The following is a 72089-nucleotide window of genomic DNA, read 5'->3' on the forward strand; positions in this document are numbered from 1 at the left end:
GACTGATTTCAACCTGCGACACCAGGTGGCTGCAATAATTATCAGGTAGAGCAGAAACCCAGTAGGGTCCGGACATCGTAGGGTCAGAGTTCAATACCCCTGCTCTGGAGGTTTATGCCTTATTTGAGGAATATGTAACATTCTGTCTCTCATGTCCCAGAGGAGAGTAGGCATATACACTGACTGGACAAAACATTATGAACACCTGCTGAAAGATAGAGGACAGTAGACATATACACTGACTGGACAAAACATTATGAACACCTGCTGAAAGCTAGAGGACAGTAGACATATACACTGACTGGACAAAACATTATGTACACCTGCTGAAAGCTAGAGGACAGTAGACATATACACTGACTGGACAAAACATTATGAACACCTGCTGAAAGCTAGAGGACAGTAGACATATACACTGACTGGACAAAACATTATGAACACCTGCTGAAAGCTAGAGGACAGTAGACATATACACTGACTGGACAAAACATTATGAACACCTGCTGAAAGATAGAGGACAGTAGACATATACACTGACTGGACAAAACATTATGTACACCTGCTGAAAGCTAGAGGACAGTAGACATATACACTGACTGGACTAAACATTATGAACACCTGCTGAAAGCTAGAGGACAGTAGACATATACACTGACTGGACAAAACATTATGAACACCTGCTGAAAGCTAGAGGACAGTAGACATATACACTGACTGGACAAAACATTATGAACACCTGCTGAAAGCTAGAGGACAGTAGACATATACACTGACTGGACTAAACATTATGAACACCTGCTGAAAGCTAGAGGACAGTAGACATATACACTGACTGGACAAAACATTATGAACACCTGCTGAAAGCTAGAGGACAGTAGACATATACACTGACTGGACAAAACATTATGAACACCTGCTGAAAGCTAGAGGACAGTAGACATATACACTGACTGGACTAAACATTATGAACACCTGCTGAAAGCTAGAGGACAGTAGACATATACACTGACTGGACAAAACATTATGAACACCTGCTGAAAGCTAGAGGACAGTAGACATATACACTGACTGGACTAAACATTATGAACACCTGCTGAAAGCTAGAGGACAGTAGGCATATACACTGACTGGACAAAACATTATGAACACCTGCTGAAAGCTAGAGGACAGTAGGCATATACACTGACTGGACAAAACATTATGAACACCTGCTGAAAGCTAGAGGACAGTAGGCATATACACTGACTGGACAAAACATTAAGTACACCTGCTGAAAGCTAGAGGACAGTAGACATATACACTGACTGGGCAAAACATTATGAACACCTGCTGAAAGCTAGAGGACAGTAGACATATACACTGACTGGACAAAACATTATGAACACCTGCTGAAAGCTAGAGGAAAGTAGACATATACACTGACTGGACAAAACATTATGTACACCTGCTGAAAGCTAGAGGACAGTAGACATATACACTGACTGGACAAAACATTATGAACACCTGCTGAAAGCTAGAGGAAAGTAGACATATACACTGACTGGACAAAACATTATGAACACCTGCTGAAAGCTAGAGGAAAGTAGACATATACACTGACTGGACAAAACATTATGTACACCTGCTGAAAGCTAGAGGACAGTAGACATATACACTGACTGGACTAAACATTATGAACACCTGCTGAAAGCTAGAGGACAGTAGACATATACACTGACTGGACTAAACATTATGAACACCTGCTGAAAGATAGAGGACAGTAGGCATATACACTGACTGGACAAAACATTATGAACACCTGCTGAAAGCTAGAGGACAGTAGGCATATACACTGACTGGACAAAACATTATGAACACCTGCTGAAAGCTAGAGGAAAGTAGACATATACACTGACTGGACAAAACATTATGTACACCTGCTGAAAGCTAGAGGACAGTAGACATATACACTGACTGGACAAAACATTATGTACACCTGCTGAAAGCTAGAGGACAGTAGACATATACACTGACTGGACAAAACATTATGTACACCTGCTGAAAGCTAGAGGAAAGTAGACATATACACTGACTGGACAAAACATTATGAACACCTGCTGAAAGCTAGAGGACAGTAGACATATACACTGACTGGACTAAAAATTATGAACACCTGCTGAAAGCTAGAGGACAGTAGACATATACACTGACTGGACTAAACATTATGAACACCTGCTGAAAGATAGAGGACAGTAGACATATACACTGACTGGACAAAACATTATGAACACCTGCACAAGCTAGGAATCTCTTATTGATGATAAATCATCCAAATGTACCCTGTTGCTCCCTTAATAATAAATCATCCAAATGTACCCTGTTGCCAAATACAATCCCCCCCATGGTTTCAGACCTAACCCCCACTCTCCCTTACACTTCTATTACTCATCACCAGTCCAACCCTGACACACACACACACACACTCCTGTGTGAGGATAATAAGGCTAACCTGTCCAAACACATCTCTTGGCAAATTAGCAGTCAGGCTTGCATTTACAGCCAGATGTCCCAACTGTGTGTGTGTGTGTGTGTGTGTGTGTGTGTGTGTGTGTGTGTGTGTGTGTGTGTGTGGATAAGCCGTAATGAACATGAGGTCAGTGGTATAATGTTAAGACAGGGCCGTCTATATCTTGTCTGACAGAACCATGTCAGGTCAAATGGCTGCTGAGGAACACCCTGATTAGACATGAACATTCTTGGCCTATCGTGTCAAGCCTCTAAGGGCTTGTATTAAGATACCAAAACACACACACACACAGCAAATTTAAAAAACACACACACACACAGACATGCACCAAAAACAAATTTAAAAAACACACACACACACAACAAATACCAGATAAAAAGGACCCATATGGTTCCTGTCCAACTGGAGAGCCTTAAATAGCTTGGCTTGCATTTTGGGTAACAGGAAATGAACTGTTGAATGCCGCTCGCAGTCGAAGGCGGATTGTTTTTCTATTAAAACTGAATTCTAAATGTTTTATCCATGTGAGGATTTCATATGGACACATAATCATTCATACATGTTTATGCAAACTAGTCTTATTAAATAATGTATGAGTCTACTACTCTACTATTGCAGTTCCAATTTGATATTTCTGTTTGGACAGTGGAACCACTTTCAGACTACAGTACAAAGTAGCTATACAGTCCTGTGTCAAACAATGTGCAAAAACCTCATTTGTGATGTGTATGCTACAGGTGGCTGGTGGCACCTTAATTGGGGAGGATGGGCTCATTGGGGAGGAATGGAATCTATGGAATGATATCAAACGAATGGATTCCATATGTTTGAAAGCACTCCATTCCAGCCATTATTATAAGCCGTCCTCCCCTCACCAGCCTCCTGTGTGCTTAGATGTGTGCATAAATCAATGTGACAGAAAAAAGGCAGACACAGAGACATACAGACAGAGAGATATACAGAGAGACAAAGTAGGAATAGGCACAGAGACATACAGACAGAGAGACATACAGACAGACATACAGACAGAGAGACATACAGACAGAGAGAGAGACATACAGACAGAGAGACATACAGACAGAAAGACATACAGACAGAGAGACACATACAGACAGAGAGAAAGAAAGAAAAAAGGCAGACACAGAGACATACAGACAGAGACATATAGACAGAGAGACATACAGACAGAGAGACATACAGACAGAGAGAGAGAAAGAAAGAAAAAAGGCAGACACAGAGATATACAGACAGAGAGACATACAAACAGAGAGAGAGAGACATACAGACAGCGAGAGAGACATACAGACAGAGAGAGAGACACATACAGACAGAGAGACACATACAGACAGAGAGAGACACATACAGACAGAGAGACACATACAGACAGAGAGACACGAACAGACGGAGAGACATACAGACAGAGAGACATACAGACAGACATACAGACAGAGAGAGAGAAAGAAAGAAAAAAGGCAGACACAGAGACATACAGACAGAGAGAGACATACAGACAGAGAGAGAGATATACAGACAGAGAGAGACACATACAGACAGAGAGACACGAACAGACAGAGAGACACGAACAGACAGAGAGAGACATACAGAGAGACAGAGAGATCGGTCAGTGGCCACCTGTCTGCCGGGTCAGATTAGGGCTAGCCAAGACAACACACACACACACACACACACACACACACACACACACACACACACACACACACACACACACACACACACACACACACACACACACACACACACACACACACACACACAAACCAAAATAACCCCCAGCGGAGGAGGAGAAAGCAAGATGCTAAGCCAAGCCATGGAAACGCCTGGTATCAATTTACACCATGTTATCCACTTCTTGGACCGATCACTGTTTTATTTCATTAATTAACTCCTTAGCCTCAGTCTCCGTCCCAAATGACACCCTAGTCCCTACATACTGCACTCCATTAGACTAGCACTCATAGGGCTCTGGTCAAAAGTAGTGCACTATGTAGGAAATAGGGTGCCATTTGGTTTCTGCTTGGCACCTTGTACAATATAATATGAAGAGCTGGTATTTTTTTAAGGAGGAGGCAGAGAGCAACTCGCCAAGCCAGAAGGCTTGTACAGACACATGAGCGAGGGAAGTTGTGTGTGTGTGTTTGTGTTACTTTCCCCTCTGAAACTATGCTGGAGCCCTGATGGTTTCCTGGAGTAAATGGTGGCCTCTGGCAGCTCGCTCCCTCGTCCACGATGGCAGTGTGTATGTGTGTGCTCCCCAGTGTTCCACAGTAGAAATAGAACATATGCGTGTACATATAAAAACAAAACCAGCAGAAACATAGAAATAGATCTAGCAGAATGGACAGAAATCTCTGTCATCAGAGAGTGTATACCAAAATGGACATGGAAATAGACCTAGCCACACAGTAGAAATAGACCTAGCAGAATTTATGTAGACATAGACCGAGCAGAATGTACATATAAAAACAAAACCAGCAGAATTGACATAGAAATAGATCTAGCAGAATGGACAGAAATGTACTTAGGAGAATTCTTGTAGACATAGACCTAGCAGAATAACAATAGAAATATGTATACCAAAATGGACATGGAAATAGACCTAGCAGAATGTATGTAGACATAGACCTAGCAGAATGTATGTAGACAGACCTAGCAGAATGTCCATATAAAAACAAAACCAGCAGAATAGACATAGAAAGAGACCTAGCAGAATGTACATATAAAAACAAAACCAGCAGAATAGACATAGAAAGAGACCTAGCAGAAGGGGCATAGAAATAGACCGAGCATAAGGGGCATAGAAAGAGACCTAGCAGAAGGGACATAGAATGAGACCTAGCAGAAGGGACATAGAAAGAGACCTAGCAGAAGGGATATAAAAAGAGACCTAGCAGAAGGGACATAGAAAGAGACCTAGCAGAAGGGACATAGAAAGAGACCTAGCAGAAGGGACATAGAAAGAGACCTAGCAGAAGGGACATAGAAAGAGACCTAGCAGAAGGGACATAGAAAGAGACCTAGCAGAAGGGACATAGAAAGAGGCCTAGCAGAAGGGACATAGAAAGAGACCTAGCAGAATGGACATAGAAATACACCTAGCGGAATTAACATAGAAATGGACTTGACAGACTGTACATATAAAAAACGTGCAGAATGAACCTTGCAGACCTAGCAGAATGAACATTGAAATATACGCGGCATAGAAATAGAAATAGACCTAGCAGATTGAACACAGCTCAGAAAAAACACAGACGAGCTGCTAACAAGTTGGAAGTGATGTAACAAAACGGAATAGCACGCAAGTTGAAATGCACCAGCCTGAAATTCACTGGATTTGTCATGGTCCACTTCATATCATTGCAAGCACACACACGCACACACATTGCTGCATGCAAACAGCATTTAGAAAGGCAATGAGAGTCTGAGGGATGAGGAGATGATATGAGTCAATGCACTGAGAATTCTGATTGCTGCAGCCAATATGAGCCACAACAACATGAATGGAATGTCCTTTCTAGTCATTCTATATCTATACTAAGAAAACCACAGAACAAGCTCAAATAGATGGAGTGATACTAGTAGCTGTTAGAGTAATAATTAGACTGTAGGCCCCTCTCTCTACATCTCTCTGTATAGCTCTCCTCAATCTCTTTCTAGATCCCTCTCCACCTCTCTTCCTCTCTACTTTCTCTCTATATATACTTCCCTCTCCAAACATCTCGTCCACTCTTCCTCTGTATCCTTCTCTCTCCCTCCTCCCCTCATCGTAATATATAGTCTATGTGTGTATCCACCACCACACCTACAGTATGTGTACATCCACCACCATACAGACATATGATAAACTGTAGTGCCTATTTTATACACTTCATGAGAAATGGGGTTGTCTGTGTTATTCTGGTCATTCTACAGATACCTTCGAGAGTGACCCTGGTAAGAGGGTATCACACACACACCTGCCCCTTGGGCCATGTATATGCACAGTAATATTTGCAAGTCAAAAGAAGGCAATGAAAGGTTGCACTCACCTGCTGTATTCCTGATTTCTTCTCACGACTCTCTTCTCCTCTCCCATCTTCTCTTCATCCGCCCTTTCTCCTCCTCTCTTCTCATTGTCTGTCCTCTCTTCATCTGTCCTTTCTTCTCTTCTCCTTTCATCTCATCTCCTCTCTTGTCCTCCTTTTCTCTTCTCCATTCTCCTTTCCTCCCCTCTTCTTTCTCTCTCCACTCCTCCCCTATTCTCTTTCCTTTCTCTCCTCCCCTCCCCTCCCCTCTTCTCTCACTCTCCTCTCCTCTCCTTGGTTATGGGTTATGTGTGGAAACCTAGAGTACATTCTGAATATACCAATTAGTTTGTCAACCTCTGGCTGTCAGTCAAACCCAGGTATCTGTTTCTCTGAGATGCTTTGACATTACCAGGACTGATTACATGGTTCCAATGGGTGTTCCTTCAATCCCTGTTCTGTGGCTCTAATGTGGACTTCTGTTGCTTCCAAACATCCCTCCCTCCCTCTCTGTCTCTCTCTCATTCTCTCAGGCAGGGATCTTGTCAATTATGGCCTTAAAATCCGGTCATGGTCATTCCTTTCCTGAGATTTGATATCACCATCATTGTCATCTCTGCTAGCTATGCATCTTTTACAAGAGCAACTGAAAGAAGGAGGGGGAAGTACAGGGTTAACTTTTCCCCTTTCTTAAATCTGACAGACACACACATACACACACACACACACACAGAAACATGCACATGCACACGCACACACACACACACACACACAGAAACATGCACACTGCTTATTCCCTGACCACTAAGCCCTCTAAAGACTTCAATTACAGCAGGAAATCCATTCACTTATTGAACAGCTCTGTCATATTCTGAGCAAGTCTTACATTCATCATCAATATGCCCTTACAGCCTCAGTCAAACCTCAACTGTCACGTGCTCATCACTCATTCCACATACATATCCTGATAATGAAGGAACCTGTTGGGTACATAGGCTAGTATAAACTAAACTAACGCTGCTCTTACCTCACCAATACTGACTGAGTTCGATATAATCACCGATTAGCTATAGGTTCAATCTGAAAAACACTGAACTATTATCAGCAATACAACTTGAATATTGGACATGTTGAAAATGACGGAATGTTGTTGGAAGAATATAAAAAACACATACCTGATGACTGTGCACTTGATGCCCCCTAGGGCAGCGAAACCGGGCGCGCACGTTACGAGAAGCGAGCGCAAGATACAGTGGCACATGCGAACGGAGCGCTTGAAAATACACAACATAGGCTACCCTTGCTGCACAGTATCATATTATACAACATCATACATAAACCAGCCCTATAAATATAATTTGTGGTTTTAACAATGCTACCACTTGCGCGAGTTGTGCTTGCTTGCCGGGTGAAACGTGTTGGTACATGATACGGTTGTTAACGCACAGATACCGTACCATTGTTGCTGTCATGCACGGTCAAAGTCTATAAGGATGGCATTGTGTAAATTGCATTAATTACATGTAGGGATACATGTATATTTTGTAGGACGATTTATTTTGACACTGATCAATGGCACTGGGAGGAGATGAGCTGGAACGAACCGCAAAAAGGTGCACCTTGAAAACAAACACCTCTGGTCCTTACAGCCACAGCTGGCACTGGCCGCTCCTTTCTGCAGCACGTACAGTCCACAACGACCCAAAGCAGTCTGTTGTATTCCTATTAGCAGGCTAGACTACCGATACACCGGTGGCTTTGGCTTTGACACTAGAGTAAGAGCAAAAGAGAGGCGAGCTGGAGTTGTTTTTAAATCCCCAAAAGGTTTAGTAGTTAGCTTATAAACTCCACGGAGATCGAGAGACGCACCAACCTGTAGAATAAACCAACCGTTTTCTAGTCGACTCCTTCGGGAAGTGCGGTCTTGGTGAGGACACACTGGAGATGTGACAGGGACAATTAGGTCATGTGTCAGGTCTGCTATAGCGGAGAGAAGAGGCACTCTGATATTTATACACGCATCTCCTCTCCGCTCCGCGCGAGCCTGGCGCTTCTGAACACGCTGTTTACGCCAGCAGAGGCAGGAGGACACGCCCACTGCACACTCATTGGTCCGGTCCATTTCTAAGCCATTTCTATCATTCCATTGTCGGAGGCCTATTGTAGATACAATCTATAAAGCCTACTTTAGCGCTATTCTAGGAGGACTGAAAAATGTATAAAATAATTTTCTCTCTTTCTCACTACCCACTCACCCCTCTTTCTCACTACCCGCCCACCCCTCTTTCTCACTACCCGCCCACCCCTCTTTCTCACTACCCACTCACCCCTCTTTCTCACTACCCACCCACCCCTCTTTCCCACTACCCACTCACCCATCTTTCTCACTACCCGCCCACCCCTCTTTCTCACTGCCCGCCCACCCCTCTTTCTCACTGCTTGCCCACCCCTCTTTCTCACTACCCGCCCACCCCTCTTTCTCACTACCCACTCACCCCTCTTTCTCACTACCCGCCCACCCCTCTTTCTCACTGCCCGCCCACCCCTCTTTCTCACTACCCGCCCACCCCTCTTTCTCACTACCCACTCACCCCTCTTTCTCACTACCCGCCCACCCATCTTTCTCACTACCGCCCAACCATCTTTCTCACTACCCGCCCACCCATCTTTCTCACTACCCACCCACCCCTCTTTCTCACTACCCGCCCACCCCTCTTTCTCACTACCCACTCACCCCTCTTTCTCACTACCCACTCACCCCTCTTTCTCACTACCCACTCACCCATCTTTCTCACTACCCGCCCACCCCTCTTTCTCACTGCCCGCCCACCCCTCTTTCTCACTGCTCGCCCACCCCTCTCTCACTACCCGCCCACCCCTCTTTCTAACTACCCGCCCACCCCTCTTTCTCACTACCCACTCACCCCTCTTTCTCACTACCCGCCCACCCCTCTTTCTCACTGCCCGCCACCCCTCTTTCTCACTACCCGCCCACCCCTCTTTCTCACTACCCACTCACCCCTCTTTCTCACTACCCGCCCACCCCTCTTTCTCACTACCCGCCCACCCCTCTTTCTCACTACCCGCTCACCCCTCTTTCTCACTACCCGCCCACCCCTCTTTCTCACTACCCACTCACCCCTCTTTCTCACTACCCGCCCACCCATCTTTCTCACTACCCGCCCACCCATCTTTCTCACTACCCACCCACCCCTCTTTCTCACTACCCGCCCACCCCTCTTTCTCACTACCCACTCACCCCTCTTTCTCACTACCCACCCACCCCTCTTTCTCACTACCCACTCACCCATCTTTCTCACTACCCGCCCACCCCTCTTTCTCACTGCCCGCCCACCCCTCTTTCTCACTGCTCGCCCACCTCTCTTTCTCACTACCCACTCACCCCTCTTTCTCACTACCCGCCCACCCCTCTTTCTCACTACCCACTCACCCCTCTTTCTCACTACCGCCCACCCATCTTTCTCACTACCCGCCCACCCATCTTTCTCACTACCCACCCACCCCTCTTTCTCACTACCCGCCCACCCCTCTTTCTCACTACCCACTCACCCCTCTTTCTCACTACCCACCCACCCCTCTTTCTCACTACCCACTCACCCATCTTTCTCACTACCCGCCCACCCCTCTTTCTCACTGCCCGCCCACCCCTCTTTCTCACTGCTCGCCCACCTCTCTTTCTCACTACCCGCCCACCCCTCTTTCTCACTACCCGCCCACCACTCTTTCTCACTACCCACTCACCCCTCTTTCTCACTACCCGCCCACCCCTCTTTCTCACTGCCCGCCCACCCCTCTTTCTCACTACCCGCCCACCCCTCTTTCTCACTACCCACTCACCCCTCTTTCTCACTACCCGCCCACCCCTCTTTCTCACTACCCACTCACCCCTCTTTCTCACTACCCGCCCACCCCTCTTTCTCACTACCCACCCACCCATCTCTCTCTCTGTCTCTCTCTCTCTCTGGTCTTCATCCTATCGCTGTCCCTCACCATCGCTTTCTCTATGCGTTCCTCTCCATTCTTATTTCTCTATGCGTTCCTCTCCATTCTTATTTCTCTATGCGTTCCTCTCCATTCTTATTTCTCTATGCGTTCCTCTCCATTCTTATTTCTCTATGCGTTCCTCTCCATTCTTATTTCTCTATGTGTTCCTTTCCATTCTTATTTCTCTCCATACATCTCTTGTTCCTGTCTGTACATTAGCTTACAGGTCAAACATGGGAGTTTCGTAACTGTCCTGCTATGGTTGAGGAGGTTGAAACCATGAAATGGAGCTTTGAAACTCAAAAGTCTCTTGTCCAATAGTCTAGATTGTTTACACTCTTAGAAAAAAGGTTCTGTATAGAACTAAAAAGGGTTCTGCTTGCTTCATATATGGCACCTTTTGCAACCAGCTCTCAGAGCATTTCGTATTATTCTGCATGTAAATCCGAGATGCTCCATTTAGTAAAATGTGTAAGATTTCGTATGGTATGTACTAATTTGTAGTTGTCCATCTCCCATTTTGTATGATATGTTGCAAAATACAGTTCGTATGATATGTTATGATTTTGAAAAAACATACAATATGTTACATAAACTTACATATGTTACGAATTCCCATTTGTTGTGGCTAACATTTTATAGGTGGCAAATGCTAACATTAGCTAGGCTAAGGGTTAGGGTTAAGGTTAAGGTTAAGATTAGGAGTTAGGTTAAGGTAAGGTGAGGGGAAGGGTTAGCTAAAAGGGTTAAGGTTAGGGGAAGGGTCAGCTAAAAGGGTTTAGGTGAGGTGAAGGGTTAGCTAACATGCTAAGTAGTTGCAACTTAGCAAAAAAGTAGTAAGAAGTTGCTAAATAGCTAACATACAAAAGTTTTCTGTGATGAGATTCGAGCACACACCTTTTTGGAGGTTGCTAGACGTTTGCGAAAGTCTAGCAACCCAAAGGTTGTGAGTTCAAATCTCATCACGGAAAACTTTAACATTTTAGCTAATTAGCAACTTTTCAACTACTCACTACTTTTTAGCTACATTGCAACTATACTGAACAAAAATATAAATGCAACATGCAACAATTTAAAAGATTTTATAGAGTTACAGTTCATATGAGGAAATCATCCATTTAAATAAATGAATTGGGTCCTAATCTATGGATTTCACATGACTGGGAATACAGATAGTCATGTGATAGTCACAGACAACTTAAAGAAAAAGGTAGGGATGTGGATCAGAAAACCAGTCAGTATCTGGTGTGACCATTTGCTTCATGCAGCCCGGCACATCTCCTTCGCAAAAAAGTTGATAAGGCTGTTGATTGTGGCCTGTGGAATGTTGTCCCACTCCTCTTTAATGGCTGTGTGAAGTTGCTGGATATTGGCGGGAAATGGTACACGCTGTCGATCCAGAGCATCCCAAACATGCTCAATGGGTGACATGTCTGGTGAGTATGCAGGCTATGGAAGAACTGGGATATTTTCAGCTTCCTTGCAATTATCATGCTGAAACATGAGGTGATGTTGGCAGATGAATGGCACGACAATGGGCCTCAGGATCTCGTCACGGTGTCTCTTCAAATTGCCATTGATAAAATGCCATTGTCCATAGTTTATGCCTACCCAAACCATAACCCCACCGCGGGTCACTCTGTTCACAACTTTGACAGCAGCAAACCGCTCGCCCACACATTTTACATTTTAGTAATTTAGCCGAGACTCTCTTTTTTCCCATACTGGTCCCACATGGGAATCGAACCCACAACCCTGGCATTGCAAGCGCCATTGCTCGAGCAACTGAGCCACACGGTCTGCAGTTGTGAGGCCAGTAGGACGTACTGGTAAATTCTCTAAAATAACATTGGAGGTGGCTTATTGTAGAGAAATGAACATTCAATTATCTGGCAAAAGCTCTGGTGGACATTCCCGCAGTCAGCATACCAATTTCATGCTCCCTCAAATCTTGAGACATCTGTGGCATTGGGTTGTGTGACAAAATTGCACATTTTATAGTGGCCTTTTATTGTCCCCAGCACAAGGTGCAACTGTGTAATGATGCTGTTTAACCAGCTTCTTGATATGCCACACCTGTCAGGTGGATGAACTGTCTTGGCAAAGGATAAATGCTCACTAACAGGGATGTAAACACATTTTGTGCACAACATTTGAGAGAAATAAGCTTTTTGTAGCATCTGAAACATTTCTGGGATCTTTCACTTCAGCTCAGGAAACATGGGACCAACACTTAATGTTTTGCGTTTATATAGTTATACTTAGCATGTTAGCTAACCCTACCCCTAACGTTTACCCTTTTAGCTAAACCTAACCCTAACCACCCTCCTTTTCCCTAAGATACCTTCTGTTTTATGTAACCATACCAAAAGTAACATATCATTCTAATTTGAGTTTTCAGGATTTACATTTACTGTTACTGTTATTCTATGAACCCAAGGACTCTATATAGAACCAATTTTGGTTCAGTGCAAAATAAAACCTGGGGTTCTGATCAAGGAACCCTACAAAAAGGTTCCATATAAAACCTTTAGGGGTGTCATATATGAAGCAAGCAATAACCTTTTGGGGGGGGGGGGGGGGGGGGGGGGGTTCTATAGACCAGGTATTCCCAAACTGGACAATACCGCTGGTGGTACACCAAATAAAAATGTGATTCACCTTTTTTTTAAAAATTAAAATCAGTCAATTTATATTTTCCAATGGGGCTATATGTTTGGGTGAGTTTTTTGTCTCGCCTGATTAGCCTTGTTTCACTGCCAAAATTCAAATGAAACCATCTAGTGTTCAGCGAAATGACAACACAATGTCAAATACAGGTAGCCTAGTCAAATCATTTACATTCAATCAAATGAACCGTAACTCTCTCGCGGGAATTCCACTAACCGTCCGAATGTAGCCAAACGTAGCTGTTGCTCATGTAGGTATCTGCACCGATGGCACAAAATCCATGACAGGGATACGTAGTGGAGGAGAGGTCATGGCATGCAAGCAGTTGCTCCCGACGCCACTTGGGTACACTGCAGCATCCACCGAGAGGCGAATGCCTGACAGCTTGAAAGACGTTTTGGACACTACAGTGAAAATGGTTAACTTTGTCAAAGCAAGGCCCCTGAACTCTCGTGTATTTTCTGCACTATGTAATGATATGAGCAGCGACCATGTAACGTTTTTACAACATATGCTGGTTATCAAGGGGCAAAGCATTGACACGTTTTTTAAAAATGGAGAGACGAGTTTAAAGTTCTTTACTGACCATAATTTTAACTTGTCTGACCGCTTGCAGAGTTTCTCATAGACTGGGTGATGTTTTTTCTCGCCTGAATGATCTGAATCTAGGATTACAGGGACTTTCCACAAATAAATTCAATGTGCGGGACACACTTGAGGCTATGATTAAGAAGTTGGATCTCTTCTCTGTCTGCATTAACAAGGACAACACACAGGTCTTTCTATCATTGTATGATTTTTGTGTGCAAATGAACTCAAGTTTACGGGCGAAGCACCTGAGTGAATTGGGTGAGCAATTACGCAGGCACTTTCCTGAAACAGATGACACAAACAACTGGATTTGTTATCCCTTTCATGCCCTGCCTCCAGTCCACTTACCTATATCTGAACAAGAAAGCCTCATCGAAATTGCAACAAACGGTTCTGTGAAAACTGAATTTAATCAGAAGCCACTGCCAGATTTCTGGATTGGGCTGAGCTCAGAGTATCCTGTTTTGGCAAAACGTGCTGTTAAGACACTGATGCCCTTTGCAACCACGTACCTACAGTGTGTGAGAGTGGATTCTCGGCCCTCACTAGCCTGAAAACTAAATACAGGCACAGACTGTGTGTGGAAAATGATTTAAATCTGAGACTCTCCAATACAACCCAACATTGCAGAGTTATGTGCATCCTTTCAAGCACACCCTTTTCATTAACCTGTGGTGAGTTATTCACAATTTTCAATTAACAAATAAGGTTTTATATGTAAGATGGTTAAATAAAGAGCAGCGGGTTTGTGACAAAAACTCACACTCATTCTTATGTTTAATAAATGTATGGTATAGTGTGTGTGTGGCAGGCTTACAATGATGGCAAAAAAAACAACATTTTGAGAGTGCGCTGACCCTGCTGCTAGAGGGGGTACGCAGCTGGAGGTTGGACGTTTGAAGGGGTACGGGACTATAAAACGTTTGGGAACCACTGCTACAGACAATACCAACGTTATCATACTTCTTTCTGGTTAGACACGGTTTAAGTCAAACCCACCTGTCAACCAAAAGCTTAGTGTGGATCAGGTCTGCACAGCCGACCAGTCCGCCTTCAGGAATCCCCGCTGAGTACTGCCATAGCCTTAGGCAACATAAAGACCACCTCATTGGAACAGTCCCATCCCTGTAGGCAGCTGCTATCAGGATGAATCGGGCTACTGGGAAATACTGTCAAATATGTCCCAGTATTCATCCGTAAGGGCCGCTGTTAAATGGGATTTGAGCAATGAAACTGTATACAGGCTGTGTATATTTCGAGACAGGACGGCTGAGGTGAAGTCTCCGTAGATGAGTCGGCTAACTAAACACGGTTCAATGATTAGCCTGTTTCCCGTTTAAATGATCAAGGCTATAAACATCGTTATGAATAGACTATGAACTATATAATTACTTTTAATCAGTTGATTATGAAACGATGCCTGATCAATACCGATTGATAACTGAATAAAGTGAGACCCGCCAGAGCTAAAGAGCGCTGCGTCTGTCAGACGTTAGCGCTCTAACTTCAGAGCAGGAACAAGGGACAGTGCTGGGGGAATTATCACCGGCGTTTGGCAGCCGGGCCCGTCATGTTTACCTAATACCGAGACACTGTGGCACCGAGGCATGCTCCAAGTTAATTAAGTGTAAAATGCCAAAAAAGTCGCGTTTGCATAAAATCTAGCTCCTCATTGCTATACAGCTCCCATCTCCGCTTGAATATACTGTTTCACAGTATAGACACAAATGCGTGACAGGCCTACTATCGCAATCAAAAAGTATACTATAGTAACGTAATTTCCACACAGTCAGAGGTCCTCATTAAATACGGCGCACATATTTGGCCTAGCCTCCTTGTTGTTGCTGGAGACGGATTATCCTCACTGAAATGTTGGCTTTCAGTCGCACCGGCTAATAGGAGAACGTTACAGATCTCCCTCTCATGTCGCTCTCTCCCTGTGTCGTTGTGAGAGGACATTTGAATTCACATGGCCGGGCTGAGCACCCGGCATCTACGGTGTTAGAACGTTATCTATACAGGTGTTCAATCAGACCAGCGTTTCTAGTTACTAGACTATGCCGCTCTCCCGCCGTTACTTGCATAACGTACAGCATGGGTGGTCTAAATGTTAAAAGAGTCAGAAATAAACAAATAGCCTAAAAAACAAAGCTGCAAACAAAATCATTTTAAACCACCTGGCAATGCATGTCCAATTATAACTCTTCATGCAAGATTGTGTCGAAAATGGCCAATCCAAAGGAAAGATACATAACAGAAAAAACACAATGTGTCATCTCTCAATTTGCACAACTCTGACCACCTCCTGTGCATATGTGTTTGTGTGCTTGTGTGTGAGAGAGAGAGAGAGCGAGAGAGAGAGTTACTTTAGGCTACTGATAGAGAGGAACTAGAAGGGAACACTGGTCCCTGTGTCCCCTCACCCTTCTACCTCTCTCTTTCCCTCCTCCCTCTCCTTCCATCCATCCATCCCTTCCTCCCTCGCCTTCCCTCCTTCTACCCCCCTCTTTCCCTCCTCCCTCTCCTTCCATCCCCTCCTCCATCACCTTCCCTCCTTCTACCCCCCTCTTTCCCTCCTCCCTCTCCTTCCATCCCTTCCTCCCCCACATTCCCTCCTCCCTCGCCTTCCCTCCTTCTACCCCCCTCTTTCCCTCCTCCCTCTCCTTCCATCCCCTCCTCCTTCGCCTTCCCTCCTTCCAATCCCCTCCTTCCACCCGAAGTCTCAATAGATGAGTAGGATAAACACTGCTGAAAAATTAGGCTATTTCCCGTTTAAATGATCAAGGCTATAAACAGAGTTATGAATAGACTATGAACTATATAATTACTTTTAATCAGTTGATTATGAAACGTTGCCTGAAACCCCTCCTTCCATCCACCTCCTCAATATCCTTCCCCCATACCAACCCTTCTCTGGCAGTGTGTTGTGTTGCTATAGAGAACAACTGAGTCAGTAATGCATTCCCCATTTTTGGAAAACATGTCAGATAGGGAGCTCCTGCTCCAAAGTTGTCAGGAACTCCCTTTGTGAGGACTGATCAACAGTTGTCAGGAACTCCCTCAGTGTGAGGCCTGATCAACAGTTGTCAGGAACTCCCTCAGTGTGAGGCCTGATCAACAGTTGTCAGGAACTCCCTCAGTGTGAGGCCTGATCAACAGTTGTCAGGAACTCCCTCAGTGTGAGGCCTGATCAACAGTTGTCAGGAACTCCCTCAGTGTGAGGCCAGTTCCACAGTTGTCAGGAACTCCCTCACTGCCAGTTCCACAGTTGTCAGGAACTCCCTCAGTGTGAGGCCAGTTCCACAGTTGTCAGGAACTCCCTCAGTGTGAGGCCAGTTCTAGGAGAGGGCTTCCATTTCTTCTAAAATGACCTCCATCCGCTGAGACACGGGGTGAGTGGGTGCCAGTGGCGGTCCATCTTCAGAATTGTAAGGAATTGGGATAATGAAGGCTGAGAACGTTATCAATGCTGCAACAAAGAGGAGGGGTGAGACAGGGAGAGAGAGGGAGGGGTGAGACAGGGAGAGAGAGGGAGGGGTGAGACAGGGGTAGAGAGGGAGGGGTGAGACAGGGAGAGAGAGGGAGGGGTAAGACAGGGAGAGAGAGGGAGGGGTGAGACAGGGAAAGAGAAGGAGGAGTGAGACAGGGAGAGAGGAGAGAGAGTGGGTGAGATAGAGAGAATGGCAAGATGGAGTGAAAGAGAGCAGAGAATGGCTTAGCAGTGAGACATGAATGCTTTGAATATACCTTAGTGTCATTGACACCAATGGAACAACTACTTCAAGGTGGAAGAACCACTCACTGAGTTTTTCAACTTGTTTCTCGGTAGGTACGCTAGAGCACATGCTCGTGTGTAGAGTAATACTTAAATACATTAGGAAAGACTGTCCACATCAACAATATGTTATTGGATTTATATCCACAAGCTAAAGGAAGTTTATTGGGAAAAATCTGATGACTACACATACAACAAAGTGGAAGAACATTGAAATGACCTTACAGGCTCATCACTCCTGCAGGGAGCATAGGTCATCGATGACTCCTCTCCATCCCATGTAGGGTTGCATAATGTATGCAATTTTCACAAATTCCTAGGTTTTCCAGAAATCCTGGTTGGAGGATTCTGGATTTCCTGCTGATCTTCCAACTGGTATTTCTGGAACATCTGGCAACTTTGGGAAAGGTGCTGATTTGTCAAATTTGTCAACCCTAATCCCATTCTGGGGTGGCAGCGTAGCCTAGTGGTTAGCGCGTTGGACTAGTAACCAAAAGGTTCCAAGTTCAAATCCCTGTCGTTCTGCCCCTGAACAAGGCAGTTAAACCACTGTTCCTAGGCTGTCATTGAAAATAAGAATTTGTTCTTGCCTAGTTAAATAAAGGTAATAAAACTCTTCTTCAGGTACTTTTCTCCAGACTAAAAGAAAACCTGGAGAATAACAGTGGAAAAGGAGATGAAGCGCTGTGGTCTGTGATGGAACACCATCTCCAAAAAGGATGAAGATCGTCCACAGTAGTTCTGTCTTGTGGAAGTTCGACATTAACAGGATTAGGTACAGTTCCTAAGTAAGTACCTCTCCAGGATTCTCTCTCGCCTCAAGCTCCCACCTACAGTGTAGCGTGGCCATGCTCTATTCTGTTTCCCTTGTGGACTCCAGGATGGAGCATGCCTATGCCCTGTGGGGATGGAGGGGCCTTGTGGGCTCCAGGATGGAGGGGCCTTGTGGGCTCCAGGATAGAGCATGCCTATGCCCTGTGGGGATGGAGGGGCCTTGTGGAACCCAGGATGGAGGGGCCTTGTGGACTCCAGGATGGAGGGGCCTTGTGGGCTCCAGGATGGAGGGGCCTTGTGGGCTCCAGGATGGAGGGGCCTTGTGGGCTCCAGGATGGAGGGGCCTTGTGGGCTCCAGGATAGAGGGGCCTTGTGGACTCCAGGATGGAGGGGCCTTGTGGACTCCAGGATGGAGGGGCCTTGTGGACTCCAGGATGGAGGGGCCTTGTGGACTCCAGGATGGAGGGGCCTTGTGGACTCCAGGATGGAGGGGCCTTGTGGACTCCAGGATGGAGGGGCCTTGTGGACTCCAGGATGGAGGGGCCTTGTGGACTCCAGGATGGAGGGGCCTTGTGGACTCCAGGATGGAGGGGCCTTGTGGACTCCAGGATGGAGGGGCCTTGTGGACTCCAGGATGGAGGGGCCTTGTGGACTCCAGGATCGAGGGGCCTTGTGGACTCCAGGATGGAGGGGCCTTGTGGACTCCAGGATAGAGCATGCCTATGCCCGGTGGGGATGGAGGGTGTAGACAATCCAAACCCATCTTCTCCTCAAGATCTCATCAGGAACCTGGCTGGTGAACTCCCTTAGGTTCATGTTGCTTCAGAAGTTTCAGGATAAATCGCCAGAAACTCAAAGAAAACATAAATCAATAGGATGTCTAAAAATATGTTACTAGAACAAAAGGAAAGCCAAGCATTACAGTTAAATCATTAGACTCACTCTTCTATGAAGGTTAGTAACCTGCTCAGGCTGAAAGCCTATTACATTTCCCCTGAAGATAGAACTTGACTTGAGGGTAGTGGACAACTCACTGCTCAGGCTTGACATTACATTATTAGTTGAGGATGCCCATGGGATTTGGTCTGTTTCAAGACGTGTGTGGGTATTTGGGAGTGTGTGTGAGTGCGTATGTGGAAAGTGTGTGTCTGTAAATCTTTCAGGAGGTGAGTGTGTATGTCTTTGTGTCTATGGGGAAGTGTGTGTAATCTGTGTTCATTCCAGCTGAGTGTGGGAATTACAGAATTCCCAGTGAGGAAGATGGTCTGAAGAAACAGCCAGCCAGGGTCATTGTCTTGCGCCAGGGAAAAAGGTTCACAGGAACCTTAATCACCCTACCACACATCCAGACCGTTTCCACGTCCCACAAGTCATGTACAGTATGGATGTGACCAGCCCATGACCTCTAAGAGAAATTAACTTAAAGTTCAAATGTGGGGATGATCAACTGATCCTAAACCTGTGGTTAAAGGATCACTTAAATCTATCAAGAGCCAGAAATGGTTTAGCTGGTTAATCAGTAATTTCCTACTAAATAATCTGTGTAGATTTCTGGTGTTTTCTGAGGAATGCTGGAATTAGACAAAATATTTAATTAGCCTACACGTTGATTACTGAAGGACGTGCAGTAAAATCTGCATGGGATGATTCCATTTAACTTGATGTTTGTGCTGCTACTTTAGTTTGCGGGTGGTATAGCGAGCGAGGGAGGGAGGGAGGGAGGGAGGGAGCGAGGGAGGGAGGGAGCGAGGGAGGGAGAGGGAGAGGAGGAGAGAGTAGTAAGGACTTTAGTTTGGGGGTGGTATAGCGAGCGAGGGAGGGAGGGAGAGGAGGAGGGAGAGGAGGAGAGAGTAGTAAGAACTTTAGTTTGGGGGTGGTATAGCGAGCGAGGGAGGGAGGGAGAGGAGGAGGGAGAGGAGGAGAGAGTAGTAAGGACTTTAGTTTGGGGGTGGTATAGCGAGCGAGGGAGGGAGGGAGAGGAGGAGGGAGAGGAGGAGAGAGTAGTAAGGACTTTAGTTCGGGGGTGGTATAGCGAGCGAGCGAGGGAGTGAGAGGAGGAGAGAGTAGTAAGGACTTTAGTTTGGGGGTGGTATAGCGAGCGAGGGAGGGAGGGAGAGGAGGAGAGAGTAGTAAGGACTTTATTTTGGGGGTGGTATAGCGAGCGAGCGAGGGAGTGAGAGGAGGGAGAGGGAGAGGAGGAGAGAGTAGTAAGGACTTTTCAATAGATCACTGCAGCTACAGAGCCTGTTTTTAGATATGGGTCATTCCACAAAAACAGAGTGACATTGAGACTCAGATTTTCACTTTAAAATGTATGCCAAACAAAACCCAATGATTGCAAACTTAGACATTCAACTTACACTGAACATTTTACAAAAACACATTTAACAGTGCAGATGCAAAGTTTGGTAACAGAATGACAGTTTGTGCTGTTGGTGCAGTCATTCTGTTAAATCGTTTTTTTGTTTGTTATACATTTGTTTGTTATACAGTCTCAACATCCCTGTGTAACCGTGGAATTACCCATATGTGTATTAAGATAAATAAACTAAACTACACATGTCCTTGTTCAAACCTAGTTGTTGCAGTGTTTCGGTCCACTAGATGGCTAGTGTTTTCTCAGTGTCAACGTGCTTGATCATGATCCCCAATGGAAATGTAATACATTCCTGAAGTTCTGCAGTTCATTCTCACATCATGGAACTTTGATATGAAAACTCACTTGTCCTTTTTTCAATTGTGCTTGTTGCCACCACATCACACAAATGAGACAGTTTTGAACAAGCTGCTCTGTACAGTATGTAGCCGCAAAATAGTCATACCAATCCAGCTCCCTCTTCAATTAGAGGAAAACACTGCTATTCGGCTCCAAGGACCAATCCTTCATATGCACTTTATAGTAGCTACTATGTAAGGCTTCAGACCCCAGATGGCAACAGTCATATCAGGTAAACACCTCAATAACACATATCTTTGTTTGTACACGGGCCCAGAGCCCAGCTCCCGGGCCTCCAGGCAGGCACCCAGACATGTAAAACAGGTTGCTGGCTCACCTCCCCTTCCTCGCCTGGAGCCCCTAAGCCTGGCAGCTGGCCAGTGTACACTCTCGCACGACTCACGCCGCTACTATACTCTCACACGACTCACGCTGCTACTATAATCTCACACGACTCACGCTGCTACTATACTCTCACAAGAGGCTTCAAGTTTCCCCTCGCCATCCCTGGACTAGAGAGATTTCTTAACACTGAAAGAGTATTGCCTAGAACCTACAGTACCCTGTACTTTATGTCATTTTAGCAGATGCTCTTAACCAGTTGACTTACAGGAGCAATTAGCGTTAAGTGCCTTGCTCATGGACACAGACCGATTTTTCACCTAGTCAGCTCTGGGATTCGAACCAGCAACCTTTCAGTTACTGGCCCAACACTTAACCGCTAGGCTACCCGCCACCCGATATACTGGAACTATAATAAAGCTAGTAACTGGCTATAAAGCTTACTATCCCAGGCTACTATGGAGGCGATTATTCAACCAGAGTTTAGTAAATTGAGCTAGTCGCCTCTAAAAACACCTTCCTAATATAAAGTTGCCCCATAAGTGTCTAATTGAGTTGAGATCTGGTGACAGACACACACAGCCTTTAAGACCCCTCTTTCAAAGGCACAGATCTCTTCTAGCCATGGTAGACAAAATAATAATCAACTGGGCATTATTATACATGACCCTAAGCATGATGGGATGTTAATTGCTTAATTAACTCAGGAACCACACCTGTGTAGAAGCAACTTCTTTAAAAATACCCCTCATTTACTCAAGTGTAAAATAAAGGTACAAATAAATGCTCCTTCATGGATGCTAGAACATTGACAGGAACATCAGCACAGTAGAAGACTGAGATAATACGTTTAAAAACAATAGAACAGACAAGTATATGTAATTCCATGCATTCTTTATTCCATTAAGCATTAAAACATCCACTGTGTTGCCTGAAAGCAACACAGCCAACATGAATGACAATCTGTAGCACGGTACAGTTAAGGCTTCTTCTTTGTCAGTTTATCACTAAGAAACCTCTGTACCCACTAGTTTTTTTATGCATTAGATTTGCATACTGTGACTCCAGTGTTAAACTCAAGTAGGCTAGAATAGCCCTTAAATCAATGTTTTATATTATGTATAGAGGATATATAGATACATTACATATGGTTCTGACAAACCAGCATTAGAGTGTAAATCTATCAACATTTACTGGAAAAGAACATTGTAAAAATGTCAGTATCAAAACAATAAATGGGACTAAAGCAGTTTTTCGTTCTTTAAAAAGACGAGCAGTAAAAACTAGATGTTAAGTTAAAGGGCTCGTTGTGTCAAAACATAGGCCCCTTAGTAAGTTATGACGAGAAAACACTAGAATCTTTTATTCGTCACACGAAAACCAAACCACGACCGCAAAATACAGCCATCACCTCACAGCAATACACTGTCAGTCAAAACGTTAATCACAAGTTGCTACGCACATATCCTTCACTTATACCTCCTCCTTCCAAAAGGACACTCCTTGAGCAGTGTAGTGTTTCTGTGTTTATTATTATTTTACAGCTGAGAACATTAGCAGAAGACTTCCAACCCAGTCATTCCTCTGGCTTCTTCTCTCTACACTCAAAATGTCCTTTATGAAAAGTTGTTTGCATGCAGTGTTTCTTCCAAAACGTAGTCTTGGTGACACTTGCAGAGTTCTTTGGAGTGAAACGAGATGGGGAGCAGGGAAGGGGTCTGCAAATGGTGGTGAGATGGCTCAAAAATCTCTCATCTACATGTGAAGACTCATTGAGATTGCATTAGGTGAAGTACCTTTTTGATCAGTATTACCCCAAAACATCTTTTCACAGTGATTGAGAAGATTCCTCCAACCGAACCCATAGCAGCAGTCAGTCCCCCTGCAGACCATGAGACTCCCCAACTCAAGTCGACAGGAATGTTAGGGTGAAATGTCCACAGACTTAAGGCTTTATTTGAAGTGTTGAAATGAAAGGAACAGGTACATACTGACAAACAGCAACCCAGAGCATTTACGTTAAACACAATCTTAATTCTGAACAAACAAAATGGCTTCGTGGAAAACTTCTGAACAAAAACATCTACACTGGTGCTGAAGCCCAAATCAACTCCTACGCCCAAGACATACCTCTAGATCTGAAATGAATGGATAGGTCTTAGCAATATGGTAAAACATCCTCCGAACAGCAAGACATGAATACTGCTTCAAATCGGCTCCTTTCAGATCTACACGAGTGTCTAGAGACAGTACTGGCTAGGGGCTGATCAGGTGTGTGTAGAGACAGTACTGGCTAGGGGCTGATCAGGTGTGTGTAGAGACAGTACTGGCTAGGGGCTGATCAGGTGTGTGTAGAGACAGTACTGGCTAGGGGCTGATCAGGTGTGTGTAGAGACAGTACTGGCTAGGGGCTGATCAGATGTGTCTAGAGACAGTACTGGCTAGGGGCGGATCAGGTGTGTGTAGAGACAGTACTGGCTAGGGGCGGATCAGGTGTGTCTAGAGACAGTACTGGCTAGGGGCTGATCAGGTGTGTGTCTAGAGACAGTACTGGCTAGGGGCTGATCAGGTGTGTGTAGAGACAGTACTGGCTAGGGGCTGATCAGGTGTGTGTAGAGACAGTACTGGCTAGGGGCTGATCAGGTGTGTGTAGAGACAGTACTGGCTAGGGGCTGATCAGGTGTGTGTAGAGACAGTACTGGCTAGGGGCTGATCAGATGTGTCTAGAGACAGTACTGGCTAGGGGCGGATCAGGTGTGTGTAGAGACAGTACTGGCTAGGGGCGGATCAGGTGTGTCTAGAGACAGTACTGGCTAGGGGCTGATCAGGTGTGTCTAGAGACAGTACTGGCTAGGGGCTGATCAGGTGTGTGTAGAGACAGTACTGGCTAGGGGCTGATCAGGTGTGTGTAGAGACAGTACTGGCTAGGGGTTGATCAGGTGTGTCTAGAGACAGTACTGGCTAGGGGCTGATCAGGTGTGTGTAGAGACAGTACTGGCTAGGGGCTGATCAGGTGTGTGTAGAGACAGTACTGGCTAGGGGCTGATCAGGTGTGTCTAGAGACAGTACTGGCTAGGGGCTGATCAGGTGTGTGTAGAAACAGTACTGGCTAGGGGCTGATCAGGTGTGTGTAGAGACAGTACTGGCTAGGGGCTGATCAGGTGTGTGTAGAGACAGTACTGGCTAGGGACTGATCAGGTGTGTGTAGAAACAGTACTGGCTAGGGGCTGATCAGGTGTGTGTAGAGACAGTACTGGCTAGGGGCTGTTTAGGTGTATGTAGAGACAGTACTGGCTAGGGGCTGATCAGGTGTGTGTAGAGACAGTACTGGCTAGGGACTGATCAGGTGTGTGTAGAAACAGTACTGGCTAGGGGCTGATCAGGTGTGTGTAGAGACAGTACTGGCTAGGGGCTGTTTAGGTGTATGTAGAGACAGTACTGGCTAGGGGCTGATCAGGTGTGTGTAGAAACAGTACTGGCTAGGGGCTGATCAGGTGTGTGTAGAGACAGTACTGGCTAGGGGCTGATCAGGTGTGTGTAGAGACAGTACTCGCTAGGGGCTGATCAGGTGTGTGTAGAGACAGTACTGGCTAGGGACTGATCAGGTGTGTGTCTAGAGACAGTACTGGCTAGGGGCTGATCAGGTGTGTGTAGAGACAGTACTGGCTAGGGGCTGTTTAGGTGTATGTAGAGACAGTACTGGCTAGGGGCTGATCAGGTGTGTGTAGAGACAGTACTGGCTAGGGGCTGATCAGGTGTGTGTAGAGACAGTACTGGCTAGGGGCTGTTTAGGTGTATGTAGAGACAGTACTGGCTAGGGGCTGATCAGGTGTGTGTAGAGACAGTACTGGCTAGGGGCTGATCAGATGTGTCTAGAGACAGTACTGGCTAGGGGCTGATCAGGTGTGTCTAGAGACAGTACTGGCTAGGGGCTGATCAGGTGTGTGTAGAAACAGTACTGGCTAGGGGCTGATCAGGTGTGTGTAGAGACAGTACTGGCTAGGGGCTGTTTAGGTGTATGTAGAGACAGTACTGGCTAGGGGCTGATCAGGTGTGTGTAGAGACAGTACTGGCTAGGGGCTGATCAGATGTGTCTAGAGACAGTACTGGCTAGGGGCTGATCAGGTGTGTGTAGAGACAGTACTGGCTAGGGGCTGTTTAGGTGTATGTAGAGACAGTACTGGCTAGGGGCTGATCAGGTGTGTGTAGAGACAGTACTGGCTAGGGGCTGATTTGTTTCATTACAGTACATTGTAGGTATGTTTTTATTTGATACATGGTGTCCCTCACGTGTCATCATTAGGGTCAGGTGGTGTCCCTCACTGGAAAACCCCAGTTGAGGAAAAACACCTGGCCCTACTTACCACATGACCTCCAGTTAACAAGAGCATTGTTACAGGAGGTGAGACACCCAAAGGTGAGCTGGGTAATGACGTTTTCCAACCACACGCATCTCTCACACGGTCACACACTGGCCTTGAAAACAAGATGGGAATGAGATTCTGTGTAGTGAAACACATGGAATGTCAATAAGATAACAAAGAACATACATCAGAACATACAGTATGATTACCTGAAAATATCTGCACAATAAAAGTGCATTCGTTTCAATTCACCCTGAATGGAAAAAAAACTAAACAATATTTAACACAATCAAGCAAGAACATCAATCATGTATCTGAGGTGCAAAACAGATTGTTCTTCATCAGGTAGAAAATAATACAAAGTCAATCAATCATGAGCATAAAAGAGAGCGAAACAGATGAAATAGGGAGAACAAGATCGCAGAGGGAATTTATCACATCCCCACCGGCAGAGAGGGAGAGCGAGAAGGAGAATCAAATCGAGATCCAGATTGAAGAGCAAGTGCAAATACTGAGCGGGCCCTAGCTCCTTGGCAAAGAGACCTGGGACCTGTCCACATATGAGCGCCGGGGATGCCTTGGCCTGGCTCAGCTCAGCCTGACCTGGTTAAGCCCTGGCGGAAGCATCTCAACACTTCCTCCCCTCCTCTCCAACATCTGCACCGATAAACAATACAAACCAACATGGTGGATTTCAGGTATCAAATTTCCACCAATCCACTTCTCTCTGCACAGATCAAGGAAAGAAAAAAGGAAGCCATTTTAGACTTGATACGCAGCCCCCCTCTAGGTTTTACTGGAGGAGGCCAAGGGAGATCAGGATGTGGGCAGCTCGATGGAGATGAACTGCTTGAGCCGCTCCAAGTACTGGGCGTAGAGCTCGATGTCGTTGTGCCCGGCGCCCTCCACCCACAGGGGCTCCACGGCACGCGGGCAGCGCTCGTACATTGCCAGGCCGTGCGAGAAGTCGATCACCTCATCCTCCGTGCCGTGGATCACCAGCACCGGCGACGCCACCTTGGACACCTTGTCAATGCTGGGGAGAGAGAAGGGGTTACAGTTTATCAATGCTTAAACAAAGCCAGAGCCCACGCAGCAGAGAGAAAGACAGAACAGGGAGAGAAAACAGAGAGAGAATAGGGAGAGAACAGGGAGAAAAGGGAGAGAGGGAAAAGGGAGAGAGTGGGGAAGACAAACACATTAAGACAAATGGACCTCCTTGGGGGCATTAGTAGTTGTATCCATCTGTCTTGTAGCGGTGCAGTAACAGCAGGGGTGGAGAGACCGACTCCACACAGCACGCTGCCAAACCATTAACTACATATCATACAGAGGGGGTGTGCGCACCTTATTTGCACTACATATGATATATACACATATGATAGAGATATGTCAAATTGATCAGAAATACAGTGTAGACAAAGCACTTTCTTATGAAACTCGTCAGTCTATTCGTGTTCTGAGAAATGAAGGCTATTCCATGCAAGAAATTTCCAAGAAACTGAACATCTTGTACAACGCTGTGTACTACCCCCTTCACAAAATAGTGCAAACTGGCTCTAACCAGAATAGAAAGAGGAGTAGGAGGCCCAGGTGCACAACTGAGCAAGAGGACAAGTACATTAGTGTCTAGTTTGAGAAACAGACGCCTCAAGTCCTCAACTGGCAGCTTCATTAAATAGTACCTGCAAAACACCAGTCTCAACGTCAACAGTAAAGAGGCGACTCCAGGATGCTGGCCTTCTAAGCAGAGTTGCAAAGAAAAAGCCAACACTCTGTCCAGTGTTTGTTTGCCCATCTTAATCTTTTCTTTTTATTGGCCAGTCTGAGATATGGCTTTTTCTTTGCAACTCTGCCTAGAAAGCCAGCATCCCAGAGTTGTTTCTTCAACGTTGACGTTGAGACTGGTGTTTGCGGGTACTATTTATTGAAGCTGCCAGTGAATCACACTTCACCATCTGGCAGTCTGATGGACAAATCCGGGTTTGGCGGATGCCAGGAGAATGTTACAAGCCCGAATACATAGTGCAAACTAATGTTTGGTGGAGGATAAATATTGATCTGGGGCTGTTTTTCATGGTTCGGGCTAGGCCCCTTAGTTCCAGTGACGGGAAATCTTAACACTACAGCATACAATGACATTCTAGAAGATTCTGTGCTTCCAGCTTTGTGGCAAAAGTTTGGGAAGGCCCTTTCCTGTTTCAGCATGACTGCGAGCCAGGCCTAATCGCCCAACATCAGCGCCTGACCTCACTAATGCTCGTGTCTGAATGGAAGCAAGTCCCTGCAGCAATGTTCCATTATCTAGTGAACAGCCTTCCTAGAAGAGTGGTGTTAGAGCAGAAAAGGGGAGACCAACTCCATATTAATACCCATAATTTTAAAATGTTTGACGAGCCGCTGTCCACATACTTTTTGGTATTAATGTATGCATGTATACACACACACACACACACACACACACAGAAAATGAGGTTGGAATGATCGTAACATTGCAGGTAATGCCCTTGTAGTGTAAGAGCTGGAGTTCTGACCTGACTGGTGACATCACCAGGCGGTAAATTTGTTTAAATACCAATAGGAGACTTCCAAACCTCTTTCCCCAATTATAGGTACTTTTCCCCTCCCTTAAACACACTGACTGAAGCAGAATTCTTGCTTCAGAAATTGTTCTTTGCTATGCTATTATTGACAATTTGAATTGAAAACAAATCACAGCAAGGTACTTACTTAATTGTTACCCAGAAATGATGTGATGTCTGCATTGTAGCTTTAAAGCAGGATCCTCACATTCCAGGTGGAATAAGACTATAATCTCAAAGGGTTCAGAGACTAACAACAAAAGCACACACAGGCATGCATATATTGCCATTTACCTGTCCCTTTAAGGGGGTAGAGGACCTAAACCATGCCAGGATATTGCAGCCCACACCATACAGTGGCTTGTGAACGTTTTCACCCCCCTTTGGCATTTTTCCTATTTTGTTGCTTTACAACCTGGAATTAAAATAGATTTTCAGGAGTTTGTATCATTTGATTTACACAACATGCCTACCATTTTGAAGATGCTAAATATTTTATATTGTGAAACAAGAAATAAGAGACACAAAAAAATGAAAACTTGAGCACGCATAACTATTCACCACTCCAAAGTCAATACTTTGTAGAGCCACCTTTTGCAGTAATTACAGCAGCAAGTCTCTTGTGGTATGTCTCTATAAGCTTGGCACATCTAGCCACTGGGATTTTCGGCCATTCTTCAAGGCAAAACTGCTCCAGCTCCTTCAAGTTGGATGGGTTCCGCAATCTTTAAGTCATACCACAGATTCTCAATTGGATTGAGGTCTGGGCTTTGACTAGGCCTTTCCAAGACATTTAAATGCTTCCATTTAAACCACTCGAGTGTTGCTTTAGTAGTTTGCTTAGGGTAATTGTCCTGCTGGAAGGTGAACCTCTGAAATGGGTTTCCTTCAAGGATTTCCCTGTATTTAGCGCCATCCATCATTCCTTCAATTCTGACCAATTTCCCAGTCCCTGCCGATGAAAGAAATCCCCACAGCATGATGCTGCCACCACCATGCTTCACTGTGGGGATGGTATTCTCGGGGTGAGGAGGGTGTTCTCGGGGTGAGGAGAGGTGTTGGGTTTGCGTCAGACATAGCTTTTTCCTTGATGGCCAAAAAGCTCAATTTTAGTCTCATCTGACCAGAGTACCACCTTCCATATGTTTGGGGAGTCTCCCACACGCCTTTTGGCGAACACCAAAATTGTTTGCTTATTTTTTTTGGCCACTCTTCCGTAAAGTCCAGCTCTGTGGAGTATACGGCTTAAAGTGGTCCTATGGACAGATACTCCAGTCTCTGCTGTGGAGCTTTGCAGCTCCTTCAGGGTTATCTTTGGTCTTTTTGTTGCCTCTCTGATTAATGCCCTCCTTGCCTGGTCCGTGAGGTTTGGTGGGTGTCCCTCTCTGGGCAGGTTTGTTATGGTGCCATATTATTTCAATTTTTTAATAATGGAATTAATGGTGCTTCGTGGGATGTTCAAAGTCTCGGATATTTTTTTATAACCCAACCCTGAACTTTGTTCCTGACCTGTTTGGAGAGCTCCTTGGTCTTCATGGTGCCACTTGCTTGGTGGTGCCCATTGCTTAGTGGTGTTGCAGACTCAGGGGCCTTTCAGAACACACTGAGATCATGTGACACTTAAAGTCCCCCTGTGTGCAATCTATTTAATTAATTATGCCACTTATGAAGGTAATTGGTTGCACCAGGGGGCTTCAGAGAAAAGGAGGTGAATACATATGCACGCACCACTTTTCATCATTTTTTTGAAATCTTATTTTTTAATTTCACTACACCAATTTGGATGATTTTGTGTATGTCCATTACATGAAATCCAAATAGAAATCAATTTCAATTACAGTGTAGAAAAGGCCCATAGAGTTGGTGGAAGAATCTTTTAATTCAAGGCCACTTGCTCAGCTGGGCCAGGAGTGCTTTAATTAGGTCAGGTGGAAATATCCCACAGATCTCAACTCCATAAAAGGAGGAAATCGCCATCGCCCATCTCGCTGCTTTCTCTTCCTTAACTCCGTCTAATCCAGAAGTTCTGTGCGTCCATGAATCCACGTTAAGTCCACCGACTCTGTTACCTTTCATCTGAACTATCTGTTGCGATCAGGAGAGTGGGCCATTCAGTTATTGTTTATAGTTATTAACGCGGAGTGCGGCTTGGAGCGCACGCTTCAAACCTATTGTGTAATGTGAATGGTCAATGATCACGGCCCTACGGATCATCACAGGCCAATTATGCCATCGATATATGCTTAATATGTAATGAAATTACATGTACACACGAAGACACTTGAAAGGGTGAAATATGAAACGTCATTGTTTGCTGAACTGATCGATTCTGATATCAAACTAATGGGGATTATAGATTGATCACTGTATTCTTCTTCTCATGATTATGATAGTTACGAGCATAAATGACTCAAGGATGATTCCTATTGACTTCTTAATGAACTGGATTGTTGAATTCCCTAATTATGTTAATAATGAATGATTGTTATGACTTGATCTTTGTGATTATGAGTTTGATTGGATACCTGTTATTCTGTTTCCTTTGTGATGCAGCACAGACTACTCAGTAAATATACCACTTTATGGTTAAAGGAATTCCTGCCTCAGTCTCATCCATTCCTCTGTCACCTGACACGTGATCGATCACCTGTTCAACTTCACTGTCAGTCATCCTACTTGTCCAGCTACCCACACAGATTCCACGAAGCTTTCATACAGGTTGTAATGCAACAAAATAGGAAAAATGCCAAGGGGGATGAATACTTTTGCAAGGCACTCTAACAGAGACCCTCTAAGGGGATGAGAGGTCCTAAACCATGCCAGGATAATGCACTGCATATCATAAGAGAGACCCTATAAGGGGATGAGAGGTCCTAAACCATGCCAGGATAATGCACTCCACACCATAACAGAGACCCTGTAAGGGGATGATGAGAGGTCCTAAACCATGCCAGGATAATGCACTCCACACCATAACAGAGACCCTATAAGGGGATGAGAGGTCCTAAACCATGCCAGGATAATGCACTCCACACCATAACAGAAACCCTGTAAGGTGATGATGAGAGGTCCTAAACCATGCCAGGATAATGCACTCCACACCATAACAGAGACCCTGTAAGGGGATGATGAGAGGTCCTAAACCATGCCAGGATAATGCACTCCACACCATAACAGAGAACACAGAACCCTCATTTACTCAAGTGTTTCCATTATTTTGGCAGTTACCTGTAGGCCTCTATAGCAGTCCTCTACAGCAGTCCCAGCTTAGGAGAGCCACTTGCAGATTCAACTTCTGCTCGCCCCCCCCCTCCTTTTCTGCCCGCTGTCCCACAGATCTCATGGCTGATAACAGTTTGATGCCATTGTTCCACAGGTGTCAGGGCTGAGGGTTGATAACAGTTTGATGCTATCTGCTCCTCCCACCTGCACCAAATGTACAGTATTTCTCATCCTAATAGCTTGTTCTCCATCTGATAACCAAGACTTATTTTCTAGTTTTCCGACCCTTTACAATAAAGCAGCACAGGAAGTAGCTGCTCATGGAATATGACTGGGGGACACAATACAAACCCTATGGATAATACAGGCATCTGATAGAGGCCAGCCAGAGACCGAGACCTGGGAGCCCTATTTTTCACTAGGTCTGTGAGCCCAGCCGCCAACCTTTCATAGCTAGCTAGCATGGCAAGTTACTACCTACCTACGTACCTACCGCTGCACCTTAACCTCATGAAACTCTGGGGGCAGTATTTCAATTTTGGATGAAAAACGTTCCCGTTTTAAACAAGATATTTTGTCACGAAAAGATGCTCGACTATGCATATAATTGACAGCTTTGGAAAGAAAACACTGACGTTTCCAAAACTGCAAAGATATTGTCTGTGAGTGCCATAGAACTAATGCTACAGGCGAAACCAAGATTCAATTTCATACAGGAAGTGAGCCAGATTTTTGAGGCGCTGTGTACCAATGTCTCCTTATATGGCTGTGAATGCGCAAGGAGAGAGCCTACACTTTGTCGTTTCCCCAAGGTGTTTGCAGCATTGTGACGTATTTGTAGGCATATCATTGGAAAATTGACCATAAGAGACTACATTTACCAGGTGTCCACTGGGTGTCCTCCGTCGAAACTATTGTGCAATCTCCAGGTGCGCGCATTTTTTCCACTTTGAACAGAGGAGAAACCAAACTGCCAGGAGTGACTTATCATCAAATAGATTTGTGAAAAACACCTTTAGGATTGATTCTAAACAACGTTTGCCATGTTTCTGTCGATATTATGGAGTTAATTTGGAAAAAAGTTTGCTGTTGTTATGACTGAATTTTCTGGTTTTTTTCTCAGCCAAACGTGAAGAACAAAACGGAGCGATTTGTCCTACACAAATAATATTTTTGGAAAAACTTAACATTTGCTATCTAACTGAGAGTCTCCTCATTGAAAACATCTGAAGTTCTTCAAAGGTAAATGATTTTATTTGAATGCTTTTCTTGTTTGTGAAAATGTTGCCTGCTGAATGCCAGGCTTAATGCTATGCTAGCTATCAATACCCTTACACAAATGCTTGTTTAGCTATGGTTCAAAAGCATATTTTGAAAATCTGAGATGACAGTGTTGTTAACAAAAGGCTAAGCTTGTGAGCCAATATATTTATTTCATTTAATTTGCGATTTTCATGAATAGTTAACGTTGCGTTATGGTAATGAGCTTGAGGCTATAAATAGGATCCCGGATCCGGGTTTGCTCGTCGCAACAGGTTAACATTCCCTCAGCACCCTGCAGGAGAGAGATAACACTACCTACCCAAAATCCAAATCAGGGCTTTGCCAGATGGCTGTATATCAACTGTCATTCAGTCAAAGACAACAGGCCAGGAAAGCTAACACATCCAACATCCCTCTGTCCCTAGACTCCATCTACTTCCGCCGACCCCACTATCTCACCATCTCACCCCATAATAACCCACCTGGGGAAGGCGTCGAAGCAGTAGGTCTTGCGCGTGTCAGGGAAGGCCACTCGCAGGCCGGACATAAGAGGTGAGTGCAGGATGACGGCAGCACACTCGTAGCGCGCCGCCAAATCCACCGTGGGTACCGTGCCGATGCTCTGACCGTACAGGATGATGTTCTCTGGGGTCACTCCATACCTGGATAGGAAGGAGGTTAGGACACAGAGAGAAAGAGAGAGAAGATGGGGGGGATAGACAGACCGATAGTTGTGGACAAGGAGATGAAGGAAAGTGGGTGAAAAAAAGGAAAGAAACAAAATAAGGTTAATAGATCAGACCCAGATTACTACCATCGTCATCCTCCTAGGAGATATCTGACCCAGATTACCACCATCGTCATCCTCCTAGGAGATATCTAACCCAGACTACCACCGTCGTCATCCTCCTAGGAGATATCTGACCCAGACTACCACCGTCGTCATCCTCCTAGGAGATATCTGACCCAGACTACCACCGTCGTCATCCTCCTAGGAGATATCTGACCCAGACTACCACCGTCGTCATCCTCCTAGGAGATATCTGACCCAGACTACCACCGTCGTCATCCTCCTAGGAGATATCTGACCCAGACTACCACCGTCGTCATCCTCCTAGGAGATATCTGACCCAGACTACCACCGTCGTCATCCTCCTAGGAGATATCTGACCCAGACTACCACCGTCGTCATCCTCCTAGGAGATATCTGACCCAGACTACCACCATCATCATCCTCCTCTGAGATATCTGACCCAGACTACATCACTGTACAACAAGGAGACGATACCTCCCCCATCTAACATCACTGTACATCAAGGAGACGATACCTCCCCCATCTAACATCACTGTACAACAAGGAGACGATACCTCCTCCTATCTAACATCACTGCACAACAAGGAGACGATACCTCCTCCTATCTAACAATCACTGCACAACAAGGAGACGATACCTCCTCCTATCTAACAATCACTGTACAACAAGGAGACGATACCTCCTCCAATCTAACGTCACTGTACAACAAGGAGACGATACCTCCTCCTAACATCACTGTACAAGAAGGAGACAATATCTCCTATCTAACCCAACATGACATCACTGTACAACACGCCATAACAGAAAGTTTACAATGTAATACGTAAACAATGCAATATAATAATACATGCCATTTAGCAGAGGCTTTTAGCCCGACGCGACTTAGTCATGCTGGCATACATTTTATGTATGGATGGTTCCAGGAATTGCATCCTCTATCTTGCAGTAACAAGCACCAGGCTCTGCCAATTGAGCTACAGAGGATGTCATGAAATAAGCTTCTAGAGACTGTAATTCTTATTTACCAAACACTGATATACTTAACCCTTATCAAATCCGACTGACATTAAACATCTACTCTTATCAGCACATCAGTTAGAGTTGAGATGAGTTTACACAGTGAAAGGAGAGCTGTGTAGTTAAATCCAGACTTGTGTACAGAGCTATACTTATATATACACTGTATGTAGCTAAGCTACGTTGCTATATAGCTTAGTCTCCAGGCTCGTAGTGGGAGGCAGCAGGCCGAATAGGGGAGGATCATGTCACGTTAAAGCCTGGCTGCCAGTGCTGCGGCCGGGGCAGCTGTCTGCCGGGGCAGCTGTCTGCCTGGCACACTGACACACACACTTCAGGCATCAGTTCTGCTCTATAAAAACTCAAGCTAGAGCATTGAGATAAAAATAAGGGATGGATGGGTGGAGGACAGAGGTAGCGAGAGGACAGCCCTACATTTCATTCTCCCACTCCTCCACTCTTGGCAGGCTTTCCCATGGCGAGAGCAAACCTCAGGGAACCCGATCTTCGGGGTGCTGTGTGTCAGGTATGCGGTGAAGTCTGCCGACAAAATGGAAACATATTTGATACGTGACCTAAAGGCTGGGCCTCAAAGGTTTCGAAAGGCTAGTCCCCTTTGATGGCGAAAGTTGCCGAGGAGACAAAACAGCTGCGCACCCCGTGTGTGTGTGTGTGTGTGTGCGTGCAAAGGCAGGCAAGGCAGAGAGGAAGGGAGTGCTGTACATCGTGTTCGCTGAGACTGCCCTCAACATCACGTTCTGCTTTGTTTGGCCTTTTAGAATGAACTCTGAGAACTCCAAGAAAGTGTGGAATGCATGGGGGTGAATCAAAGGCTTACACAACTCACCACAAGCTAAGATGTAACACGCAACACGCGGTACAGTTAGGCATTGCTAAATATGTGGAAGGTGAGCAGGTGCATGTAAATTTACCCATGAAATTACGCTGTAGACTTAGGCCCAGCTAAGGAGGCGGAGGGTTGAAGGAGGTGTGCGATTGGGTGTGTATGTGTTTGAGGGTGTGCGCCAGGGTTTCCGTTAGCCAGTAAATGCTGGCTTTTGGACCCAACAAAATTAATGAAAAGCCGATAAAGTCAGCCAAAAAGTTGCAGGCCCAATGCCTATTAATTGATAGAAATGCCAGTCGACATGCTCTAACTTCAAAGGCAAATAAACTGCATGGGTTAATGAATCCTCAGGCTGCTGGGAAATTCATGTGTGTTTCTATTTTCCCTCACGCAAAAGATGTGAGGTTCCCATCAGGGACCAGCTAAGTACACCCAGACTGGGCAACATTTGCCCAGATTAGAGATCGACAGATTCATTGGAATGGCCGATTATTTAGGGCCGACTTCAAGTTTTCATAACAATCGGAGATCTATATTTTTGGACACTTTTTTTTTTACACCTTTATTTAACCAGGCAAGTCAGTTAAGAACACATTCTTATTTTCAATGATGGCCTAGAACGGTGGGTTAACTGCCTCGTTCAGGGGCAGAACGACAGATTTTCACCTTGTCAGCCCGCAATCTTGCAACCTTACAGTTAACTAGTCCAACTCTATAACCACCTGCCCCTCGTTGCACTCCACAAGGAGACTGCCTGTTACGCGAATGCAGAAAGCCAAGGTAAGTTGCTAGCTAGCATTAAACTTACCTTATAAAAAACGATCAATCATAATCACTAGTTAACTACACATGGTTGATGATATTACTAGTTTATCTAGCGTGTCCTGCGTTGCATAGAATCTTACTGAGCATACAAGTATCTGACTGAGCGGTGGTAGGCAGCAGCAGGCTCGTAAGCATTCATTCAAACAGCACTTTAGTGCGTTTTGCCAGCAGCTCTTCGTTGTGCGCCAAGCATTGCGCTGTTTATGACTTCAAGCCTATCAACTCCCGAGATGAGGCTGGTGTAACCGAAGTAAAATGGCTAGCTAGTTAGCGGGGTGCTTGATAATAGCGTTTCAAACGTCACTCGCTCTTGGAGTGGTTATTCCCCTTGCTCTACATGGGTAACGCTGCTTCGAGGGTGGCTGTTGTCGTTGTGTTCCTGGTTCGAGCGAGGAGAGGGACGGAAGCTATACTGTTACACTGGCAATACTAAAGTGCCTGCCTATAAGAACATCCAATAGTCAAAGGCTAATGAAATACAAATGTTATAGAGGGAAATAGTCCAATAACTACAACCTAAAACTTCTTACCTGGGAATATTGAATACTCATGTTAAAAGGAACCACCAGCTTTCATGTTCTCATGTTCTGAGCAAGGAACTTAAACGTTAGCTTTCTTACATGGCACATATTGCACTTTTACTTTCTTCTCCAACACTTTGTTTTTGCATTATTTAAACCAAATTGAACATGTATCATTTATTTGAGGCTAAATTGATTTTATTGATGTATTATATGAAGTTAAAATAAGTATTCATTCAGTATTGTTGTAATTGTCATTATTACAAAAAATAAAAATAAATATATTTTTTTAATAATTTTTTTTTTTTTTAAATGGCCGATTAATCGGTATCAGCTTTTTTGGTCCTCCAATAATCGGTATCGGCGTTGAAAAATCATAATCGGTCGACCTCTAGCCCAGATTCTGTTGATTATGCCCGTTTCACTGAAACCGAGAAGGGATTCTTTCTCCAAAACAGAGTAAAGATGGCTTCCAGAGCGCGCTCTCTTGAAGACACAGTAACGAGGCCGATGGCTTCCAGATCGCTCCTTCTCGAAGACACAGTAACGAGGGCGATGGCTTCCAGATCGCTCCTTCTCGAAGAGACAGTAACGAGGCTGATGGCTTCCAGATTGCTCCTTCTCGAAGACACAGTAACGAGACCGATGGCTTCCAGATCGCTCCTTCTCGAAGACACAGTAACGAGACCGATGGCTTCCAGATCGCTCCTTCTCGAAGACACAGTAACGAGACCGATGGCTTCCAGATCGCTCCTTCTCGAAGACACAGTAACGAGGCCGATGGCTTCCAGATCGCTCCTTCTCGAAGACACAGTAACGAGACCGATGGCTTCCAGATCGCTCCTTCTCGAAGACACAGTAACGAGGCTGATGGCTTCCAGATCGCTCCTTCTCGAAGACACAGTAACGAGGCCGATGGCTTCCAGATCGCTCCTTCTCGAAGACACAGTAACGAGGCTGATGCACATTAAGCTGCTCTAAGGAGTTGGACAGTTTGGACTTCCAACAGCAGCGGCTCACTTTGAGCAGGAAAAGGTCCGCTGCAAATGCAAGAAAATTAGAGGCCAATTGTGTTATTCAGGCCTGGTCCCAGCAGTTCTGATGCTGCCCTAGACCAGACCAACATATGCCGGCCGTGTCATGTATAGTATAAAGATTTGGAATGGATTGATATAGTAGAGTCATGTGGATCATGTGTAATTGGTGCATTTCAGATGAGCTTATTCAGTAGCACTTGGAAACTAAACATCGTTGCCATCTATTCACATCGGATAATTCCAATGTTGCAATCACTAGGCAGCCAACTGCCTACAGTAGGAAACTGAGCCGGTATCAATAAGATACCTATATTACAGGACACGAGTCACGGCCCCACGATCGTTCAAATTACCATGTGTGTGTGTTTGAGAGAGGCAGCTAGAGAGAGCAAGAAGGTGAGTGAGGAAAATAGTGTAACCAAGAAATAAACACAGAAACAGAGGAGTGAGTGAACAACATGCCCCTCTCTTTTCAGCCGGTCAGCCAAGAGAGCTTTAATAACAAGATCCCGAGCCAAATCTAACTGTTCCATCCAGGAGGAAAAGCTGATGGTTTTGGCCTTACAGGCAAGCTGCAGTAGCTACAAAAAATGTGACTTATAAATTAATAATATGGACCCACTGATGCTTAAAGAATATAATGTAGAAATGCCTCAGGAGCTCAGTTCAACTGTCCTACCCCATCAGAACCCAAAATAAGCTTTACTCCAATGTTTGTAAACAAAGTAAATGTAAAAACAAAAAACATGGTTAAAACTATTATTTTAATATCATGGATGGTCAGTCCTTGCATCCATAGCGCCGTCTATGAATTTGAGAGTGGTTCCAATTCCCTATCCCTCAGCTTTTTAGCAAACGCTTTGTTATCGTTTCGACTGCTGATTGACACTAAGTTTGATGCAGGCATTTATTAACCAGGGATGTTAAAAGGATGAGACAAGTTCACTTCCCTTTTAATTTCCCCTGCTAAGGCATCACAGACTGGACATCTTTGTTTGCAGACACAGCTGTTATTGTAGTCCCAAAGGCTCAGTTCTCCCAGTTCTGGAGAAAGCAACAAGGTGTACAGGATTTTAGTTCCAGCTCAGTATTAACATACCATATCAGGCGCCATTCTAACACCAATGTAGTGAATATTCAAGCCTAGTTGAATGAGGTATATTAGAAACGGGTTAGAAGAAGAAAAAAAAAAAACAAACCATGTGGGTCTCCAACATGAGGAATAATGACCCTTGACCTGAGTAAAGGTCAGGCATTGAGATAAACAGGTCAAAAAGTCAGAGAGACACCAAGTTGTGATTTCAGATGTGGAATTTAAAAAGACATCCACTGCCAAAGTATCACTGGAAAAAGGGCTGTTCGCTTGAGAGAAAAAAAATGGACAGGAAATGGAATTGCGTTTAAACTGGACAAAAACAAGAACATTCTCTTATTCCATGCTAATCAGGGAATTGATCATAACCCAGCGCTTGGAGAAGCAGTGACATGTGGAGTGAGGGAAAATAAAGTGTTCCGTGAAAACACTTGTCCAAACACCAGAGGCACTGAATGGAAGGAAAGCTACAGAGAGAACTACTAGAGAGGAAGAAAGATATTCAAAAGAGGAGTCAAGCCCAGTGCAGATGCCATGTTTCCATAAACAAATATCCATTGGTGAGATTCAATGGAAAAATGGGGCTAGAACGACAGGGCAACCTTGACGTCCAGGCCAGCACTGAATCGACCTCAAGAAAGTCCACTACATAACAAACCAACAAACTGTAGCCCAATATATAGGCTAGGTTTGCATTCCCCCGTACACATCATACTGTTTACCATAAATGGTGAGAGAGAAAGAGTTAGGCTGAGAGAGAGCAGAGCAAGAATGAAAGCAGTTGTACTGGGAAACCTTGTCAAGTCAAGAAATTGCAAAGTGCTCGCTCAAAAAGTCCTTACATTGTGGGCTGCTGAATCCTTAGAACAGTAGACTAATCATCATAGCATGCCAAATATACAGACTTGAAATCAACCTTCTTAACCTTGAAGTCAAAAAGCCAGCACCGAGTTGAACTCGAGCATTCACTAGAACCAGAAGAAGAGAGTTAACAGGTAGCAGAAATAATGAAAGCAAGCCCTAAGTGCCTTGGACATGAACTAAAAGAGTGTTTTGTGCCGCGAGAGAAGGGTGTTAGCGAGATAAAGCGCCTTATATACAGTAGTCTTAGTTTTGCGAAACGGCTCATGGGAGCCAAAACAAACATTTCCAGATGTTTTCAGGCAGAAACTTCCCTCCGGTTGCCAGTCTTTACAGTTTACCCTGAAAACACCCCAGCTCTGAGGTGAATTAAATCCTCAGACTGGACTTGAAACATCACAAAACCAAACTTGTTGTGGAAATACGACTGCAAATACCAGCTCACCCATACTAGTGAATTTCTTTGTTGTTTTCTATCACAATAAATCATATGTTTAATTGGAAGAATAGTTTATTAGAAGAAGTTGGAGTTGAGCAGTTTTGTTTGAAGAGAGGATCTTATTGGTTGTTATTCAGAGCATCCTGCCTAAGAATTTAGCAAATTCCAGCCGTGCATCTCAAGTAGTTTCCTCTCGTTTTCTCGTCTCCTTGCCTTCATTTGTACTCATGCGAATTCCAAGTAGACACTATCAACAATACTACCATCAACCTTCAAATTGTCAGATGAAGGAGAAGACGAGGAGAGGAAGCCACTTTAAACCATGATGCAGCCTACAGTATGTGCAAATGTGTTCAGAGAACATTTCCAAGGATGTAAGCTCCGTGGAGAGGACAAAGGGGCAAGGGCCTCGGGTATTCGTCGGTACAGACAATTTAATTTGAACTTCTGATGACATTTAGCGAGACCTAGCCTTGGCATTCTACAAGCCCATTCGCCGTTCTCAATGCATTAATAATGAATGTGAGATTTTACTTTTTTAATTTCCTACCATTTTGTCCTTTCCTGTATATTGGCTGTTTTTGTTTTCTTTGTGTTGTCGTAATTGAGTTTTTATTTGATTCTTTACACTAATTATTCCCTGTTTCCGGGTTTTAGCCACGTTTCAGCCTATTGCCCTGTGTTTCCATCTAGCTACTCATCTTATGCACCAATTGTCATTCATTGTCCCCATGTCTTATTTAAGACTAATAATAATATTACCAGGTTATCACATGCTGGGTTAAAGATGCTCATTAACAACTGTTAAACAGCATGAGTAGTATTCTCTTAGGAGGACAGAGGAGGTTCACAACTGGTCAGGTCATATGTCCATGGATGCCTGAGGCACTGAGGTGGACGAAGAGGAGAGATGTCCATCAGTGGGAGGCACAGGAGTGTGAGGTCTTTACTCAGGTCATGATTCAAACGATTCACTGGAAAACAGCCTGGCAGAGACCACCTAGAAAGATCTGACAACTGGTCACAGGCTGTGGAGAGTGCACAGAAATGAGGCACAAAGGCCCATCAACATCTAGGCTCAAACCATACGCAACTGGTCAACTCCACCCCCGTGGGGCGGAAGGGTGCTGCGTTGAAACTGATACTCCACCCCCGTGGGGCCGAAGGGTGCTGCGTTGAAACTGATACTCCACCCCCCGTGGGGCGGAAGGGTGCTGCGTTGAAACTGATACTCCACCCCCCGTGGGGTGCATGGGTGCTGCGTTGAAACTGATACTTCACCCCTCGTGGGGTGCAAGGGTGCTGCGTTGAAACTGATACTCCACCCCCGTGGGGCAGAAGGGTGCTGCATGGTATAGAGGATTTCAGAGTTTCGTCTTTTCAAAGGATATCTTTAAGCTAGGCCCTGGAGTTTTCCCATGTCAGGTCACATGGTCTAATAGCCTACAGCCTACTAATACTAATAGCCTACAGCATTACCATCAACTGTAACCCAGCCTCTCTTTAGCTTGGCCTGTACTCTACTGTCCAGACTAGAATCTGCTTCTCCCACAGAGCACCAGCCATAGCTATGAGGCTAGCCAGACCACACCACAGTAGGAAGGGAACAGGGAAGAGACAGGATGAGCATCCTGAGGGAGCATCCTGGTGCTTCACCCACATTGTAACCATTTGGCCTGTTGACCCTATTTGCCTGAAAACAAAAAGGGGCATGGTGTTAAGCCTTAACGCTTGTAGAAAAGGAGCATTAAAAAGCACATCCCCTCTGGAGGATGGAACAACTGGTGTAGGGCTATGCTCTGTCTAGTCCTTAGTCCCTGGAGCACTAAGAGACCATGATGCACCCCTGAGGGATTCTGAGAAGACACTGCCAACATGACAGTGAGTGTTTGATTTTGTCCCAAATCCCCATAACATGTCGACAGCTGTGGAGGATTAGAAACTGGGCACAATTTACATTCCAGACCCCTTTTCTAAATAGTTTTCAATTATTTTGCCGTAATGACTTAATCCCATCGTGGATATGGTTCAATGTTCACATGCTTTATGGGTGGGGAAAAGGGTCAAATTAATTCAGCGGGATTGATAAAGCTAAGCCTCCCACCAATGAATAATTTAGTGCAATGTTATTAGCTGCACGTAAACAGACGTGCAGCATGGGGCTAAGCCTAAATGATGGGGCTGTGTGAGAACTAATGAGCGACATTAGCATACACTAGCTTGTTTATTTATGTGCATGTTAAGAAAGAAGGAGGGTTCCTCCACAAAACCAGTTGTGACTCTAGAGCTGGTGTAGAGAAGATGTGCATGGCCAGGTGAAGTTGTGACTAGAGCTGGTGTAGAGAAGATGTGCATGGCCAGGTGAAGTTATGACTAGAGCTGGTGTAGAGAAGACATGACTCTAGAGCTGGTGTAGAGAAGATGTGACTCTAGAGCTGCTGTAGAGAAGATGTGCATGGCCAGGTGAAGTTGTGACTAGAGCTGGTGTAGAGAAGATGTGCATGGCCAGGTGAAGTTATGACTAGAGCTGGTGTAGAGAAGACATGACTCTAGAGCTGGTGTAGAGAAGATGTGACTCTAGAGCTGCTGTAGAGAAGATGTGCATGGCCAGGTGAGGTTGTGACTAGAGATGGTGTAGAGAAGATGTGCATGGCCAGGTGAAGTTGTGACTAGAGCTGGTGTAGAGAAGATGTGCATGGCCAGGTGAAGTTGTGACTAGAGCTGGTGTAGAGAATACATGACTCTAGAGCTGGTGTAGAGAAGATGTGACTCTAGAGCTGGTGTAGAGAAGATGTGCATGGCCAGGTGAGGTTGTGACTAGAGCTGGTGTAGAGAAGATGTGCATGGCCAGGTGAGGTTGTGACTAGAGCTGGTGTAGAGAAGATGTGCATGGCAACAATAACATGGCACGACCATCTCGGAAACGTTGAGCAGGCAAGGAGACAAACCTATCTGGAATGAAATGCAGCCGGTGTGTTACTAGGCAGGGTATGGCATCCACAGGACTTTATATTACTGTACCCGAGGGCAGATTAATGCAGAGGGTGACCTCATTTATAAAGCAGCTCCTGTGGTAATCCGGACAAACATATCACACCTGCCTGCAGAGCATTACCAAGGCCAGGGAGGTTGAGGTAGCCCATCTTGTGCTAGCTAGGTAGACCAGTCTAAATCAGAAGGCGTATATTAGTTTACAAGTCTGAAATGGCACCTCATTTCCTATAGTGCACTCCTTTGGGCAGAGCGCCAAGTGACCCAGGCCAACACAGAACTAGTGTACTTGCTCAGGGTTTCCCAAACTCTGTCCTGCCCCCCCCCCCCCGGGGGGGGGGGGGGGGGCACATTTTGGGTTTTGCCCTACCACTATACAGCTGAATCAAATAATCAAAGCTTGATGAGTTGGTACTTTCTTATCAGTACTTTTAATGCACTGAGTAACCTGCATGTTCAGCAGGCAAAACCCTATGTATTCATGTTCAGAAGGCATACATAAGGTTGGATTTGAATTGATTCTACAGGTAGGGTATTATAACAGACTAACTCATTTCTGGAAGCTTGGGGACATTGTGCCTGGCCCTTCCCTAGCATTCAACCATCTCCTCTAAATGGGGCAGTAATCTTGTCTCAGGGCATGGGGGAAACCACACTTCATCTATGCCGGGGCACGCCTCTACTCCCGCCAGCGTTACCCCGGCAACAGTGAGGGATGGCAGAGAAAGACAAGTAGTAATAAAAGAATGAAACCAATAAAGGAGGGTTTTTCTGCTTTCTTTTCATTGTCCTCTGATAGCAATGACATTCGAGGAATCTGTCCCTTAACGTTGTGACTGCCCTTAGCGGTGTTGAAAACAGTATAATGCACGAGGACGGAGGCCTGCACATGCCTATTCAAACAACTGACATGACATGAATATGAATGTAGCTTGGAGAGAATATCCTGGTGAGCGATGCAAGGTGAGCAGCATCAGGCTCGTCTCACAACACAATGGCGACCTGTCATTCAGGGCAGGTTGTGCAGAAAATACATTGGGGGGGGGCTTGCCGGTTATTTTGTCAACACGTGTCACATACAGTGGGGCAAAAAAGTATTTAGTTAGCCACCAATTGTGCAAGTTCTCCCACCTAAAAAGATGAGGCCTGTAATTTTCATCATAGGTACACTTCAACTATGACAGACAAAATTAGAAGAAAAGAAATCCAGAAAATCACATTGTAGGATTTTTAATGAATTTATTTGCAAATGATGGTGGAAAATAAGTATTTGGTTACCTACAAACAAGCAAGATTTCTGGCTCTCACAGACCTGTAACTTCTTTAAGAGGCTCCTCTGTCCTCCACTCGTTACCTGTATTAATGGCACCTGTTTGAACGTATCAGTATAAAAGACACCTGTCCACAACCTCAAACAGTCACACTCCAAACTCCACTATGAATGAATAGTGTTGTTTGACGTGACAAGGAATGAAAAAGCCATGGAGGCGTTCATAGAATTAGGAATTACAATACTAATAGATTCTCAATGGAGGCGTTCATAGAATTAGGAATTACAATACTAATAGATTCTCAATGGAGGCGTTCATGGAATTACAATACTAATAGATTCTCAATGGAGGCGTTCATAGAATTAGGAATTACAATACTAATAGATTCTCAATGGAGGCGCTCATAGAATTAGGAATTACAATACTAATAGATTCTCAATGGAGGCGTTCATAGAATTAGGAATTACAATACTAATAGATTCTCAATGGAGGCGTTCATAGAATTAGGAATTACAATACTAATAGATTCTCAATGGAGGCGTTCATAGAATTAGGAATTACAATACTAATAGATTCTCAATGGAGGCGTTCATAGAATTAGGAATTACAATACTAATAGATTCTCAATGGAGGCGTTCATAGAATTAGGAATTACAATACTAGATTCTCAATGGAGGCGTTCATAGGAATTACAATACTAATAGATTCTCAATGGAGGCGTTCATATAATTAGGAATTACAATACTAATAGATTCTCAATGGAGGCGTTCATAGAATTAGGAATTACAATACTAATAGATTCTCAATGGAGGCGTTCATAGAATTAGGAATTACAATACTAATAGATTCTCAATGGAGGCGTTCATAGAATTAGGAATTACAATACTAATAGATTCTCAATGGAGGCGTTATTGCGACAAGGTAGGAACCAAATTGTTTCCCAGGAGAGTAGGACCCTATAATCTTTGGTTACATTAAAATGTTATCTTACTTCATGTAGTTAACATATTTATGCTTTGCCTATTCCCCTCTGATTTATGCCTACACCAGTACAGGTATCAAGCTGTATTAGCTAGCTACGTTTTCGCTGACTCAGTACATTTCATCTAACTAGAAATTAGCGGCTAACGATTTATTGTAGCCACAACTTGCTAAGCAAAGACAAACTGTTTGCAGACAGTAAGATATACAAACTAGGTGTCATTATAAAGTACATTTGTGGATTTAGATTAAGAAGCGAAGTGGAAAGCAGCATCATTGTCATCAACATATTGTTGCATCTGTGCATTGATCATGCAGACTGAAGAGTGAACAGTCAGCAAATGATCTCATGGTCGATCAACAACTGCACTCCTTGAGTGACAGGGGGCGGGGTTGGTGAGAGGGAGCGAGACGACTCAAGTAGTGGAGTAAACTAGAAAAACTAAGTGGCGTATCACATTTAACAAACCAAACACTGAAATACCGTTCTAGAAAGTAAAGTAAATACCCAAACCGGTCCGTGCATCAATAGCGGTATACCGTCCAGCCCTAGTATATTGGTCTCATTATGTAGGCTAACCTAGGCCTAGCCTATATAATAGTGCCAACTAACTGCATGGCATACTTCAAGCCAGGGTTTCCGAACTACACCTTATGGTTTTTCCCCCTAACACGACACAGCTGATTCGAATAGTCAAAGCTTGATGAGTTGGTTATTTGAATCAGCTGTGTAGTGCAGGGGCAAAAACCAAAACGTGCACCCTGCTTCAAGGGATAGGCCTACTTCACCACCCACCCATGTATAAAAGAATGAGATTCCTTCACGTATACCTAAAAAACAGTCTCAAGTCAAACAGTGGAAAAGATGGGCACCATTTAATGAAATGGAATAATATGGTGCCACTGACAATCTTTCCAATTCAAATGGGACTGAGGCCTGCGGATTTCTCTGAATGCATATAGTGGGATCGACACAACAGCCCCCTTTAAGTCTAAAACCTGCAGACAGACTGATATTTTGGTTAACAATCCCTTTAAATCAACGGCATCCGAGGGATGTGAAGTCAGTGAGTTACAGGCAGGGTGGTTGGGAGATATGGGCTCTCCTCAGCGGAGGCTTTATAACCACTCAACAGGAATGAGACACCACATCAAGTGAGCCGTTGATGAGCAGTATTGATGAAGCCATCTCAATAACTGAACACTAGTCAACTTTGTCCAATTCAAAAGAGTAGCCCGAAGTAGGCCTATTTCATTTCTAAGAAATCAAATGGGTTGTGTGCGTGCGCACGTGTTTGTTTCCAGGCACAATCTTAATGGTTTCCCACCAAATGTGATTAAAAAGATATTGAATAAACATACATCTTTTCCGCAGGTACGCCGGCCACCCCAAAGAGAGGAATGATTAACAGTGTTTTCATGCATGGGCAGGCAGCTCAGGAGGGTCAGGGCATAATGAAATGTTTTCATGTTTAATGCACAAAAGGAGGACTTGTTAAAGGCTCTCCCTTCAATGGCATTCAGACAATCTGTCAAATCCAGTTTTAATTAGAGACATGTTTGGAATGGGAGATGAGATGGCCTGGCTGGAGTATGTGTTATTCTTCTGTGAGCCTATTTTTAATTCATGTTCATTTGAGGGAAGAGGTTCAGCGTGAGGATTATTGATCAGTGTGTGACAGCGAGCAAACAAAATGAATTACAGTGTGGAAGTCATTTGTTCTTCTGTAATCATAGCTGTATTACAAAATAAGGCCAAAGAAAGCTCACAGAGCATTGAATGACGTGAAGTTGGCTGCAACACTGGTAAAGATGCCACACGGTTGGTTGCACTGAACTGATAAGTACCATAAACACAATATAACAAATATGGTGGCAGACCCCCAAGACAGGTTGGATGTGAGGTTTATGATGGAGAAGCTCCTTACCCATTACCCATCGGAAGGCAGCGGAATAGAATGCAAATTAAACTAGTTGAAATAGTGGTGGGAAGTTGACAATGACACAGTCCTGCCTACAGGCAGGCAAACATGTATCACTCAAACTGCTGTTTAAGAGAGGAATGATGAAAGGCTCACACAATTGCAAACACACGTGCATTCCTACACTAGGGGACATCATCACCAGGCCGTTGTGACTGAAGGGGGCTTTATCACCAGGCACTGAAGGCAGGCTCTCAATGTGTCACACTGGCTTCTCTTGAAGCACGTCAGGGCAGCAACAGCCCACTTTATAGAGCCATTCATTTGCTCACTCAATTACAGCTGAAATTCTCCTGAAAAGGCTGATTGTGTCAAACAAGTCCAGGGAAACTGGTTTGACACCACTTTGCTTGACAACTGCTGCCAAGCGACAATAGCCCAATAAGAAAAGGTAGCTTGAAAACGGTTGGAAATAACAAAAAGGAGCTAGTCCAAGGCCCCTATTCCTTTGTTGAATACTGGTGGTGTGCAGGACCGTGCACAGACCTTTCAGGGGACAGGTGATACAAATAAAAAGCACCATATAAAAATCATGTACTTTCAGAATACATATGTAGAAATGTATAACATACTGTACAAACTGCTTCTGTAGCTAGTTATATTTTAGCATAGGCCTATTTATTAAGGCATCACACCCACTCATCACAAATTGCAAGCTAGTTCGTTACATTTGAGTCATTAAGCAGACTTACAGGAGCAATTGGAGTTAGGGGGGGGTGATTAAGGGCACAGACTGATTTTTCACCAAGTCTGCTCAGTGATTAGAACCAATGACCTCTCTGTTACTGTTACTGACCCAATGTTCTTAACCACTACCTGCCACCCAGTGTGGCCCAAAGACATGATTGACATGGGGAAAAGAGGGTAGGCTATCAGCTGAACATTGATGTTGATGACGATGAATGTAAATCTGCTAGTTAGCTAGACCTATAATATTTTTACTGGTTATGATTTATCTTCAATGCTGTTAAATAATATCTTCATAATATAGCCATGATATTTGGTTGGCTGGCTAGTGGCTGGTGTGGATATTTTAGTATATGGTGGTTAGCTAGAGTCTAGACCCGTGGTTGGCAAAATGTCTGTGTGTGTTTGTGTGGCAAGGATTCAACTTACTCTTGAAAGTTGTAATAGTAGAATGCAAAATGGTTATTCCTCGACCTAATAAGGATCACAGTTTGAATTGAAAGGCTTTTCTACTAGGAGCTAAAAATATATATAAATACAGTATGGGGACGAGGTAGTCGGATGGGCTATTTACAGATGGGCTATGTACAGGTGCAGTGATCTGTGCGCTGCTCTGACAGCTGGTGCTTAAAGTTAGTGAGGGAGATATGAGTCTCCAGCTTTAGTGATTTTTGCAGTTTGTTCCAGTCATTGGCAGCAGAGAACTGGAAGTAAAGGTGGCCAAAGGAGGAACTGGCTTTGGGGGTGACCAGTGAAATATACCTGCTGGAGCGCATGCTACGGGTGGGTGCTGCTATCGTGAAAAGTGAGCTGAGATAAGGCGTCGCTATACCTAGCAAAGACTTGTAGATGACCTGGAGCCAGTGGTTTTGGCGACGAGTATGAAGCGAGGGCCAGCCAACAAGAGCGTACAGGTCGCAGTGGTGGGTAGTATATGGGGCTTTGGTGACAAAACGGATGGCACTGTGATAGACTGCATCCAGTTTGTTGAGTAGAGTGTTGGAGGCTATTTTGTAAATGATATCGCCAAAGTCGAGGATCGGTAGGATGGTCAGTTTTACGAGGGTATGTTTGGCAGCATGAGTGAAGGATGCTTTGTTGCGAAATAGGAAGCCGATTCTAGATTTAATTTTGGATTGGAGATGCTTAATGTGAGTCTGGAAGGAGTTTACAGTCTAGTCAGACACCTAGGTATTTGTAGTTGTCCACATATTCTAAGTCAGAACCGTCCAGAGTAGTGATGCTGGACGGGTGGTCAGGTGCGAAGCTTGTCTGGAGGCTTGTTAACACAGTGTCCAAAGAAAGGCCAGAGGTATACAGAATGGTGTTGTCTGCGTAGAGGTGGATCAGAGAATCACCAACAGCAAGAGCGACATCATTGATCTATACAGAGAAGAGAGTCAGCTTGAGAATTGAACCCTGTGGCACCCCATAGAGACTGGCAGAGGTCTGGACAACAGGCCCTCCGATTTGACACACTGAACTCTATCAGAGAAGTAGTTGGTGAACCAGGCGAGGCAGTCATTTGAGAAACCAAGGCTGTTGAGTCTGTTGATAAGAATGTGGTGATTGACAGAGTCGAAAGCCTTGGCCAGGTCGATGAATACGGCTGCAAAGTATTGTCTCTTATCGATGGTGGTTATGATATCGTTTAGGACCTTGAGCATGGCTGAGGTGCATCCATGACCAGCTCTGAAACCAGATTGCATAGCGGAGAAGGTACGGTGGGATTCGAAATGGTCGGTAATCTGTTTGTTAACTTGGCTTTCGAAGACCTTAGAAAGGCAGGGTAGGATGGATATAGGTCTGTAGCAATGTGGGTCTAGAGTGTCTCCCTCTTTGAATATGACCGGCAGCTTTCCAATCTTTGGGAATCTCAGACGATACGAACAAGAGGTTGAACAAGCTAGTAATAGGGGTTGCAACAATTTCAGCAGATAATTTTAGAAAGAGAGGGTCCAGATTGTCTTGCCCAGCTGATTTGTAGTGGTCCAGATTTTGCAGCTCTTTCAGAACATCAGCTATCTGGATTTGGGTGAAGGAGAAATTGGGGAGGTTTGGGCGAGTTGCTGTGGGGGGGTGCAGGGCTGTTGACTGGGGTAGGGGTAGCCAGGTGGAACGCATGGCCTTAGCTTTCCTAACTGCCTGTGTATATTGGTTCCTAACTTCCCTGAAAAGTTGCATATCAAGGGGGTTTTTCGACACAAAAGCCTAATGTGAAAGGAGCCAGCCAAACTGATCCCTGGCCTTGACCCTATCCCAATGTGAAAGGAGCCAGCCAAACTGTTTCCTGGCCTTGACCCTATCCCAATGTGAAAGGAGCCAGCCAAACTGATCCCTGGCCTTGACCCTATCCCAATGTGAAAGGAGCCAACCAAACTGATCCCTGGCCTTGACCCTATCCCAATGTGAAAGGAGCCAGCCAAACTGATCCCTGGCCTTGACCCTATCCCAATGTGAAAGGAGCCAGCCAAACTGATCCCGGGCCTTGACCCTATCCCAATGTGAAAGGAGCCAGCCAAACTGATCTCTGGCCGTGACCCTATCCCAATGTGAAAGGAGCCAGCCAAACTGATCCCTGGCCTTGACCCCATCCCAATGTGAAAGGAGCCAGCCAAACTGATCCCTGGCCTTGACCCTATCCCAATGCGAAAGGAGCCAGTAGTGAAACCTTAAGAGCTGAGAAAAGTTTAAGACACTGCTTTACTGCTCAACCTTTCACACCGTCTCCTGGTGTTGTTGTTTCCTTCATAAATAACCCTGGTGTGAGTGGTCCAGTTATGGTAGGAGAGGTTCCCAGTTTCCAACATACTATTCATTAGACAATTTATTTTCTCACTTGCTCCTTCTACCTGAAGTGTGGACTCGTTCTATCCCCCTCTCTAGCTAGGTTTCCATGCGAATATTCAAAACTCCACATGAAAAAAATATGCACATCTTCCCCGCCAGTGGTGAGCCACCAAACTGACTTTTTGCTGATGACAGTGCACACAAAATGTAATTTTTGCACCAAATAATAGTTGTCAGGAAAACTGTTGAGTTAAATAGTAAATGTGTCTACTCTGGTCTTGGCACATGTGCTCTAGCCAACCACTCACAGTGCAGGTAGGCCGTGCGGGTGGGCCGTGCGGGTAGGCTAACCTACATGATGAGATTATGGACAAGAGCGAGAATATTTTTTGTCAACGGCAGTTAAGCGTCAACCATGTTCCTAGAAGACTTGATATTTATTGGAAAACAGCATCAACCTGATCACTGGCACTTTCACCAGCCTGTGAAGTTCATCTGCAGCCTAATACACTGCATGGTTTCCCCGAGTTGTAGCGGGAAGACCACACACACCATATAATCGCGTCACTTCGATATTGTTATTATAACAATATATCAGCACTTCTACTGCCATTTCTCGCATAACTAATTTTACGGACAAAAAGATCAAACCATGTCGAGCGAACAAATGTGGCATTTATCAAAATTGTACCAAAACTTCCTGTGTCCATAACAGCTGTCCTGATTTTGTTTTATACGGTAGGACTTTACTTGCAGAAAAACTGTGTCTAGAAACGTGGTAAATGACAAAGCATTTGGCTGGAGGGAGTTTCCATCATAGCCCTTACACCAGTACATTACTTTCCATTACTTTTCATCCATGCACACTTTTGGGGAATAGGCAGAGGAACAAAATAACCGTTTTGTCTCTTTTCTGGTGGATATTCATTAAGACTAGCAACATGGCTGCCTAGAAGTTTCTACTTTATCCAACCACTGTCGTTGTCTTGAATATTGAATGTGGAACTGAAAAGGAGCCTGCAGCAGAGTTGCACCAGGCCTCCTTTACTTCCTACTTAATTTGGGAGTTAAGTCCCATGGGCAGCACCTAGACATCAGTGGAGGCTGCTGAGGGGAGAATGGCTTATAATATTGGAAACCATGTGTTTGATACCATTCCACTGATTCCACTCCAGCCTTTACCACAAGCCTGTCCTCCCTCCCCAATTAAGGTGCCACCAGCCTCCTGTGCTAGGCATAGGCCTGCATTGAAGTGTTATGTGACAGACAGTCACACTATCTGAAACTGAAGGAACTAACAGCCTGTCAGAATAAAGAGCAAGTAAACAAGGAAAGGAAGCTGGGAGTTGGCGGTTGTCTCTCTGTAATCTAGCTACTAAAATGACACAGCCCGCCAGGCAGTCCGTCCTGCCCTGACCCTGCTATAAGCATCTCATAGCTGGGCTAGTAAGCTAGTGTCATCTGCTATGGCTAGTTTATAACTAAAGCTCTCCATCCTCGGCATAAAGAGGAGACAAGTCAAAACTGTTTTTATGATTTCTGGAATATCAATGTTTTTGGACTCATTCAGAAGGTTTTACCTGATTAAGTATAATTAATGTTTAAAGTTCCAGTGTGGGCTTCAAGAGAAGTTGTCTGGCCTGCACAGATCATCAAAGTTTAAACATGGAAGCTTCTGGACATGTTTAGAGTAGCATGCCACAAAATCAATTGAATATGTGCGAAGTATCAAATCACTATGCAACTACCAACCACCTAAACGTGTGCACAGAACCTAATGTTAACAGTCCTCTCAGCCATATAAATGAATAGCTAATGCACTGCTCTCAGCTGTGTAGGCAAATAAATAAAAAAGCTGTGTAGGCATGTTATAGTGGTTGTCATAGCAACCAAATATGGAGGGGGGGGGGGCGGCCATAGACATGGAGTACAGTAGCTAGCAAACGTTAGCTAACTAACAAAGCCCAATACAATAAACCCAACTAGCTATGTAGCTTGCATGTTAGCTTGTTGACACTGGCTGTATAGGCTAGTGCTATACTCACTTGTTCCTTAGCACCTGCCAGGCAGCCTCGATGTCCGCATACAGGTTCTTTTCTGACGGTTTCCCGCTGCTGACACCGTAGCCCGAATAATCATACGAGAAGACGTTGCAGTTTATCCTTGAACCGAGGCCGATGTAGAAACTACACATTTGGCCTAGGTCCACTGCGTTACCGTGGGAAAAGAGCAACGTGTACCGGCTGTTGGGTGCGCATCGTACAAACATGCAACCCAGTCGGTTTCCCCGACTAGTTCTGGTGTTGAACACCTCGACAGCGTCCAGTTCGCGTTGGGAGTACTGCCAGTCTGCTCGCTCGGTTAGATGCAGGCTACTCGTCCCGTTAGCATCGGTGTGTACGGAGTACGTGGGTTCGGGAGGGAGAAAGGCTAGTTTGGATGCGATGCGACTGGGACAGGGCGGGCAACAGAATAGCCAGCATAGTTCGCCGAGGGAAAAACCATTCATCCTTGGGCCTTGTTCGGGCATTGAGGCTCGATAGACGCTTTCTTTGTAACACCAGCAAATGTATCCAGCTATGTTTTTTTTAAAATCTATCTGGTAACAAAATAACAATAAAACACTTCGTAAGGAGCTAAACTAGCTAGCCACCTAGTACTAGCTAGGCTAGTAGCTGGCTAACTGGTTTCTCCTTTGTATAGCTTGGTAGCTAACGTGATTTACAAAACTCAGAAAGACGTTAACATGGTTAACGATTTTTTTGTGTCTACAGAAGCGATATAACTTGCTTGTTATCATACAATTTCAAAACGTTGGTCGAATAATTAAGCTTATGTCAAACGTAAACGTCGAGTTAGCAGGCTAATACAATGTATGCAGCCATATCTTTCAGCAGTAACGCCAAATATAAGATTTCCGGTCGAACCGGATATCCTTTCGCACTTTTTCGTCAAAATCATGTTGATGACAGAACCGTAGTAGCAATAATATGCATATTATATAGTCACTTACTTGATAGTAGGCTATTATTGAAATATGAGTGTTTTCTCTAATGGATATGCAATCATGCAACAGCTTTGTTCATGCTAGCTACATCAATAGTTTGCCTGAAACCACAGTTTGAATGGAAAGAGTGTTGCTTTTCCTGTAATTGCATCTGAATAAATGCACATTAGTTGTCGATCCATTGGGTTGGAAACAAACATGCAAATTGCTGTGAAAAGAAAACAGACAGTTTAAGGACCAGAAATTTAAATATGTTTAGAATATTCATTGAGAAAATGGAATGCATGTGAGAATGATAGGTGGCAGTATATGCATCCTGTCAGTTTGGTTGTGATCACCCACCCCCAAATGTTGCTTAATGCTCAGCACTAAAGGCTGACATACAGATTCGAGGTCAGAAAGGGCAGCGAGTAGTGTGGACGAAATGGAGAAAAAGTTGGTGAAGCAACAATATGGGTGTCAGTTCTTATGTTATGGAGCAGGAGGATAATGGTCAATGACCAGAATGGCCAGTAGTGGAAAGACATGTTGTTATGTTACATATGTTACCTTCCCCATTTTCTGTGTTTTGGATGTTTTGTTTTGTATGTGTTTGTGTGTGTGTATTTCAGGAAGGCTTCCTGGATTTTAAGCAGCTGATTGGTTGGACCAATCGGTGATTGGAGCTCTGAACCCTCCCTCTCTCGTCAGGGGAAACAGCTGTTTTCAATTACCAACTCCTTCTCCAGCTGGATAAAAGCCAGTGTTCCTTTATCAAAAGAAGGGCTTCTTTGATGTTCTGTGTTGGTTGTTTCCCCAGTGACAGTTATGTTGAAGGTATTTTGTAGCTGCTACTTCTGAGGTAGAGCTTAGTGTTTTTTTAAGTCCCTATAGGACTCAGTGTTTTTGATTATTGAAATGTTTCACTTTATGTTAGTAATTATTCTGTGTTTGTTCCCAGGGGGGGAAGAAGGAACCTTGGGAGTGTTTAGGCAAGAGGCCTGCAGGCATACATAACCTGTAGTATTTACTGTCTATGCACACCAGGTAAGACCTGGGCAGACCACCCTCTGTATTTTGGTTAGCGTGCCAGGAGGTTAGGTAGGAGAGGGGACTCTAACTTTTACTTTCTTTGCTTTGGTTCTGTCTAGCCCCTTTCCCCCCACATTACTGTGTTAAGGAAATACATTCTCTGTAAATGGTAATATTCTCCGCCATCCTTACCTGCACCTACAATCACATCTTTCACTCCATGGGGAGTTGAGTTGTAGCAGGGTGTTGTTCCCCCCCCCCCCCCCTCCAAGAGGTGTACATAACAACATGGGAAGAGCGATCTTGATACAGAAAGCATTGAAGCATCTAGTAAAGAAAGCATAAAGAGGACCAAAGTAGAAAGCAAGAGTGGTGATGGTGTTAAGACTGCAGGGCCTTACACCCTATCCAACTAACGCCATAGAGAAAGAGGTAGGTCAAGTTAAATTAGCTTGGTTCATTGGAAATGGTAGATAGCCAGGCTCAGCAAGAGAAGATTCAGAAAATGGGAAGAAGATTAAAAGACCTGGCGCTTATGCTAGGTTGAGGGGAGTCATCACCGGGGTCTCTATCTTACCAATTGGCCTGGACCCCTTATTGTCAACACGGCGCCTCGCCGATCCATCACGACTGGTCTGCCGACGTAAACGTCCGATTGGGGCGTCGTTAGAGCGTTGGACTAGGAACCGGAAGGTTGCCTTTAGCCGTACCCTTATCCTACTCCTCTGTTCCTCTGGTGATGTAGAGGTTAACCCAGGCCCTGTAGCCTCCAGTACTACACCTACTCCCCAGGTCAGTCTCATTTGTTGACTTCTGTAACCGTAAAAGTCTTGGCTTCATGCATGTTAACATCAGAAGTTTCCTCCCTAAGTTTGTTTTAGTTACTGCTTTAGCCAACCCTGATGTCCTAGCCGTGTCTGAATCCTGGCTTAGGAAGGCCACCAAAAATTCTGACATTTTCATCCCCAACTACATTTCCTGTTAAGATAGAAATGCAAAAGGGGTGGAGTTGCAATCTACTGCAGAGAGAGCCTGAAGAGTTCTGTCATACTATCCACGTCTATGCCCAAACAGTTCTTTCCAGAAGTCTCTCACTGTTGCAGCTTGTTATAGACCCCCACAGCTGTGCCCTGGACACCGTATGTGAATCTCTTCAGAGTTTGTACTGTTAGGTGACCTAAACTGGAATATGCTTAACACCCCGGCCCTCCTACAATCTAAACTAGATGCCCTCAATCTCACAAATGATCAAGGAACCTATCAGGTACAACCCTAAATCTGTTAACATGGGCACCCTCATAGATATCATCTTGACCAACTTGCCCTCCAAATACACCTCTGTTGTCTACATCCAGGATCTCAAAGATCACTGCCTCATTGCCTGCATCCTTAATGGGTCCGCAGTCAAACGACCACCCCTCATCACTGTCAAATGCTCCCTAAAACACTTCAGCGAGCAGGACATTCTAATCGACCTGTCCCGGATATCCTGGAAGATATTGAACTCATCCTGTCAGTAGAGGATGCCTGGTTGTTCTTTAAAAGTGCTTTCCTCACCATCTTAATTAAATAAGCATGCCCCGTTCAAAAAATTTAGAACCAGGAACAGATATAGCCCCTGGTTCACTCCTGACTTGACTGCCCTAGACCAGCACAAAAACATCCTGTTGGTGTATTGCATTAGCATCAAATAGCCCCCGCAATATGCAGCTTTTCAGGGAAGACGGGAACCAATATACAGTCAGGAAAGCAAAGGCTAGCTTTTTCAAACAGAAATGTGCATCCTGTAGCACAAACTCAAAGTTTTGGGACACTGTAAAGTCCATGGAGAATAAGAGCACCTCCTCCCAGCTGCCCACTGCACTGAGGCTAGGAAACACGATCACCACCGATATATCCACGATAATTGAGAATTTCAATATGCATTTTTCTACGGCTGGCCATGCTTTTCACCTGGCCACCCCTACCTTGGCCAACAGCTCTGCACCCCCCGCAGCAACTTGCCCAAGCCGCCCCCTGCTTCTCCTTCAACCAAATCCAGATGGCTGATGTTCTGAAAGAGCTGCAAAATCTGGACCCCTACAAATCAGCTGGGCTAGACAATCTGAACTCTCTCTTTCTAAATTATCCACCACAATGGTTGCTACCCCTATTACTAACCTGTTCAACCTCACTTTCGTATCGTCTGAGATCCCTAAAGACTGGAAAGCTGCCGCGGTCATCCCCTCTTCAACGGGGGAGACACTAGACCCAAACTGTTACAGACCTATATCCATCCTGCCCTGGCTTTCTAAAGTCTTTGAAAGCCAAGTTAAAAAACAGATAACCAACCGTTTTGAATCCTACCGTACCTTCTCCGCTATGCAGTCTGGTTTCAGAGCTGGTCATGGGTGCACCTCAGCCACGCTCAAGGACCTAAACGATATCATAACCTCCATCGATAAAAGACAGTACTGTGCAGCCGTCTTCATCGACCTGACCAAGGCTTTCGACTCTGTCAATCACCACATTCTTATCGGCAGACTCAACAGCCTTGGTTTCTCAAATGACTACCTTGCCTGGTTCACCAACTACTTCTCTGATAGAGTTCATTGTGTCAAATCGGAGGGCCTGTTGTCCAGACCTCTGCCAGTCTCTATGGGGTGCCACAGGGTTCAATTCTCGGGCCGACTATTTTCTCTGTATAGATCAATGATGTCGCTCTTGCGGCTGGTGATTCTCTGATCCACCTCTACGCAGACGACACCATTCTGTATACATCTGGCCCTTCTTTGGACACTGTGTTAAAAAACCTCCAAACGAGCTTCAATGCCATACAACACTCCTTCCGTGGCCTCCAACTGCTCTTAAATGCAAGTAAAACTAAATGCATGCTCTTCAACCAATCACTGCCCGGACCCGTCCGCCAGACTAGCTTCACTACTCTGGACGGTTCTGACTTAGAATACGTGGACAACTACAAATACCTAGGTGTCTGGTTAAACTGTAAACTCTCCTTCCAGACTCACGTTAAGCATCTCCAATACAAATTAAATCCAGAATCGGCTTCCTATTTCGCAACAAAGCCTCCTTCACTCATGCTGTATACAGACGTCTACATACCCTCGTAAAACTGACGATCCTACCGATCCTCGACTTCGGCGATGTCATTTACAAAATAGCCTCCAACACTCTACTCAACAAACTGGATTTAGTCACAGTGCCATCTGTTTTGTCACCATAGCCCCATATACTACCCACCACTGCGACCTGTATGGTCTCGTTGGCTGGCCCTCGCTACATATCCGTCGTCAAACCCACTGGCTCCAGGTCATCTAAAAGTCTATGCTAGGTAAAGCCCCGCCTTATCTCAGCTCACTGGTAACCATAGCAAAACCCACCCGTAGCATGCGCTCCAGCAGGTATATTTCTCTGGTCATCCCCAAAGCCAACACTTCCTTTGGCTGCCTTTCCTTCCAGTTCTCTGCTGCCAATGACTGGAACGATTTGCAAAAGTCATTGAAGCTGGAGACTTACATTTCCCTCACTAACTATAGGCATCAAATGTCAGAGCAGCTTATCGATCACTGTACCTGTACACAGCCCATCTGTAAATAGCCCACCCAACTACCTCATCCCCACATTGTTATATATTTTTTATCTTTTGCACCCCAGTATCTCTACTTGCACATCATCTGCACATCTTTCACTCCAGTGTTAATGCTAAATTGTAATTGTTTGCCTTTCTACATTTGCACACGCTGTATATAGATTATTCTATTGTGTTATTGACTGTATGTTTGTCTATCCCATGTCTAACTGTTGTTTTTGTCACACTGCTTTGCTTTATCTTGGCCAGGTCACAGTTGTATATGAGAACTTGATCTCAACTAGCCTACATGGTTAAATAAAAGAAATCTGGCTACAGATATTAAAGAAAATGTGAAGAGGGACAGAGAGATTGAGGCCAAAAAGTTGATCAGTAGGAAAAGGGGGTCAAATAAGTGAAGCTTATTAGTGATGCTGAGGTTTGAGAAAGTCTTGCCAGGAAAAGTACAGATAGGATTCCTTAGTTTCAATGTTAGAGAATGTCACATATGCACTGCAGTGTTTTAAATGCCAAATAATAGGACATGTAGCTGCTCAGTGTAAAGGAAAGAAAATATGTGCCAAGTATGGAGGGGCACGTGAATGTGGAAGCAATGTGAAGGTTAAGTGCTGTAATTGTGGGGTAGAATACAGTGCAGCATTTGGTGGATGCCAGGTGTAGAGAGAGGGTCAGAACTACAGTGCGGACTGATTGAGTTTACATGGATGTACCTGTAGTAAGTGGACCTACTGTCAGACTGATGGAGTTTACATAGATGTACCTGTAGTAGGTGGACCTACTGTCAGACTGATGTAGTTTACATGGATGTACCTGTAGTAAGTGGACCTACTGTCAGGCTGATGGAGTTTACATGGATGCACTACAGAGCAAAGAGGAGGAATGTTAGTTTGGTCAGGTTTAGGTAGGGAGGCAGTGGTGATTAAGGTAAGTGCAGACAGTGTGGAGGCTGATTAGCAATTATCTGCAGCTGATGCTTGTTGAGGAGCTGCGGTCAAGACAACTACTTAAAATGTTGCAAACAGGCGAGGCTGATTGGCAATTAGTAACAGCTGCTGCTTGTTGAGTTGCTTGGAATTTGTGTATAAGGCAACTAGTTAAAGTGTTGCATTCAAGTCTTGTCCTCTCACCTGAATTGTAGTTAATTCTTAACACAAGTATTCTTGGTAAGTGGAAATGTGAATTAGCGTGAAAGCATATTTGAATACCATAGAGCACAGGTGTCAAACTCATTCCACGGAGGGCCGAGTGGTTGCAGGTTTTCGCTCCTCCCTTGTACTTGATTGATGAATTAAGGTCATTAATTAGTAAGGAACTCCCCACACCTGGTTTTCTAAGGCTTCATTGAAAGGGAAAAACCTAAATCCTGCAGACACCAGGCCCTGCATGGAAAGAGTTTGACACCCCTGCCATAGAGGTTGCAACTTGCATAATTTTATTGTGTGTGTGTGTGTGTGTGTGTGTGTGTTGTAGTAGGGAGTGGTGTTTCTGCAGTATCATAGAATCCCTCCACCAACGTTACACAAACACACAGTTGTACTCTCTCAAACACGCACCCGGACACACTGCCACAATCAGTAATAACCATATGGAGTCGACTGGGCTGGATTTATCATAGCTAGAAGGATGAAGCACATGGCCAGAGACTAATGTGCTTAAAGCTAACAGGGTGCAGAGAGACGTGACCTGGGACTTGTCAGAAAACCACTCGGCTGCCTGGGAAATTAAGTGGTGTATAAAGTGTTGATTGCTCCAACCGATCTGTTTAATATTCAGATGAGATAAGCATCATTTTTCTTAGCATAACTTCAATTCCCATGTAGAGCCCCATGCAGCTGTAAAATGGAGGCATGTGCCCATCAGAGGTTGGCGGCACCTTAATTGGTTTCCATGTGTTTGATGCCATTATGAGCCGTCCTCCCCTCAGCAGCCTCCACTGGTGCCTATTTGCACCATACAAATAACATGTTAGTGTGTTCTGTAGTCTAGGCATCTACCAGTCACTCACAGTCACGCACATGTTAAAAGAGAAGCATCCAAGAATGTCATGTACCTACTCGCCTCGTCATCATCTGCCCTTCATCATCCCTAGGTAGGTATGCACAACCCACACATCTCTCTTTCCTCCTCTGCCCTACGTTCCTCTTGTTTGTATACGTTGACGCACATTCTCAAATGAATGAAAGGAGACCGACAGGGATCATTAAAATGCAAATCAATTCATAACATTTTTGACATGTGTTTTTCTGGATTTTATTGTTGTTCTTCTGTCTCTCACTGTTCAAATAAACCTACCATTAAAATTATTATAGACTGATGATTTCTTTGTCAGTGGGCAAACGTACAAAATCAGCAGAGGATCAAATACTTTTTTCCCTCACTGTAAGTTATATTCTTCAAGAATCAATGGGTACATTGCATCGCTTCAGAAGTCCAAAAATGGATGAAGCAACTGTAGATTTCATTTTCTTAGGACATTTTATGAAAATCAGCTGATCAAATGCATTGGAACAGTATGTCTGAACTCCAGTCCTCGAGTTCCCCCAACAGTACACATTTATACTGTAGTCCCGGACAAGCACACTCGATTCAACCTGTTAACTAATCATTAAGCCGTCAGTGAGTTGAATGAGGAGTGTTTGTCCGGGGCTGCAATGAAAATGTGTACTGGTGGGCGGCAAGTTGGTTCAGTTGCACAAGCTGCCCTCTAGTTATGAAATTCTGCCCTTAGGACAGAACAAGGGCTTGTCTATCCCAAGACAAATAAGATACAAAGACAGCCTGCTGATCATTGCCTCTACCCAACTAGGAAGGTCATGGCATGGCTTCCCCTCCATATGATGTATTTGCGGAGTAGTATGAGACTGATCTTAGGCCAATTTTGATTGTCCCCTTTGGTTAAGGGTTGGATGTCGAGAGGGGTAAGCTGATCCTAGATCAATGCCAAAGGGCAACATTTTAACCTGGAGTGAATGTTTGTTTAAATAGATCTGATTGCAGCTATGAGAGAGAGAGGTTTTTAGATCTGTCTCTCTGAGGCCGATGAGTATGGAGGGTTGGGTTAAAGTCCGGTCACAAGCAGGGACAACAATCACCGTCTTGAATTTCTGCTATAACAGACCTCTTGCTGTCAAGCTGTCTGCACAATAATCCATCCCAGGTTTTGACACACTGCAGTATTTGTATTCTGACGGTATCTCATGTCCATATACTCTGTGTATATGCTGTGCCTGTGGTAGACATGAGAAGAAGAGAACTCTACATTTGAAACAGTAAGTGTAAACAAACGAAGCAGACTATATTTTTAAAGGAACACATTCTTTCATAAGACCCTTTATTTTGGAAGTCTAGAGGCTACTCTGGGTGGTGCTAAGGCCTGTACTTAGACCAAATCACCACTCACACCCCAGCCCAAAGGATTTGGTAACAATCACCCAGACACACAATCACTGCAAATGCACATCAACACGTGGTGCTAAAACAGCTGTCTGACTTTCAGTCTTAAACAAAGGACTTTTTAAGAGCGTCATCCTTACGACCGCAATATCTGGAAGAGTTCTCAACTTTAAACAAACATTGTCATGCTAGACCTACAATGGCTTCCACAAAAATATGCACAGTGCCATATCTATTAAATCGACTAGACAGATACTAGACTGCAACAACAAGACTTTGTTCTTACGTCAAACAACTTTAAAGTAGGTTTTTATGTGAGGTTGACTAGTTCACCATTTTGTACCGCCACCTCATTAAATCCATTACAGGTTTAATGGAGGTGAGGGAGCAAGTGCCCAGAGAAAAAGAGATGGTGGGGAGTGAGAGAACAGAGAGGCTAGAGACATGAGAGAGAATGAGAAAGATGTCAAAAATAGGGAGAGAGAGACAAAGGAAGAGACATACTGTGAAGAGAGTGTGAGAAGGAGACGATCATAACTAGTGATGTAGTGTAGACCAAAGGAAGAGACATACTATGAAGAGAGTGTGATAAGGAGACTATCATAACTAGTGATGTAGTGTAGACCAAAGGAAGAGACATACTGTGAAGAGAGTGTGATAAGGAGACTATCATAACTAGTGATGTAGTGTAGACCAAAGGAAGAGACATACTGTGAAGAGAGTGTGATAAGGAGACCATCATAACTAGTGATGTAGTGTAGACCAAAGGAAGAGACATACTATGAAGAGAGTGTGATACGGAGACTATCATAACTAGTGATGTAGTGTAGACCAAAGGAAGAGACATACTGTGAAGAGAGTGTGATAAGGAGACTATCATAACTAGTGATGTAGTGTAGACCAAAGGAAGAGACATACTGTGAAGAGAGTGTGATAAGGAGACTATCATAACTAGTGATGTAGTGTAGACCAAAGGAAGATACATACTGTGAAGAGAGTGTGATAAGGAGACGATCATAACTAGTGATGTAGTGTAGACCAAAGGAAGAGACATACTGTGAAGAGAGTGTGATAAGGAGACCATCATAACTAGTGATGTAGTGTAGACCAAAGGAAGAGACACACTGTGAAGAGAGTGTGATAAGGAGACGATCATAACTAGTGATGTAGTGTAGACCAAAGGAAGAGACATACTGTGAAGAGAGTGTGATAAGGAGACGATCATAACTAGTGATGTAGTGTAGACCAAAGGAAGAGACATACTGTGAAGAGAGTGTGATAAGGAGACGATCATAACTAGTGATGTAGTGTAGACCAAAGGAAGAGACATACTGTGAAGAGAGTGTGATAAGGAGACTATCATAACTAGTGATGTAGTGTAGACCAAAGGAAGAGACACACTGTGAAGAGAGTGTGATAAGGAGACTATCATAACTATTGATGTAGTGTAGACCAAAGGAAGAGACATACTGTGAAGAGAGTGTGATAAGGAGACGATCATAACTAGTGAAAACGCTGGTCAGGGTGAGTAAAGTAAAGCTCCCTATACTTTCAATGCTCTTTTCTGCTAAAGGTGGGTTAACCATATGCACAGAATAAAACGGTGGGATCGTTTAAGTGCGTTTACCTTCCACTGCACCACTGGTCATAACCAGCTGTGTGTCATAACATGTCATAGCCAGCTATGTCCTAACCAGCTGTGTCATAACCAGCTATATGTCATAACATGTCATAACCAGCTAGATGTCAGAATGTGTCATAACCAGCTGTGTGTCATAACCAGCTATATGACATAACGTGTCATAACCAGCTGTGTGTCATAACCAGCTATATGACATAACGTGTCATAACCAGCTAGATGTCAGAATGTGTCATAACCAATTGTGTGTCATAACATGTAAATAGCCAGCTATGTCCTAACCAGCTGTGTCATAACCAGCTATATGTCATAACATGTCATAACCAGCTAGATGTCAGAATGTGTCATAACCAGCTGTGTGTCATAACCAGCTATATGACATAACGTGTCATAGCCAGCTGTGTGTCATAAGCAGCTGTGTGTCATAACATGTCATGTCCAGCTGTGTTTCATAAAATGTCATAACCAGCTGTGTTTCATAACATGTCATAACCAGCTGTGTGTCATAACATGTCATAACCAGCTGTGTGTCATAACCAGCTATATGACATAACGTGTCATAGCCAGCTGTGTGTCATAAGCAGCTGTGTGTCATAACATGTCATAACCAGCTGTGTGTCATAACATGTCATAACCAGCTGTGTCAACTATAGCTTGTTCTTTCAGAGGGCACAGTGAGGATATGACGCCTTTAGAGTCACACTCCAGCCAGCTTCCCGCTTTGTGCATCAGCACTCCCATCCCGTACCTCTTCTCTCTGCCAACTCTATCAGCATCTACTTCCTGTATGTGTTTGATCCCCTCCCTCTCCCTGTCATGCCTATCGTCTGCCAGGGGGAAATCCCTGCCCAAAAACTCAACTCCAATTTCCGATTCACTCAATGCTGGGCACCGTAAATCCTTTCATTGCCATATCCTAGATTGCATCCCAAATGGCACCCTATTCCCTATATAGTGCACTACTTTTGACAAGGGCTGGTCAGCTGTGTTTCATAACAGTGCACTATATAGGGAATAGGGTGCCATTTGGGACGTAACCCTCTTGTATTAGCATAACAAGACAGTAGCCGACGTGCCCAGATGGTGCAATAAAAAGGGCTTTGAGCAAACAGGGAGAAGTGTAGCTTACGTTCACAATTGACCAGGACTCTCCCAAGGCTTTTGTTCAGGCAACGTCAAAGACACTAATATAACCTGGTTCCTTCATCATAGCCACACAGTATTCACATCAACAATGGAGGGAGCCAATTCAGCTGATTACTCAACAGTACCTGACTCACTCCTTCTGGGAAGAGAAGCGTTCTCAGGCACACACACATACAGAGCATACAAACATTCAGACGCACACACACACGCTCCACAATCACATCACTACCAACCACTGAGGGACTCCATCTAAAATCCTCAGAGTTAAATAACCGTGTTGATTTCAGCTAGAGAGAGTAAACATCCATTCTGTGGCACTTAACGATCAAAGGGACCAAGACAAATGATACTTTACCCACTGGGGAGATGGAAAAGAGAGATGCTTTACGGCTCTGATCTACCCCCCGGAACAACAACTATCTGAGGTCATCAGACTGCAGTCTATAGCTATGCTAGCGCAACACCAGTACTGAATGGGATGTTCTGAGCTTGCCCTGATAATAGACTTCCATTATCAAAGCCTTCATTCCCACAGAAAAGCAAAGACACTCAATGACACATAGACAAGCAACCAAAGTCCGTTGTTTTTTGATCTGAGATGTCTTGCAGGGGGGTGGATTTGGGCGCCGGCATCTGCACTTAGATTGAGAAGGATTCATTTTCTGTAGGAATGATGCCTTAATGGGCCTATGGGAGTCCATTCTCAGGCAAGCTGCATGCTTATCGTCTGAAGAGTCAACACATGCTTCATTAAGCAAACACACACACAAACACACACACACACACACACACACACAAACACACCCTGGTGGAGTGGTGCCAGGAAAATAACCTCTCCCTCAGCATCAACAAAACGAAGGTGCTGATTGTGGACTACAGGAGACAACAGAGAGAGCACGCCCTCATCCACATCGACAGGGTCGCAGTAGAGAGGGTCAAAAGCTTAAAGTTCCTCAGCGTGCACATCACTGAAGAGATGAACTAGTCCCTTCACACGCACAGTGTGGTGAAGAAGGTGCAACAGGAGGCTGAATAAATTCATCTAGGCCCTTAAGACCCTCACAGACTTCTACAGATGCACCATTGAGAGCATCCTGTCGGGCTATATCACCGCCTGATATGGCAATTGCACCGTCCGCAACCGCAGGGCTCTCTAGATGCTGGTGTAGTCAGCCCAACGCAACACCAGGGGCACACTGTCTGCTCTCCAGGACATCTACAGCACCCAGTGTCACAGGAAGGCCAAGAAGATCATCAAGGGCCTCAGCCACCTGAGCCTGGCCTGCACACCCCGCTACCATCTAGAAGATCATCAAGGACCATCTAGAAGGAGGAGACAGTACAGGTGCATCAAAGCTGGGACAGAGAGCCTCCACCCAGTACCCTGCCCTGCACCTTAGAGACTGTTACTAACCAGCTACCACCCGGTACTCTACCCTGCACCTTAGAGACTGTTACTAACCAGCTACCACCCGATACTCTACCCTGCACCTTAGAGACTGTTACTAACCAGCTACCACCCAGTACTCTACCCTGGACCTTAGAGACTGTTACTAACCAGCTACCACCCAGTACTCTACCCTGCACCTTAGAGACTGTTACTAACCAGCTACCACCCGGTACTCTACCCTGCACCTTAGAGACTGTTACTAACCAGCTACCACCCAGTACTCTACCCTGCACCTTAGAGACTGTTACTAACCAGCTACCACCCGGTACTCTACCCTGCACCTTAGAGACTGTTACTAACCAGCTACCACCCGGTACTCTACCCTGCACCTTAGAGACTGTTACTAACCAGCTACCACCCGGTACTCTACCCTGCACCTTAGAGACTGTTACTAACCAGCTACCACCCGGTACTCTACCCTGCACCTTAGAGACTGTTACTAACCAGCTACCACCCGGTACTCTACCCTGCACCTTAGAGACTGTTACTAACCAGCTACCACCCGGTACTCTACCCTGCACCTTAGAGACTGTTACTAACCAGCTACCACCCAGTACTCTACCCTGGACCTTAGAGACTGTTACTAACCAGCTATCACCCAGTACTCTACCCTGGACCTTAGAGACTGTTACTAACCAGCTACCACCCGGTACTCTACCCTGCACCTTAGAGACTGTTACTAACCAGCTACCACCCGGTACTCTACCCTGCACCTTAGAGACTGTTACTAACCAGCTATCACCCAGTACTCTACCCTGGACCTTAGAGACTGTTACTAACCAGCTACCACCCGGTACTCTACCCTGCACCTTAGAGACTGTTACTAACCAGCTATCACCCAGTACTCTACCCTGGACCTTAGAGACTGTTACTAACCAGCTACCACCCGGTACTCTACCCTGCACCTTAGAGACTGTTACTAACCAGCTATCACCCAGTACTCTACCCTGGACCTTAGAGACTGTTACTAACCAGCTACCACCCGGTACTCTACCCTGCACCTTAGAGACTGTTACTAACCAGCTACCACCCGGTACTCTACCCTGCACCTTAGAGACTGTTACTAACCAGCTACCACCCGGTACTCTACCCTGGACCTTAGAGACTGTTACTAACCAGCTACCACCCGGTACTCTACCCTGCACCTTAGAGACTGTTACTAACCAGCTACCACCCGGTACTCTACCCTGCACCTTAGAGACTACTGCCCTACATACATAGTCATTGAACACTGGTCACATGAATTATGTTTACATACTGTTTAACCCACTTTATATGTATATACTGTAATCTAGTCATGGCTCATCCTATATAACTAGTGCTGTACACACCTTTTCTATTCATGTACACACATTATATACAGTACCAGTCAAATGTTTAGACACACCTACTCATTCAACGGTTTTCTATTTTCTACATTGTAGAATAATAGTAAAGACATCAAAACTATGAAATAACACATATGGAATCATGTAGTAACCAAAAAAGTGTTAAACAAATCAAAATGTATTTTATATTTGAGATTCTTCAAAGTAGCCACGCTTTGCCTTGATGTCAGCTTTGCACACTCTTGGCATTCTCTCAACCAGCTTCATGAGGAATGCATTTCAATTAACAGGTGTGCCTTGTTAAAAGTTCATTTGTGGAATTTCTTTCCATCTTAATGAGTTTGAGCCAATCAGTTGTGTTGTGACAAGGGAGGAGTGGTATACAGAAGACCAAGTCCAAGACCAAGTCCATATTAGGGCAAGAACAACTCAAATAAGCAAAGAGAAATGACAGTCCATCATTACTTGAAGACATGAAGGTCAGTCAATCCGGAAAATTTCAAGAACTTTGAAAGTTTCTTCAAGTGCAGTCGCAAAAACCAACAAGCGCTATGATGAAACTGGCTCTCACGAGGACCGCCACAGGAAAGGAAGACCCAGAGTTACCTCTGCTGTGGTATGATGAAACTGGCTCTCATGAGGACCGCCACAGGAAAGGAAGACCCAGAGTTCCCTCTGCTGTGGTATGATGAAACTGGCTCTCATGAGGATAGCCACAGGAAAGGAAGACCCAGAGTTACCTCTGCTGTGGTATGATGAAACTGGCTCTCATGAGGACCGCCATAGGAAAGGAAGACCCAGAGTTACCTCTGCTGCAGAGGATAAATTCATTAGAGCCTCAGAAATTGGAGCCCAAATAAATGTTTCACAGAGTTCAAGTAACAGACACATCTCAACATCAACTGTTCAGAGGAGACTGCGTGAATCAGGCCTTCATGGTCAAATTGCTGCAAAGAAATCACTACTAAAGGACACCAATAACAAGAAGATACTTGCTTGGACCAAGAAACACGAGCAATGGACATTAGACCGGTGGAAATCGGTCCTTTGGTCTGATGAGTCCAAATTTAAGATTTGGTGGATGGAGAAGGAGGTGTAATGATGTGGGGGTGCTTTGCTGGTGACACTATCTGTGATTTATTTAGAATTCAAGGCACACTTAACAAGCATGGCTAAAATTGAGCACACAGTCATGCAATCTCCATAGGAAAACATTGGCAGTAGAATAGCCCGTACTGAACAGCTCAGTTGACTTTCAACATGGCACCATCATAGGATGCCACCTTTCCAACAAGTCAGTCCGTCACATTTCTGCTCTCTCTATAGCTGCCCCGGTCATCTGTAAGTACTGTTAATGTGAAGTGGAAATGTCTAGGAGCAACAACGGCTCAGCCGCGAAGTGGTAGGCCACACAAGCTCACAGAACGGGACCTCCGAGTGCTGAAGAGTGTAACAATCGTCTGTCCTCGGCTGCAACACTCACTACCGAGTTCCAAACTGCCTCTGGAAGTTACATCAGCACAATAACTGTTCATCGGGAGCTTCATGAAATGGGTTTCCATGGCCGAGTAACCTAAGATAACCATGTGCAATGCCAAGCGTCGGCTGGAGTGGTGTAAATGAGAATGTGTTCGACGAGCAGGTGTCCCCATACTTTTGGTCATGTAGTGTGTGTGTATATATATATATATGACATTGTTCGCTCTGATATTTCTTCATTTCCTTCTTTTTACTTTATGGATTAAGTGTGTATTGTTTTGTATTGCTAGATCTTATACCTGCACTGTTGGAACTAGAAACACAAGCATTTCAGTGCACCTGTGAAAACATCTGGGAATCTCTGTACGTGACCCATAAACTTTGATTTGACATGCAATCACGCACATATTTGACCCCCACGGTTTCCCACACTGATATGCTCCCAGCTGGAGGAGATTTGACCCCCAGAAGGCCCCTGGCAGACACCAGCCCTGCATACCTCCTCCTTGGGTTTAGTCCAGCCGGGGCCTGGGCCGATCAGGATAGAAGGCCGGGGGAGGATTCCTGCTTTCAACAACCTCACTCCCCTGGGGTTAAAAGACAGAGCTTTGACTTTAATTGAATGATTTTAACTCAATAACCTTTAGTGTAAATCATCAAATTGACGTTAAAATGACAAATTATATTTATTTACTTAGGCAAATGGACATTGGTGACTTCAGCAGATTGTTGTATTCAGCCTTCAGCTAGTAGCCTAGCTGCTGGTAAGGTGTTACACTGATTGGATAAAGTACACAAGCATGTTACTAATGGTGCTAGTTTGTCCTGAAGCTACAAACACCTGGATAAGACAGCAGTGAAATGCTTTAGCCATCATATTAAATCCACTGTAGAACCTTTAACAGTTGAATGCACAGAAAAAGGCACCAAAGGCATAAAAGAAAAAAGAATCTGCCTCTGGCTCTCGACGTGAGGTCGAGAGAAAAATATGAAACAAGCAGAATCTAATTCATTCCGTTCATCCCCAAAGAATTGTTCTTTAAAGCCTCTCTTCCTGTGAGAGATATGACAAGGAAACAAAGTCACACATTCTGCCTGAGGGTAAATCTCCTAGCCAATGAGCGCACTATCCTTCCTACCCCTCAGTGTGTGTGTGTGTGTGTGTGGTAGGAAGCCATCATATTCATGTACCTGTGCTGTAAAAGCACTCAACCACGAAACACTACAATGCGGCTGATTTATAGAAGTGGGTAACACCAGTTATAATTGATGTCCTACGACAGGTTTCCCACACACCTCCTGGGTGTGTGTTTTGGTTTTTGCCCCTGGCACTAGACAGCTGATTCAAATAATCAACTAATCATCAAGCTTTGATTATTTGAATCAGCTGTGTAGTACCAGGGCAAAAACCTAAATATGCAGCTCTTGGGGTCCTTGGAGTTTGGGAAACAGTGCTCTAAGGTGTTTCTTCCCGACTACGACACCACAGGACTAGCATTGGGAAAACACTCCCCTCTGGAAAATAACATGTTGTTTTAGCAAGGTTGTAATCTGACAGTGAGAGGAATGTAGAAAAGTACCCTGCAGAATATACAATTCCTACACATTCCTTCTGAATATGAAGTAGTATCCTTTCAGCACAAAACTCAGTGTTATTGGTCAGGGTTTGGGCTGTGCTGAACCAAACAGAGATGATTTCTCTCACCGGAAGGAGATCTGATGATTATTTTTAGCGCCAGGTTTTCCTGACCATGTGCCCTGACCAGGAAACAGTCCAGGACCTAGTTATGACCATGTGCCCTGACCAGGAAACAGTCCAGGACCTAGTTATGACCATGTGCCCTGACCAGGAAACAGTCCAGGACCTAGTTATGACCATGTGCCCTGACCAGGAAACAGTCCAGGACCTAGTTATGACCATGTTCCCTGACCAGGAAACACCTAGTTATGACCATGTGCCCTGACCAGGAAACAGCACAGGACCTAGTTATGACCATGTGCCCTGACCAGGAAACAGTCCAGGACCTAGTTATGACCATGTGCCCTGACCAGGAAACAGTTCAAGACCTAGTTATGACCATGTGCCCTGACCAGGAAACAGCCCAGGACCTAGTTATGACCATGTGCCCTGACCAGGAAACAGTCCAGGACCTAGTTATGACCATGTGCCCTGACCAGGAAACAGTTCAAACCTAGTTATGACCATGTGCCCTGACCAGGAAACAGTCCAGGACCTAGTTATGACCATGTGTCCTGACCAGAAAAAAACTGCTTACGAGGAAGAAATAACTACATACAGTATGATATCTCCTTCATCATGTATAGTAAATCAACAGTTATCTTTTAAGAGGAAATGCTTGTTCACAGTGCATGTGTGAGATGATGTCGCCCATATGCTTGATTTCTCTGATTTCTCTCCATGTTAGCTCAGTTTCGCACACACCGCACGCACGCTGGCAAGCTCACTTGGTAACACCTCTCCAGAATCTATTTATGAGGTCTTGAATGTACAGGTAGTCAATTATAAATGGCTGCCTGGCCTGCATTCCTACCTGACATGACACGCACTAAGATTAGCCTGTAAATACCTATCTGACATCTGCTAAGCTCTGAAACATTTCTGAGAGAGATAACTAACTAGGGGCGTGGTCTTTCTGTAGCTACATGCACTGGTGTTTGTCTGGCGTCTACCACAGTCTATCATGCCTGATTGTCATAACCTCATAGCTGGTAGCCTGGTGTTTATTTGAAAGTGTCAAGCTGAAGTATTGTTAATGCTGTGCTTTAGAAAGGCATGTCCTTCACACAGCTCTCTGCTCCAGGCCCTGCAATCACCACTGAGATGAGATTTGGAATCTGCCGTGGTGTGTGTGTGGAATCTGCCGTGGTGTGTGTGTGTTAAATCTGCCGTGGTGTGTGTGTGAAATCTGCCGTGATGTGTGTGTGTGAAATCTGCCGTGGTGTGTGTGTGGAATCTGCCGTGGTGTGTGTGTGGAATCTGCCGTGGTGTGTGTGTGGAATCCGCCATGGTGTGTGTGTGGAATCTGCCGTGGTGTGTG

General features: G+C 44.7%; 2 protein-coding genes across 2 annotated transcripts in view; both read right to left on the bottom strand.

Annotated features, from left to right (window-relative positions):
• The window catches only part of LOC139403859 (cell migration-inducing and hyaluronan-binding protein-like), a gene marked incomplete at its 3' end in the record, with an annotated part of 146547 nt that extends 137973 nt beyond the window's left edge, over positions 1 to 8574 (bottom strand). The window contains exon 1 of the mRNA XM_071147020.1: positions 8402 to 8574. The remainder of the gene's footprint in view (positions 1 to 8401) is intronic.
• A 16953-nt stretch (positions 8575 to 25527) lies between these two features.
• Positions 25528 to 53902, bottom strand: LOC139403861 (alpha/beta hydrolase domain-containing protein 17C). The gene is made up of 3 exons (XM_071147025.1): positions 53034 to 53902; positions 33315 to 33494; positions 25528 to 26801 (listed from the first exon to the last, which is right to left on the bottom strand). The coding sequence occupies exons 1-3, from the start codon at positions 53516 to 53518 to the stop codon at positions 26582 to 26584; spliced, it is 885 nt and encodes a 294-aa protein (XP_071003126.1). The 5' UTR covers positions 53519 to 53902; the 3' UTR covers positions 25528 to 26581.
• Between the last annotated feature and the right edge of the window lie 18187 nt (positions 53903 to 72089).

Source organism: Oncorhynchus clarkii, unplaced genomic scaffold (genome assembly GCF_045791955.1).
Source record: "Oncorhynchus clarkii lewisi isolate Uvic-CL-2024 unplaced genomic scaffold, UVic_Ocla_1.0 unplaced_contig_3779_pilon_pilon, whole genome shotgun sequence".
NCBI classification, from domain to species: domain Eukaryota; kingdom Metazoa; phylum Chordata; class Actinopteri; order Salmoniformes; family Salmonidae; genus Oncorhynchus; species Oncorhynchus clarkii.

Coding starts and splice junctions, on each gene's coding strand:
- LOC139403861 (XM_071147025.1), bottom strand. CDS start 53,518: ATGCCCGAACAAGGCCCAAGGATGAATGGTTTTTCCCTCGGCGAACTA. Junction 33,495..53,033: donor TGGCAGGTGCTAAGGAACAA/GTGAGTATAGCA, acceptor CTTCCTATCCAG/GTATGGAGTGACCCCAGAGA. Junction 26,802..33,314: donor TGCTTCGACGCCTTCCCCAG/GTGGGTTATTAT, acceptor CTCTCTCCCCAG/CATTGACAAGGTGTCCAAGG.